Source organism: Rhipicephalus sanguineus, chromosome 5 (genome assembly GCF_013339695.2).
Source record: "Rhipicephalus sanguineus isolate Rsan-2018 chromosome 5, BIME_Rsan_1.4, whole genome shotgun sequence".
In the NCBI taxonomy this organism is placed as follows: domain Eukaryota; kingdom Metazoa; phylum Arthropoda; class Arachnida; order Ixodida; family Ixodidae; genus Rhipicephalus; species Rhipicephalus sanguineus.
The window spans coordinates 42,533,977-42,606,065 of record NC_051180.1 but is presented as its reverse complement, the minus strand read 5'-3'; the positions used below and the strand labels follow the sequence as shown (position 1 = coordinate 42,606,065).

The 72,089-nt window shown below is 45.1% G+C and overlaps 1 long non-coding RNA gene across 1 annotated transcript; it reads right to left on the bottom strand.

The window, feature by feature from the left end:
- Positions 1-34,332: 34,332 nt before the first annotated feature.
- On the bottom strand, positions 34,333-47,194 carry LOC125758540 (uncharacterized). The gene is made up of 5 exons (XR_007416199.1): positions 47,081-47,194; positions 46,118-46,246; positions 44,309-44,448; positions 41,869-41,972; positions 34,333-34,472 (listed from the first exon to the last, which is right to left on the bottom strand). It is a non-coding gene; the product is annotated as an uncharacterized LOC125758540 (long non-coding RNA).
- Between the last annotated feature and the right edge of the window lie 24,895 nt (positions 47,195-72,089).

Below are 72,089 nucleotides of genomic sequence, written 5' to 3'. Positions count from 1 at the left end.
TGCGAAATCCTGTGCGTGCTACATTTTTAAAACTGCATGAACTAAAATTGATGTATGAGCTGAACGGCACTCCGAGGTGGTACGTACCGAGCCTGCCTGACGGATTTGCGGCAATAGTAGGCCGCGAGCGAGTAGTGCCATCGCTGCTGCACGGGACCACACGTTTAACGTGGTGATGGCTTGCAAACATAATACGCCGTCGTCATTACTTGCGCAGTCGGGAACGCGGAGTTACGTCTTCAACGGAACACAAGCATTTAACATCCCATTCAGTAGCGCTTGTGTCACAGCCATGCTGAGACTCTGGCCGTCTGCAATTCACTTCACTCGCATGTTGCAGGTTCGATCAGCACGATCGAAACATGAATATCGAAAAGAATGCACACGTATGCTTTTCACAGCGTCGAAGAAGTTAGCCGAACGGCGTGGATTGCGGCCGTAACTGCACGTTCCATCGCTCTAACCGTTTCGCTTCGCTGGTCGAGCTCGAGCGTGTTGGCGGCATGCGGCGCTCCATAATATCTACAATAATTGTGATACATGCAATGCACAAGAGGAACTATGCTTTTATTTTGATCTCGCTCAAGGATATTATACGTTAAATACAATCAAACTGACTTACGAGCGTGAAAGAGCATTAACGCACGGGGGGACGTGAAGTGCAACTCGCTCCTCGTGAGTTAGCAGTTGTGGTTCATCGTCGCTGTCACTCTCGGTACTTTCACAGTCTTCTACGTCCAGTGAAAAATCCTCGTCGTCAAGATGGTTTTTTTCAGCATCACTGCCTGAAAGCAATCAGAAGAATTTCCTCCGCCGAACGACTTCGACCACTCGCATCACCACGTCTACAATTAGAGAGACGTCTGGGCGCGGAGAACGTTTTGCTCTCAGACCGGTCAACAAGCAAATCGCTTGCAGTGTGCTGCCTTCTATCAACAAACGTACAAAAACAAGCGGCGCAGCGGTGGCTATGAAACCCAACGTAGCACTGGCGAAGGACGGCGTGGAAAGCGTTCGCTCCACGAAAGGCGTCGAGCAGACGCGTACTTGAATGAAACGTCGCTCGCACGATTCGTAACAGCGCTTTGCTGACCAAGGATAGAGGCCCTATTTTAATGTATCGCCAATTTGAGATCGCTCATTTATACAAGAGCACATCGCGAGCCTGCGCGACCTCCCGCGTACAGTGTTATGGGACTCATGCACTACAAGAAACATTGACCAATGCTATATGCAAGTAAAACAGGGTGAGCTTCAACTGAATATGTCAGACGACCACATTTAAGTAACCTATGTGGCTACAGAAAGCCTCGCGAAGCTGATAGTATGTGTACGCTGTGGGCGAGCATTGAAAGCGCGAGTTGCCACGTATTTTCACGAAGACTTCGCGTCTCGCAAGAACGAATCAGATTTCTCGTGTCACGGAGGGCCCGGTTTGTTCACGGATGCAGGGAACATGCAAAGTCGTACTGTTCCTTTCTTGCCAACGCGTTAACACTGAGGCTAGCACAGCCGAACAAGGGAGCGACTGCGTAGTGCTGCCATTCTGTCGTCTACTAACCCTCCTCGAGAGGACGCTCCTGAATTCCGCTTGGCGGCGCGACAGTCTATGGGCATTGCGAATAGTGATTGAAAGGCAGCGCTAGAACGAATACAGAAGGAACAAGACAGGACCTGTGCTCTTCTTTCTTGCTTGCTTCAAAGACGATGTTTCTGAAAGGTGCGGGGGGAGAGAGCATTGCTCGAGTTCGCTCTGTTTGTGAAACCACTCCCTATCCTCGTGCCATCGCCTACACCCCCCCCCCCCACACACACACACTTTTCCCGGTCAGCCCAACCCCTGCTCGGTCCACCCCCCCTTCTTAATGAGAGGCTCTCAGAGGGGGGGGCGGAGTGAATTTTTTATTATTTTGCTGTACTGTGTCCGTGCCTTCTCATGACCCTCGGCTAAGCAAGAAAGCAAAGTGCTCGCCTGCTGTGGGTGAGGAGGGTTTTAGCGAACTTCGTCAGCTTCACAAGGCAGTTACTGCAAGCTTCGCTTGAATAAAGTTGACTATTTTATCATGCAGGGCTGCTTCGAAGCTTGCGTTGTGCGGCACGGTGGACAAGGTAACATGCGAAAGCTTTTAATTTGAACTTGTTCTTATTCAAAGTAATTTTTTTGCTAGAAGTCTGTTTGACAATACGGCGCACCAACTTTCAGTCTAAGAATAAAACCACATGGCATGCGTTATGATAATGTCAAAAGCTAATTCATAGTGAAAAAACACGGACTTGCATTCTTATTCAGTCATTACGTTCTCCTTATATTATGCTTTGAACTAAAAGTCTCGATAGATGCTGCAAGATAGGTTGAATAAAATTTGTCACGCAAAGCACTGCTGATAAGCTAGTAAATTCGCGTTGTCAGGTGGACTGTCGTGTACGCCTTTTTGAAAGCTCCGTTTGTGGTATTAAAGCACACGATCTATCACGTGGGCTTTTGAAAAATGCTGGAAAAGAGTGTTATTCGCGAAACGGATGCTATAATGTTCGGTGCAAATAAAAAATTCAATATTACGAACCCCCTTTTTTTTTTTTCATTGGCGCCAGTATGCCCTACGGCATAACTTAAATAAAAAGAAAGAGTTCAGTTTCGCGGATAAAGGCCAGGAGCTAACCCTTCTCTATACCCTTCTCTATATGACATTTCATAAGAGATGTCATAAAAAAACTTGGAGGTTCTTTCAGTTTCCCCTTCAAAAGTAGAACGCTATAGCGTAATCGGGCCCCGTGCGTACCGCCTTCTGAACTGCTAGCCTTGCTTCGGTTCTCGGTGCATGCCTCAACCATGCCGTAAGGAAACGAACGACTGTGCGCGTAACATTGGCCGTTTCAAACTATGCTAGAATGCCCACCGCAAGTACATTTGTTAAGTGCCCACTACGCCGAAATTCTTCCTTTTATGAATCAGCGAAGGGCCCACTACGCGTTCGTAAGGCAACACGCGAACCTATGCAGCTGTTCACTCTGTTGATGCTTCTGCAGCTGCTAATAATTCAATATGTCTGAGCGCTTTGTGGGCCTTTAAAACACCCCCTTTTTGCGCAATTCACGTGCTTTCACACCTGGCGCTATTCTACGTTTCTGCCACGTAATATTACATTCGTTGAGACTCCTTTAACTATATGACATTCATGTAGTGTTTCTTTTTTTCGAAGGAGTTTCAAGCAATACATGAACTACATGAACGCGCCTTTTATCTTTCACACATTCCTCTCACAGTGCTCTTGGATGGATGCTATTAGCGTTCCCTTTATAACGGGGTGGTTACATGTGGGTTACCACAATGGGTTACCATCCCATTCAGCGCGTTTCCAGTAGAAGTGTAATTTCGTCAACGCTTTAACACACCGCGAGGTGGTAGCTTTAGCCCAAGACGCGCTCATAGCGTCCATCCATATCGAAACTTTCACATACCAATTCACAATAAACTATCAACTACTTCTGTGACGGCACGTTTCACTTTCGTGTTATACCGGCTCCTATGACAGAGGGATCAGCCATCTTTTTGCATGTTTCTCGATTTTTCGGTCGTAGAGAAGATTACGATTTTTCGCATCACAACCAGTGACGCCGACACCGACGCCGAAGCCGACACCGTTTTTTCTGCCAAGCGAGCTGTTTAACGCTTTGGCGTTACTACGAGATTTCATATCCTCAGCTACAAAATGATCACACTGCGAGGTGGTTACCTCACGTATAGGCAGGGAAATGCTTCGGGATATTCTCATATACGAGAGCGCAGAAGAGAATCTCGTGCTACGCGGATGGTAATATCCACCGCCGTGAAAAGCCGTGCTTCTGGTTCGAAGTGATATACTATTTATGACGCAAGCTCCATCTTTCACCGCGTCCCTTTCGACCTTCTCGCCGCCTCAAAAAAGCCTCCTGACCCGACATCGAAATTCCGCAGAGAAGCAAAACGGAACGGTTTGACACGCAGCCGCAAACTAAAGAAGAAAAACGAAGGATGCTGCGGCGTTGTTCGATAACGCGGAAACTCTGCCCGGGCGAGAGCAGCATTCCTCGTGTTTTTTTCCCATCGAGAAGCCAGGACGTTTCCACAAAGTAACAAAGAAAAGTGGCAACATTCTTTTTCCCGTCGTATATAGAGCGCGAAAGCCGACAGTCTGTGGAAAGCACGTCGCGCGGTATTTTTGGCCCCCAACCTTCTTCCAGCGCTTGATGAGGGCAAAGCCGCGTCTCCTGGGAGCCACGGGCTCCCCGACGCTGCTGTGCTCCAAAGTTCTCCAACCGTGCATTGCGGTCCCCAGAACAGAGCCGCCAGTCTGATGCAACTGAGGATCGTTTACAGAGTCACAGTTTTGCTAACCCATACGTAGACGTGCTGCCTGTGTTCGCAAGAGTGTGCAAAAACTGTGACTCGTCAATCCAAACTATAGACTTAAAAGGGCGACTTCGTTCTTTTGTGATCACTTATATACCTCTGTGATTATTTCCCGCATTTTTCTTTTTGCTTTCAAAATTATTTTTGTAGTTTTCACTATTATAGTTTAATTCGCTGCCTTGTACTTGTTTATACATTTACTTTTGTTTTGTATTTTTATCTTCAAGCATGCCATGTCTGCTAATTGCTTTTATTATGCTGAAATGCCATTATTATTTTTCATCATTATTCTTGTCATTATGCACAGGAGGTCCCATTTCAGTTTCCCACTACGGGACCTCCTTCTGTACATACATACCGTGTTATTATCTCCGTGTATTAACGTGAGCAAACTGATTCTGATTCTGCTTCTGATTAAGGGTGGGCCTGTCGTAGTTGTTGGGGGGGGGGGGGGGGTGAAGCCCTTCAAAAAAAGCTTCTTGGCTACGCCCCGCAGGGCCGGAGAGTTCTGTCCTGCTTTGTTTACTTGAAGCACTAGTAGTTAGGCGTTGATTAGAAAGCACCCGCTGGTTACAATTAACCTCTTCTTTTGTTCCGGAGATGCGTGACCCTCATATCCCCCGGTGCAATAATGGTGTATTCAGCTCTCCTAACGTGCCCGTGTGCGCGCTATAAGAGATGCGAGCCTCACTCCGAAAGCTCGGGGAAGGCTGATCAAAATGAGGAAGCGTAGTTCTGTGTGAGGCTGTAATTGCGCACCACTAAGGCACGGCATTGCCTAGACAGATTGGAGGACTTTCGCGAGGAACTGTGCACTGGTAGACGCAGTCGCGGCGTCTACCAGTAGCAGAACGAAAGCTGTAGAGCAAACTTTATCGTTGCTTCTCCTTAGCTACACTTTATCCAAAGCATCAATTCGCGAAGCGGTTACTGCGCACATAAATACCGGAAGTGCTTACTGATGACTCTATATAAAGCTCGTTGAAATAGATACACCATGGTCACGTGAGGTTATAATCCTTCGGGAAGAAATTTGGAGGACGCTCGAGCTTCGCCTTCAAGAGTAGAACGCGCCAGCGTAATCGGGACCCGTGCTCATCACCTTCGCAACTGCTAGCCTGGTTTGGGTTCTCGGTGGATGCCTCAACCGCGCCGCTTGGAAACGAACGTCTGTGCGAGTAACAATGGCATTTTCGAACTATCCTAGAATGCCTACTGCAAGTACAGCTTCGAAGTGCCCACTATGCCACAATTCTTCATTTGCGAATCAGCGAAGGGACACTACGCGTCCGTAAGGCAACACGCAAACCTATACACGTGCTCATTTTGTTGATGCTTTTGCTGATGATGATGATTGAATATGTCTGAGAGCTTTGTAATGGGTGGGCATTTAAAACAACCACTTCTTGTGCGATTCACATGTTTGAATGCCTGCCGCTATGCTACGCTTCTGCCACGCAATGTTAGGTGCGGTAAGGAGACTCCTCCCACAACATGACATTCATACAGTGTTTTTTTTTTTTTTTTCCGCCGTAGTTGCAAGCAGTGGTGTAGTGGTGTGGCTCTGTGGTAGAACACCTGCTTGCTACGCAGAAGGCCTGGGTTTGATTTTCACTCGTACCCAAGACTTCTATTATTCATTTTATTTGCATCTATCTCTATTTTTCGGTCACGGGCAACGCTCATTTTTTGCTCATAACCAACGACGCCGACACAGGAATTTTTGCGAAACGAGCAATTTAACGCTATCGCGTTAATAACATGCTCAATTTCGTAGGCGACAAACCATTTCGTCTACACGAAGTCTCTCTGCAGGAATCGTCACACTATCTTCTAAAAAACGAGTGGAAATCCCGGCAGCTGACAGCCGCGGTTCAGGCGTCGCGACAGTCCGACGGTGGTGCCGTCGGAATTTCAACGTCTTTTGCATCATTTCTAAGCCTTCAGTCTCTCAGCACGAGACGGTAAACATCGCAGCGGTGGTGACATTACGCGCCAAAGGGTTCGCAGTCGGAACTCACCATATATTATATCCCATTCATCAAATGCTGGTGTAAGGCGAATGGAAAGAGACGAAACCTTCAGGAACATTTCTGGTGGCGTAGTTAGATACGATAGTTGGGGATGCTTGAAAGATAACTGCTGCACCAAGCGTATAACGCGAGTATCTTTCGCGAGCTTTAAATTTCAGTTTCGGTATTACTCGCACATTTTGTAGAGCAGCATGCTAACTCAGCGCAGAGATTTCTTGTCAGTACATAGCATCATTGTGTACAGCTGGGTAAAAGCTAAAAGCTCCCAAGAATTAAATGAAATAAGGTTAGATCGCGTTTGTTTGTATTTTGTGAAATGCTTATAACGGAGGAAAGGGGGGGGGGAGGCAGGCTTTAGCTACGGCTGAACATTTTTTGCAATGATTGAAAGAATCAACTTTATTTAAAGTTAGTCCAACAGTGTCCTTCGGCCGGGGCGGGGGGGGTGGGGGGGGGGAAGGGGATTAACCCCTGTCCCGTCCCACCCTCCGTAGAGGACGATGGCGGTGCCTCAGCTGCAGGCAAATTATATTTTTTTGTTATGGCACTTATACCAAAATATTCGCTTTGGCACGCGTCACCTTTTATATTGAAATACGAGTAACAATGGTTTATAATGTTTAACTATATTACTGAACTACGAGTTTGACATGATGCGATCAGATGCACGCGTTGTATGCGGCTGTAAACAGTGTGTTCAAATATATGCAGTATTCAGGGGCCCCAATAACGCCAACAGTCGCTCTGACCTCTTTTGTTAGATTCCCATCGATTGCGCGTCATTGGGAAACTCGCCGATAGGTGCTCGTCTTCTCCGTCTAGTCAGGCGCTCCTTCATTGCAGTGTACATTGGCGCAGGTGAAACAACTAAGCCCCTGTGGAGAAGGTTAACGTGAAACATCCGCCGTAAAACTGCTCTTGCGTGGTGCTAGCACTACTTTTTCTTGTTACTGGTGTTGCTGTCGCTCTTTATGTCCTCTTTTTTTTGTCTACCGTTGCTGGCATTCGTTAGGAGTGACGTATATACATACCTTGAAAGTCACGTTGTCGGCACCTTGCAACATCAACAAAAGGAAGGAAACAAAAGGAAAGTTCGAGATTACGTTGCAGTGGATATGTTCTAGGTAGAAACAAGCGATATTATGGGATCGCTCTTGTTTGACTGGTTATTACTAGGGCTCCGTGTTTTCGGAGTTTATCTTGCTTGAAATTCGGAGGGTGTTTATCGCAGTTTTCTTTTTTGGCGGAAATTCGGCGTTTATCGGAGTTTTTTTTTTTTTTTGTAAATCCCCAATTCTCCGAAATTCGGAGTATTATTCTCAGTACTCTCCAATATCTTCGATGAAATGATATCTGAACACGAAAAAAGATCACGCCATATCTACGAAGTGAATGATGATTGAGGAGCTGGCTCATCCGAAATGTCATTCAACGTTGCCATCTGAAAGAATATATATTTCAGATCTCATATAGGATTTTCTGAAGGGCATTTGATGTCAGAATTCGAAAGAAACTTCTCGATACTGATCCCCAGAATGGGTGACATCTGGACGCTGATTCTTAAATATATCTTCTCTGTTCTACGGAACACATGGTGACTAAATGGGGTGCCTACGAAAAAAAAAGCAGACACCCCGCTAGAATAAGAAAGAAAAAAGAAAATGCGACTTGAGTTGGTTTGGCACCGTATATTTTCATTGACGATATATATTTGTTATCGGGAAGTCCTAATAGTAAAAAAATTTACCGGCGAGCGTTTATAGGATTTTTTCAGATTTGCCGAAAACACGGAGCCCTGGTTAAAACCTATAAAAAGTGCAGAAAACATAGCTTGAATTGAAGGTATACCCTCCTTTCGTTAACAAGGTCCACGTCAGTTAACTCCTTTTTTGTGGAAGCGCCTTCAAGCGCAATTTATACTTGTCCTTCGCCTTGTCAGCCTTGGTATGAAAACGTCGTAATTAGGTATAAAATACTGGATTATGTGATGTTACTCTTACTTTGCTGATTTTTGTTTCTTCAACATTCGTTAACAGGATCCCTGCTAACGCGCTAGTAAGTAAGCTTCAACTTGTAGCTTGACCGCGACTTCTCATCCCGGACCCTCGCACGTAACCTAATCCTTGCGCACACATGGTTTCGGTGCTTACGGCTTGAAGTTGTGCTTGGTAGTACGTCATATTATAAGCCTTAGCTACTGTGCGCCCAGTGGAGAAGAACAAAAACATGAAGCTAAACCCAAAGGGCGCTCTGTGCGCACTATAGCGTTCTTTGTGAATTCATGTGTTGGTATTTTTGTTCCGAACCCGCTTCGCTATCGCATTAGTTATTTATATCCCCTCGCTATCCCCTTATTTTGTTCGTTCGGTCTGTTCCTTTTCTTCTTCCATCCCCACGTACTCCATGTGGTGAATCGTCATTAAGAACGCTTCACCTGCAGAAACGGCAGAAAATTACTAGAGTGTGAGACCACGCTTATGAACTCGCACTCATGCCATGCCTATGAAGTGATGCTCGGCCAAGGGCGTGGCCCTAATTTTCCGTCTTTCTCTGGGCATCCCTGCATCTTTTGCCCGCAAGCACAGTGAATCAAATCACCAAGCCACAAGCTTTGACGGTTTTCATATTATCCGTTGATCGTGCATATTAAGTGATCAAGCAAATCTACTACTCGTCTATAGCAACCGCGCCGAGCGAGCGTGTTCGGCGCTCGGAGTCCACGTTCGCATCGTGTTGTGTTTACTGTGCGGTCACGGAGAGTGGCAAATATACGAGTTCTTATTGTAGACGTGCCTTTGTCTTTCTTTACTTGTGAACACGCAATACCATCACGCAACCAACACCCAGGACGTCTACACGTCCTTTTGTTATAAGTTTCTTCACAAGCCACTATATGGCTTTGCACATCGCAGCAGTTTTCCAGTCAAGTATGATTTTGAATTTCTTCATCCTGGCGCTACAGTACCGCTACACAAGAGAGTGGACAGCTGCGTAAAAAGATAAATAGGCGAGTGTCAGCAACAACCCTTATTGTAATATATGTGTGTGACAGCGTCACTGCAATACCGGATGTCTCACGGATGTCATGCATATATTCTCTTCCCTTCGCTTAAGGAATAAGTGGAAGTGGCCGCGCGACGACGCAGTACTATGTCAAGCATGAACCAATATCTGCCCCAACGTCATTTTTTTGCAGTGCGCCTGACGATAGAGCAGCGAAAAATGTGTAACTGTGAAATGCAACGAGGGAGTGCAAGACAGGCGAAGCTCTATGAGTCAAGGTGACAAAGGAACAAGTACATCAGCATGATGTGTGCGTACGAAGCGTCTAAATTTGCCTTCTCGGTGGCTTTGGTATTTTGCTACACGACAAAGGTGAGAGCTGCGTTGTGAATGCGCTTGAAAAGTCCTTCATCATCATCATCAGCAGCAGCAGCAGCCGGGCTGCGCCCACTGAAAGGAAAAGGCCTCTCACCTGTTTCTTCAATTACCCAGTTCCTGTGCTTGCTGCAGCCAGGTTATCGCCGAAAACTTGTTAATCTCATCTGCCTACCTAACTTTCTGGCTCAACCTTGCGCGATTGCCTTCTCTTGGAATCCAGTCTGCCACCATTGATGATCCGCGGTTATTTTGCCTTCTCGCTACGTTCACTGACCATCTCCATTTCTTCACCTTCATTTTGACTAAGATGTCCTTAACATCCGTTCGTTCCCTGACCCACTCGCTCTCTTCTGGTCCCTTAAGGCTATACCTATCATTTCACTCTACAGGGCCTACTGCATCATCCTTCATTTACGGGGAACCCGTTTGGTAAGCATCCAGGTTTCTTCCCCGTAGGTAAGTACCCGCTCGATACAGCTTTTATATGCTTTTTTTCCTGGCGGATACCTGTAAACCACCATGCATCATCTGAGAATACCTGCCCAATACACTCCATCCCATTGCTACTCTTCTACTTACTTCAATACCATGGTTTGGATCTGCGTTCACTGCCTGCCCTAAGTAGACTCATACCTTTAAGGTTTACAGTGCCTCGCTAGCTAGCGCAAACCGTTGTTCTTTTCAGAGTCTGTTGAACATTACTTGAGCTTTCTGCATATTAATTTTTGTACCCACCACCCTACTTTGCCTGCCCAATTAAATAATTATGCTTTGAAATTCGTCCCCTGAGTTACTCCGCAAGGCAATGTGATTAGCGAATCGCAGGTTACCGAGATATTGCCACGTGCGTTTTTTTATTATCACTTTTGCTGCACTCGGTTTTCGCCCACAAAGACTGTCAGCAACGCTCAGCGCAAACCGCGCCTCATTGTTCAAGAAGCTTCGCGATTATTGTAGATCGTCTTGTTAAGATTGCGCGCAAGACGCGAACACTCGAGCTTACTCTAGAGCTTGCGCGGCAGTCAGCGATAACACTGGAATATTCGACGGCACATGTTTAATGTCGACACGCTTCACCGCTTGTCAGTTTTATCGACGACCGACGCCCTGCTCGCCACTACCAGTGTACAGCGTGTATTGCTGTAGTTTGAGTTTTCATTTTATATCCACAAGTTCGGCCAAATAAAGAGTTTCATCTTGAACACGTTGACTGCTGTCTTCATCGACGTCACGACCACGTGACAATATTTCCCCTACTCCCCGCCTCTGCCCCAACTCTTTCCAAACCAGCGCTCTGAAAACGTCCTGTAAACACGCAATGAAAAGCATTGGAGAGATCGTATCAGTGCAATCGAGTGAGAATAAAAATAACAGAAAGAAGAAAATTTATGGATGGATTCAGCAAAGGGGCACGGAAAGTGAAAAGGCTTTCGCCTTGATGCCTCTTCGGAAGGATCTAAGGACCTCGGCATTCTTTTTTTCTTTTTGCGTAGACTCTGCATGAAATTTGTTCGGAAGTAGGAAAAGTTTAATCAATTCTACAATGCTATACATTGAATGGGAGTAAGGTCCCGTTTGCCGCGTCCAACGTTCTTGGTGCGAGCAAGGTTGCGCCCCTTGATGTAGATTTTAATGCGCGATACAAAAATCGATGAGCCTTGTTTACTACGAGCACTGGCTTTTTGAAAGGCGTGAATTCTTTGGCAGGCTTGCGAGCTTCCATGAACGATCGAAGTGTATTATTTGGCGCTCGACTTGACAGCTCATCAAGGGAATAGAAAGGGCCAACACAGGACCCTGGCCTACTCACGGACTAGGGAAAATTCCTGAATGAGTGATAGATCAATATATTACGAAAATAGTACTGAAATGAAGGTTCTTTTTTTCTGAATGATGCCATTACATGGTCGAGCTGCCTACCCAAGCGTACAAACACAAGTTGGGAAATACTGAGCACGAGTAAGAGTTAATACAAAATGAGGCCTCGCATTACAGAGTTCAATCAATAATTTGTGTCTAAAAAAACCTTTATTTCAGTTTGAAATACTTTTCTCTTTAGGACTGTGCTTGGCTGAACTTGTGATGGCCACCATTACCAGCTGCGACCCACAATAGCTGGATTTAGGATCAACAATATTGTTTTAGCAGCAGATCTGTTTAAGCTTGACCTCTGGCAGTGCCGAACATTAACAGAAAAATACCATCATTATGAATGCCTCCTTCCTTCAGGGCTCAAAATGTCGAACGTTACCAGACAACTCTCGGGGAAAGAGAGAGGCGAAAGGAGGAGGAAAAGAGGAGACCGGGAGATAAATAAATAAATAAATAAATAAATAAATAAATAAATAAATAAATAAATAAATAAATAAATAAATAATCTTGGGGAGGCGCTTGTGTTCGTCTCGTACTTCTTCGTTGTCGTTGTGTCCTCCCGCGCTATGATACTAGCCAGTTTACGATGAACCAACGAGCCCATATTGTTACCCTTGAGAGAGAGAAAGAAGGAGAGAGAAAGAGCGAGCTAAAAGTAGAGAGAGAGAGAGAGAAGGAAAGAGATATAAAGAAAGGAAGAAAAAGAGAGATCGAAAGAAAAAAAGTAATCTTTCTTGGCGAGGTGGCAATTTAACTGTGGTAGTCACGGTCCGAAGGCGAGCGCTAAGAAATGGCAAGCACTAACGATTAGGTACTAAAAGTTAGGCGTGACATTGCTAAAAAAATCGCTTCTCTTTTCCTTAACATTCCAATAGTTTGATAAACCCCCGCAGCTCTGCTGGTCATTCCCATGATTTGGCGACATCTGTACGTGGCGCCACTTAGGGCAGGCCACCGCTGTCACCGACGAAAGATGACGCTACGTGCATATGCCCCGAATCCTGGTCATGCACTGGTGTTTTCGATAGCAGAGCCACGCATATTTTTTTTTTTCGAAAACGACGTTCTCATGCTTGTCGAGTAAGATGCAGAGCCTGTTGTGGTTGTTACTGTTTTCGTTGTTGTTGTTGTCGTCGTGGTCGCCGGTGAAACGTGATCAGTAGTGCATCACGTGCGTGCATGTTTCTTCACGTCTCCAAATTTCACACTCGGTACTTCTAGCCAATCCGATGAGGAAAAACTAGTGGACGATAGCTACTCCAACATGCAGAACAAGGAAGTTTCGCAGCAAAATGTGGCTTTGGAGTTATGATTCATTCGTCCAAAAAGCAATCTTGCTGGTGCCAACGCTTCGACTAGGTAAAGTGTACTCATGAAGGTCGCGACGAAGGAATGTATGCGCTCTAACGGCTCCCTGTTTGTATTTGCAATCATGCAAATGCGACATATCGGCGGAAATACGTGAACGATATTTCAATGCCACTCTATACAGAGTACTAACGAAGATTCCCTACGTAACTTCACTGCGCCCTTTGAACTTTTGTAAATGTGCATAAACGCCCAAAAAGAGCACTGCAGATGCTGCCTTGCCTGCCTTCGTACTCTCGAGCAACAACTCACACGCTCCCTCACTTGGATAGAAACATTTATATTTGTAGAAACACTGCCTTTAGTGGGCCATCATCCTGCATAGTAGATTCCAAAGGGACGCCAGTAAGTAATTTTAAGGTGCAAGTGAAAATGAGCATGCGGGGCTGGCCATAAAAGCTTACCACATAATAAAAAGGGCTCAACGATGTATTAGTAATACTTCTTTGCCCCTGCGCTCTCTTGAATATGATTTCATGTGTTCGCGTATCTAATACACTGGCTGCCATCCTTGTTTCACTTTTTGATTAGAACTATTGTTGTGTGCGCATGCGCGGTAGGGTTGCCTTGGGATTATATACGCGCTGACGTATAGGAATAAAGCAGTTGGTAGTAAGCGCTTGTCTGTGTCGTGTCTCTTCTTCACGGGGCGTCTTGTATGTTCGCGTTGTAACAACTTCAGGATTACGCATCGACTAGGTCCGAATGAAATTCTATTGAGATTCCAAAGGCGCGATTCATAGTAAGTACGCAACATTCACGGCGGTATTTCTCTTTTTTCTTTCTTAGCCGCACAGCCAGATAACAAGGCTCTTTTTTGTGGTGGTATAACCTTGCATGGGCTCAATCGACGTGATCCCGAAAACAAGTGCTCCGCGTCAATATTAAGGCAATATTGCAGTCCACTGTTTTGCAACCTTCAACAGACATCTTCCCTTGAGTAGCCGATATTCCGCGCTGTCTATACTACAAGTTTGATTCAGTATTATTTTTTTCTTATCACATGTTATCATGCTGTCCGACGCTCTTTACTGATCTTTTTCCAAGTGAATAGTATCTAGGCAGTATGCTTGGAGCATATACTATACTGGTCTTTATTCAACGCTCAGGGGAACACGGCAGAAAGAGACATATTTAACACTGTGCAAGGTTCTGACAAATCAAATTGTGGAGCGGCACGAACGGACGACCGCGACACGTCGTCGGTCTGACTGTATGCATAGCAACATTTCGTTTTCAAGGCTTGGGGCCGAATCCGCAAATCGTTTAAATTGGAAAGACCGTTTATCGCTCGCCGGTCGTCTCTGCTATCAGCGCATGTGACGAACTGACCAACTTTGCTAAGTACTGGATCGCTGGCTCTCTGCGTCATCTTAGCAGATCCCACGCCTTGTCGGAATCGGTTTCATGCGAGCCAATCAGCGAGTAGTTGTCTATGCTGCATTTTTTTTTTTTGCTTTGAGCTTAGCGTTACGAGGTGAATCGACGTGTTTTTGTAAGCGTAGTAGTGTGCACATCGTGGCCTTACCACGCACGTCGACTACACTGGCGTTGAAAGAGTAACTTATGGTCTGACGTAACGTCAACACTCACTTTAGAGCACAGATGTGAGTACTGTCGAAACGAAATGCCCTTTGCGGTACGATGATGCGAATAACCTAGGCAACTTTCCTTAGAGCATTCCTCCGGGGCCGAACATCAAACTAATTCCAACAAGGCATGGAATCTGCGGAATTTTTCCTTTAGTATATAAAAAAACACTCAAGATTATTATAACAAAAGTTGCGTACGCACATGCTTGGCAGGGCATTCTCAGAGAACTTCTACACATAACGTGTCAATTACCTGGCCCTGCCTTTCTCTCTGCTTCCTCTGTTTTGGGGCGTCTGATTTGCTCATAGATCTACTTCATTATTTCTCTATCATCATGGCTACATACACAGACTGAGTCCATCTATCGCGAAAACTGAAGACACTTCAACATATAGCCTTTTTTGTTTTTTTCTTTAACTGTACAACTCGCTTTCTGACACAAGTGTTCAGATGAAGCCAACAATCGGTAATGCGTGGCTTCCGTAACATGCCACCCATGATCTGTTTTGGTATCTGTGATTGCCTTTGGCTTCAGCAGTCGCACAATCATTAGGATTGTTTGTTATTTATTTGGACTTTACCTAAAGCAATCCAGATCCGGGATATTAACCAGTGCAGATCTTTTAGTGAGACCTCAAAGAATTGGAAGGCGCCATGGCTTCCATATTGTCAACTTGCTGTTCTCTCTCTCTCTCCCTCTCTGAATTCGGTTAAAGGCTGCATGTGCTTGAAAACTGCTTACACGTGTCCAGCCATGCCGTGTCTCTAGAGTACACGTATGTGGCTATCGATACTGATCTTTGTGCGGTCCCAATTACTTGACGATGGCAAATATCATGGCATGAGCTAACAAACCCTAGTGCCTTCGTTGGGGAACTTGATGAACCCCCCCCCCCCCAAAAAAAAAAAAAAAATGTGGGCTAATTGCAATGACCAATAATAGAGGATAGTTAGCTGTCTTGTATATAGTATACCCCTCTTGAAAGGGAGGCCAAAATGATGCTTTTATTCCACAACTTCATTATAGAGCACCTGGAAAATAGCATCTGTGATAATCGAGACAGTGATTTATTAAAAAAAGCTAAAGATGAAGAACATGAAGGGAGCTCACATTGAAACTGTGGAACCTTTTCCTATTAAGGCCATTTTGCATTTGAGCACCTTCCCGATTTTACCAGAGCAACAGTGAAACAGCAAAAAGACATTAAACAGGTTACCGTTGCTTGGCTTTTTATTTTGATCTAGAAAAAGAGACTGGTCGTCTCACTCCTGAGACGAACCATTGTTAGCGTTAAGTCTGAGTACCGCCTGCACAGTTTTTAACACGAACGTGTTTTAGGCCGGGGTCCACCAAGACTTCACTGACGTATTTCCGTCACGGATATGGCGTTGTAAAGTATACACTAACAGAACGCAAAGAAAAAAAACTAGAAGAAAAAGTTCCGCCGCTGAGAATCGAACCCGCGACCCCTCGCTCCGCAGCGCGATACGATTCGGCCACAAATCCTTCGTTCTTCAGCATACTAACGGCGAGTTATTTATATACACCATTTACCGCTGGCGTACGCAGAGTTCGGAGGCACTTGTTTTCGTTATCACCAGCGAGATGGCGCGAAGGGCGCGCTTTAAAAGTCTTCGCCCCGCTCGTTGCGCTGCCCCCCCTCCCACCAACCTGTTCTTTGCCCTAGAGGGCGTGGTCGCCCGCGCGCGCTTATCTCGTGATGGGGGCGGTTTGTACATCTTGTGCTTTCACCACATGTTTACGTTGAAGTGCACGTTACAGAGTGCACGAAGGTCACTTCGCTCGCTGCAGCGAACGCGTTTGTTAAAGGAGCGCGCTGCTCAAACACAAAAAAGTAACAACTGTGGCAGTTGTTAGTACGCGCTCGTCCTGTGCGTGTTATTTTCGTGCGTCCTTTGGGCTCAAGCAGCACGCTGCAAGCTACTTGCCGTTCTTCGCGTGACATTCCAAGTTGTTGCTATCGCAGTCATTGCTTCGCCATTGCGGCGAAAAAGTGCACAATAAACGCCCAACTACCTCTGTGAAGACGCGTTTCACTTTCGTGTTATACCGATTCCTGTGACTGAGGGATCAGCCATGATTTATTTTTCTGATTTCACATGCATCAACAAAAGCGTGTGAATAATTATTCAACACTTGGGCTTTTACAGCGAAAGCTGTAATGAGATCATTTCACCGGCCGTTTTTGGCGCCGTAGTTGTCCGCCACCGCCGGTGTCCGTAACCAGTATCGCTCGAAATAAGAAAAAAAAAACGAAATAAGAAAAAAATTCCTGGATGGAACGAGGTTCGAACCTGGGCCCTCTGCGTGGGAGCCCAGTATTCAACCTCTGAGCCATGCCGGTTTTTTTTTTAAACACGATAGTCTTTCTTGGGATACTTAGACCGAGAAACTTTGGTCCGTCTGTCTGTCCGTCTGTCTTTCTGTTTGTCGGCACGTCACTCGATTCAGCTACTCGGTCAAAGTTGAACCACTTGCCCAGGGGCCAGCCATCTTTAACTGGTACGGCTGTTCATACTTGTGAACCTTGTCCATCAAAAAGTAAATATCACGCATATCTGAGGCGCAACAACACTAGGTAAGTATTAAGTGGTGTGTTCCTTTAATAGAAAATGCATGCTTACGTAATACTAAAGACCCTTGTTTCTTAAGCTGCGCTGAAAATGCGACTGCGCTGAAACTGGCCTTCCTCCGTGCCCTCTGCACGAGCTCATTGTTGTGTTTCGGTTTCGGTTCTGTATTGCACTGTACGAATGTCATGGGGCGCCGCTCTGGCATTCCTGCTTTACCCAGGCGACGTGTAAAGAAAAGAGTGTGTGGAGAGTACCCGTTGAGTGCGGGCGTTTCTTCTGCTTTGGTGCTTCGCGCCAAACCGCGTGTTCGGGCTCGCTGGCGTCCCCGCCGGTCGCGTTGGTCAACGCCGGTCTTCGCCTGCTGCTGCGCCGGGACTACCAGCCTGTAACACAGCACTCATGTTTCCCGACGTATTGCCAGATGGCGTCCATATCTCACGCAGCGCCTCTTCTATCGTCTTTAGACGACATTTGCAGCGAAGAACGCAGATACGCCGCCAATTTTTTTTATTTCCGGTTGTACATCACATAAATGGGGACAACAGAATTATGTTACCAGACACCACAAACATGTAGGCACACATCTACCGTCAACCACTGGATAACAAACATTATGATTTAAAATTCCTTCAGAGTAAGCAGGGGTTCTACCCTAGCCAACCATGAAGGAACGCATTCTTTTGTTTTTTCTACCTCAAGAAACCGGGCCAAACTTTCTTGAAAATACTGTCTTGCTGGTCTTCTATCCGGATCACAGTAATATCCAGCCATTCGTGAGCGCCATATACTGTGCAAGCCAGTCATCATGATTAGGTCAAAAGGTAGTCCGTCCTCATTGTCTATTGCTAAATATCTAATTCCATGAGGGTGTAACGGAAATTCTTTTTTTATTGTCCTCTGCAACACGTCCCAAAAGTACACCCCCTCCCAACAGTGCAGAAAGACGTGGTCAATTGCTTCAGGTTGGTTACATATTAAGCAATCGGAGCCCCATGGCATGTACAAACCTCGCTCCTCCAAAAAGGTTTTTACCAGTAGTGTTCCTGTGTGCAATTTGGAATGGAAGTACCTCCAAATGCAAAATCTTTCTTCTTTAAATTGCTCTGATCCATGCCGGTGCTTGAAACTGCTTTGCAAAAAGGTACTATACAGGCTTCATGTCGGGAAGGAACCACATTAGCATATGCAATATAGCGTGGTAGAAGAGTAAAATAAGCACCAAGCGTCACACAACGCAAATTCTTAACCAGGCGTCACACAATGCGAATTGCGCAACGAGTAGGTCGTTGAATGCTTCCAACCCATTACAGAGGAATCTGCCATAATTCTTCGTCGTCATCAGGCACAGCATCAACAAAGCGCGCTAATGCCTTACATGCGTTAAGCAGGTACCACGGCTCTCCGTAGAATGACGAAAAATGGCACAGTGCCTGCTGCCCTACTTCTCAAAAATTACAATGATTTATAGCGTAGTGGGTTCCTCGCGAGTGCACTTGTATTGGTTGCCAAGGAAGCCCATAAGCGCATGATCCATTTACTCGGGGTCTCAGTGAAATTACGATGATTTAGAGCGTAGTGGGTTCCTCACAAGTGCACTTGTATTGGTTGCCAAGGGAGCCCATAAGCGCATGATCCATTTCCTCGGGGTCTCAGTAAAATTACAATGATTTATAGCGTAGTGGGTTCCTCGCAAGTGCACTTGTATTGGTTGCCAAGGAAGCCCATAAGCGCATGATCCATTTCCTAACTAGGGACGTTCAGCGCAATACCACGGAGCCACAAGAAAGACACGCAGACAACAAATGCGCTAACTTCAAACCACGTTTATTTGGGAACGCACATGCATATATATAAAACTCTAATCGCAGCAAGCTCACGCCTCGCTCTCTTACAAATATAGGTCTACAAGAAACATGATGTTTTTTCTTGTGGCTCCGTGTTATTGCGCTGAACGTCCCTAGTTATGCATCTTTACCAACCCGCCCAACTCGCCGCACTTGTCAATCCATTTCCTAGTAAAGTTCTGCGACCCCCCCCCCCGTCTCTCTCCCACGTCAACGTATGTTATACAGCATGACGGGAGAGGGAAATAGCGACCGGGCGTCACCCAATGCAAACTACATAACTGATGGGCCGTTTCAAACTTCCAACCCATTACAAAGGGCTGAGCCATATTTCTTCATCGTCATCAGTCGTCGCGTCAACAAAGTGCACATAATGCCTTACAGACGTGTAGCTGGTGCCTCGCTTCTCCGCAGAATGACGAATATTGGCTTAGTAGGGGCTTCCCAACTTCACAAAAATTGTGATCTATGACGTAGTGGGTACCTTTCTAGTGTACTTGTATTGTAGCCCCAAGAGAGCTTACAACGGGCTCTAGAAACGCCGCTCTTCCAGTTTCGCTGTGACTGTGCTGCGGTTTCAGCGCAGGCCTGGCGTTTTTCTGTCACTCTATGGGATGTTTGTGTGTTTGAACAACAGTTTATAACGAGATTATAACCCAGAAGGTCGTCAGTCAGCCGGGCGATCACCCAGACTAACATCTCTATCAAGCTAATAGTTAGTACCCTCTCTCTCTCTCTCTCTCTCTCTCTCTCTATATATATATATATATATATCTATATATATATATATATATATATATATATATATATATATATAGGCACGGTGGCGAAAGTGGCCGTAGCGTTGCAAACAGTGAAGAAGATCCTCCATGAGAACAGTGACAACGGAAGTTTTTATTTCGACAGTTTCGGCCAGCGGCTGGCCTTCATCAGGCGAGCCTGATGTCGAAATAAAAACTTCCGTTGTTACTGTTCTCACGGAGGATTTTCTTCACTCTACATTATATATATATATATATATATATATATATATATATATATATATATATATATATATATATATATATATATATATATATATGGGTATAATACAACGGAGGCGTTGTCAACAGTGATATAAATATCTATTTCCCAACAGTTTCGGGAGGGGCCCTCCCTTCTTCGGGGGATGAGTTAAAACTGACGTCGAAGTACGGTCTTGCTTCTTGTCGCGTCGCTCTCGCCTTCAAGGACATTTCAGAGAGTGGGGGAAATAGATTACGAGAAAAAAAAAAGAAAAAAGGAGAGAGAAGAACACCGATGAAGTCAGAAAGCGATGCGAGGGAAAAAAAAGAAAAAAAAAAACGCTAACTATGTACGGCATGAAGTCGTTAAAGGTGTTTGTCGGTTCGCGTCGGGCGCAGAGCCACCCAGAATTGTTGTCGCGGAGGGCAGAATGAGGCACCTGGGGGAAGAGTGTCCCCTTAATGGGTCGGCATACCGCCTTTCATCTCCGCCCGCTCCCTGTGAATAGGCTCCAAGTAGTAGACGAGCGTAAGCACTTTACCTTGTACAAGTAGTGAAAAACATGAACAAAAAATAAACAAAAAAGGAGAAAAGAAAAGAAAAGCAAGAAAGTAAACGACACTGCACACGTACGAGCCAGTCAAGAAACACGCATGGTCCCAATTATGATTCCGTGTTGTCAAATTCATTCTGGCTTATCTCTCGGAGGCAGGAGAGTCTTCCAGGTCCTCATTGATGCCGGCTGTTAATGTTCTAAATTTAAAGATAAAATATGCCTCACGTTGTTCGCGCGCGCGCGTGTTTTGGAAACCGGACTGTAAAAGAGTTACGCTGATATTTTCAAAGCTGTGGTTTGGCAAGCGTAGATGTCTGGATAAGGGTATACAAGAGTATGAAGTTGGGCATGTTGGTAATGCATAACTGATCACATAGCGCAAAATTTGACACAGGACAAGAGAGGGGGACGAAGACGAGCGCTTACTTCCAACAAGGTTTATTTCGAGGAGCGTACAGATATATACTCTCGAAATGCGAAAATCAAACAAATCATTCAAGAAGCTCACAATTGCCATGCGCGAAAATCTTACATTCTCAGGAAAGAGAATTCTTTTTGACAAAGCCCGAGAGGAGGGAGTGCTGATGCAGTTCAGCCCTAATCTACAAATCCTCTCTGCCTCGATAATTTCCCTTGTCGTTTTATTTCTGTTTTTTCCTACGATAATGGTGTCATGAAAAAGCGGTTTGCAGCCACACGTGCTGCAGTGCAATGCCAGGAAACCATCGCTACCATTCTTGACATTACAAGCATGTTCCCGGAGCCGGTCATTAATACAGCGGCCAGTTTGTCCTATATACTTCTTGCCGCATGAAAGAGGTATCTGATAGATTGCATTTGCTGTGCATGTGACGAACGGGATTTTGTGCTTTTTTGAGCAACCTCGTTTTGCATTTGAAGCATCCTTGGTGCACAAGGATAAGGGTATATATGCTTGTGGATAGATAGATAGATAGATAGATAGATAGATAGATAGATAGATAGATAGATAGATAGATAGATAGATAGATAGATAGATAGATAGATAGATAGATAGATAGATAGATAGATAGATAGATAGATAGATAGATAGATAGATAGATAGATAGATAGATAGATAGATAGATAGATAGATAGATAGATAGATAGATAGATAGATAGATAGATAGATAGATAGATAGATAGATAGATAGATAGATAGATAGATAGATAGATAGATAGATAGATAGATAGATAGATAGATAGATAGATAGATAGATAGATAGATAGATAGATAGATAGATAGATAGATAGATAGATAGATAGATAGATAGATAGATAGATAGATAGCACGTCTGGGACAAGTACGCTACAGCTTCCTCCAGGTGTATGTTTATGCAGCGAGCCTCTAGGAAAATGTGAGAGCTGTCGCGTTACGAGCGCAAGGAGCCGGTTGTTGCGACATGGCCAGCGGATTCCTCGGCTGATCCTGCGAGGAACCGAGACGAGGGGCTCTTGTTAGCAAGGCGTGGCAGGGCCTGCTTGCGTCTACTATTTCTTGTACTTAGCTGATGGAGAAGAGTAGCGTGAGCATCTGAAGCTGAGAGCTCGTGCAATTGTAAGACAGGCCAGACGTATTTACTCACCGGCTCCTCGTGCATTTCTGCATTCCTCTTACTCTATGTGCATGTGTGCATGTTTGAGTATGTGATAGGTCTATCTAATTGATTCCCCGACACCAGCGGCCCTGCACTCACGGGTGTTCATTGCTAGCTTGTATCTTGGAAAGCTCGCAAGTTTAGCGCGAATAATTCGCTCAGCATGATACTGTAATCGCGAAAACGCGCCAAGATGCAATTGATTTGGGTCCTATCGGTGACATTGTTACTCTGCAAAAGTTCCAGGTGCGTAGAATGTTGTAACAACCTACCTAGACAATGCAGGTTGCAAGCTATAACGCTAACGTCAGTCAGCAATTTCAATTTGTGGAGTAAAAGGCACTCGATTGAATGAAGAAGAGCGCCGTTTTGCTAATTCCTATTATTTTGAGTACTGTAATTTTCTTAACTGCGCCATTTTAGTCTCACAAATAGTTTACGGCAGTATTTTTGTTTAATTCTTGCTCATGATGGTAATTATTGTTTAATGATTTCTTCCGTATGAAAAGTAAATATGCTGGGTGACTGCGGTTCGCCTGTCCGCTTTGTTGCAAGTAAAATACGGCATGCCAATATTTTTCACCATGCGTCTACAATGTTGAAAAGGCAAGCGCCTTTTTCACTAAAAGCGATAAAGACTGTAAACTGCGCGCATAAGCTTGAAACATACATTCAAAATGTGATAGTTTCGCCGCAGGGGCAAAGGGCTGAATGCGATGGCAACGAATTGGAATGTTATACGGCGCGCGCGACCACGCCCGTTCAGTCGAAGTACACATTTTTATGCCGGAGCCACACAGCTCATCACCGGCACTCCTTCATGAGCAGTTCGCTCCCCGGAGACGGCCTCCGCGACCGCCGGCAGGCCTCGCAAGCCTTCACTCACACATAGAGCACACGGCGCGCGACCCGATGTTATCAATTTGTACCTTATACAGAACATGACGGCGTAAGTGCGCCAGGAGTGTCCATATAAATGCTGTCGCAATAAAGGCTAGATAATGGAATTATTAAGGCGAAAGCCTTTTATACCTCATCAAACGCGAAAATTGACCGGCGTCCCGCGTCCGTGTCTCCCATCGGCGTCATCACGAGTGATTCAAAACATCATCATCACGTTATGACGTCACCATATGACATCCTCATTACGTCAACGAACGCCAAAATTCGTGACGTGATTATGACGTCATCACGACGTAACAGTGACATCACGTCACATTATGACGTCATCACATGACGTCATCATGTGATGTGGGCCGATCTGTCGGCTGATCACGGAGGCAGTGCAAAACTAGATGAGGTACCGCCGATCCTGGAGGCAATGCTGAAGCACATAAAGTGCAGAAAGCTTTCGGAGGGGGGCGGGGCAGGAACAATACTTCGACTGAGAAGAAAAATAAAAGAAGATGTCTTTCGCCTTCCAGTCGTCTTAGGTGAGTGCATAAGGGACCCTGTGAGCTTTTTTTATTATTCTGTAAAGCGTGCTTTTCCTGTAAGGCATTTATGTTTGCGAACAAAACGTACCTCAATTCTTGCATCTTCATTTGTAACTATTTCTGTGCGGCTTAGCCGACAGCATATCAATGTTTTAACCAAGCGTATAGACCAGAACACAGAGAATTCCATGCGCATCGCCATATTTGCATCGCGCGTTGCGCCATCTATCGCACACGCGACGAAACAACATGCGCGGGCTGCCACGCCAGCAGACGCTACACAGAGCAAACGTGAAACTCCCGAAACTCAGCCCACCGGAGAGCGTGCTTCGCGTCTTTTCTAGCCTGGACATTTTCGCTGATTTTCTTGGAACATCAAGAACATCTTGCTCATGCAAGTCCACAATGTATACAGTACGTGCTGAGTGGGCTGCGGAAGTAACCTCGTCGGATACGTACGCTGTTACATTTGTAAAAAAACGTTCTCGCTGTAGTACGCGTGAATCGTAATTGCAGTGTAGCTCGCGAAAGAGTGTAACGATGTTTTGTTGCGCCATATTACAAGCTGTGCACAAAGTTTTGTGAAAGCTGATCATTTCAGCATGCATCGCGTAATAATTGAGTACCCTTTACGCGTAGTTTCGCGGAACGTAATTTTTGTTTCACGAGCGTTCTTACAATAATGCGTCTTGCTCACAAAAGCGTGCTATTAGAGAGTATAACCTGCAGTATCGTTCAGCGATCCCTTTTCGAAGCTACCTGCACGATTTTATTCTTGTAACGATGGTTCTTTACAAGCGAAACTGTGCTACTCTTGGTTAAACCGGTTAGCTACGCCTGCGACGTAAAGGACACTGGCGCGAGTACTGTTTACTTACGTGCCAATATATGTATTATGTGCAGCTGGATGCCTCGTGTCCAAATAAATTTGGGGACATCAAACACTGCAATGAAAGCACGAAATTCTGACCAGCTCTTGAGAAGCACAATGCCATTTATTACCTTTTGAAGACGAAATTTTGAAGGTGTGGATGCCATCAAATCACTAAAGCTTAATACTACGTTGAAAGTGGCAAAGCATGCTGATTGCTTGTGCTTGAAAGCACTACCTTGCACTAGACTTTCGTCAAAGAAAACGCTCAAAGGTATGAAGTGCACCCCCACAAAAAGCTCGCGCCTGCCTTCAACCCAGCTGCGTGTCACGCAAATTAGGTTCGCAAAATAAAATAGGTGGGCATCACACTGCAGAATACACGCTGTTAGTGTGCTTACTGGCGCAGTTTCACTCGGCTCCTAGTTTTTTTGCTTGAATCACAGTTATCCACTCGCGGCGAAGCTGAAAACACCGCACCGGCACTATTTCCGTGGCGCGTCGCAATCGTCGCAGACAACGCTAATATCCTCTTGTTGCGCTGCTTGTTTTGGCATCCAAAGACGACGCAGTAGGGCCCAGACGAGCTCTTACACGCTGAAGCGGCGTGAACGGGTACTTTTTCGCACTTTAATGCCTCAGAACTGCAGCTTGCGCTGTTTACTTGGTGCAGCCCGCGCGCGCCTTGGCAGCCCGGTCAGTCCGGCGTCTGGGTGCGAGAGTATCCGCTCGGCTCGCCAGCAGCCTGGGTGCGAGACAGGCGTGCTCTGGTGTATATAAAGTTTAAAAGTGAAACCTAGCTCTCTTGTCTGGTGCAAACTTTGTACTTAACGGCGAAGAAGCCCTACGACGACCCATTGTACGTTTATATATTACCCTGTAAAGCGTGCTTTGCCTGTATGACAGAACTGTATGTGAGTGAGTGAGTGAGTGAGTGAGTGAGTGAGTGAGTGAGTGAGTGAGTGAGTGAGTGAGTGAGTGAGTGAGTGAGTGAGTGAGTGAGTGAGTGAGTGAGTGAGTGAGTGAGTGAGTGAGTGAGTGAGTGGGTGGGTGGGTGGGTGGGTGGGTGGGTGGGTGGGTCGGTCGGTCGGTCGGTCGGTCGGTCGGTCGGTCTTCCTTTTTTTTTCTAACATGCCGTCTTTTTCCTTTTGGGGAGTGTTATGCAATGGCTTACGGAGTTGTGTTTTTTTTTCACGCACCCTTATAAACGGCCGCGCGAGCTTATTTGAAATTCCTAACCCAATAGCCCTACGTTGCGAAATTACGTGCCTATAAAGACAACTCTTATTCATTTCTACGTAATATAGATATTTACTTCAATGTTTTTGTTTTTATTTTATTTCACTCTCTCTCTCTCTCTCTGTGTCCTCTTTCCGACCCCTATATCCCCACCCCTCTGCAGGGTAGCAAACCGGTGACTCGCACCAGTTTAACCTCCCTGCCTCATCCTTTTCGTCTATTTCTCTCTCTTGGTGAGTATGAACACACCCAATATGAACAATCAGTAGACCTTGCTTAATGAAACTTGAATATGCTATCAGAGCATAAGTTTACTTGAGATATTGATCATTTACCTGCTAGGATTAATAATGAATATAATTCAGTGAGTTCATTGTAAAAACAGACGGCTTTTTTGTGAGAAGCCTAAGAGAAGCCGGCATCGTCACGCCACCTGGCGGAGCAGATCCCAACCACGCGCTTCTTTCACCGTGGCCCCTGAGATCCACTTCGGCAGTGCGACGAAACGCAAACCTTAACCCAACCTATACACCAAAGAACACGAACGCCGACGTGCGAATGCCACTACCATGCACCTAAATCAAGGATTAGGGTCCCCTCCACATTTTGTTTTCGTTGACCCGCGGAAAAGTAGAGAAGAAAATAAATCCGTACCGAAGTTTATTTTTTTGTAGAAGGCCGAACAATTATTGCCACTAAGGTTAATCTCAATACAAAAATCAAATTTTAACACGAAAGTGTTTTATGCCGGGGTCCACCACGGCTCCACTGACGTATTTTCGTCACGGATATGACGTTGTAAAATGCAAAGACTAACATATGGCAAAGAAAAAGTTTCGTCACCGGGAGTCGAACTTACGACCCCTCGAACCCCAGCGCGCAGCGCGAAACGACTCCGCCACAGACAGCACGTTCTTCTTCATACTAACGGCGTGTTATTTATATACATCATTTGCCGGTGGCGGTACTCAGAGACCGGGGTACATCAGCGTGCTTTCGTTGTCACTAGTGAGATGGCGCGAAGGGCTCGAAGAGCGCGCTTTAAAGGTCGTCGCCCCACGCGTTGAGATGAGCATGTGCCGCTACAGGGCGTGGTCGCTCCTGCGCGCGCGCTTATCTTGTACGTCTTGAGCTCTCACCGTAAGCTGGCATTGAAGTTATAGAGAGCACGAAGGTCACTTCGCTCACTGCAGCAGCCGCTTTTGCGAAAGGAGCGCGCTGCTCACAAACAAACAAATTACAATTGTGACAGTTCGCGCTCATCCTGTATATATTTGTGCGTCCGTTTCGTGCGTCCTCCTTTGTATTTGATCGGCGCGCTTTAACTGTCGAGCTGTGACAGTTGTTAGTTCGCGCTCATCCTCTGTATGTTCGTTCCGTGCGTCCTTTCTGCTTGAGCAGCCCGTGGCAAATTTCGAGCTGCTTGCGGTTCTTCGCGTGACATTACAACTTGTTGCTGTAGCATTCATTCCTTCGCCCTCTGGGCAGAACAATGCACAACAAACGCTCAACTACCTCTGTGAAGACACGTTTTACTTTCGTGTTATACCGATTCCTATGACAGAGGGATCAGTCATGTTTTGTTTTTTTTTTTTCTCTCAGAGACATACGCACTTAATCTCACAAGGTCATAGCGCTCACACACAAGTGAACTACATAGGTAGCAGTTTAGATAAAAGAATGAGTAGCGATTCTGTTTTGACAGTAGCACGTACGTGAATTGTGGTGCCCCGTACAACAAAAAGAGGCGACCGCTCTTGTCATGACAGATCGATTCGTCGTAAGCTTGTCGGCTAGCAAATATAGGATTGCCGCGCTCACTTCGAGTTCGCTCGGCTGTCCTTATCGACGACAGCGCTTCCTGTCTACACCGAGTTCCTGCTTCCATTTCCTCTATTCCGCTCCTGAAGGGAAGTCGCCATGAAAAGATCGGAATGCTCTGTTGGAACTAGTTTGCCTGAAGAATAGGCAGTAGCTTTGGAGGGTACTTCTCAACTTTATAGAATGGTGAGCAGGATAAGGCCGGTATTCCAAAGGGTTCCTACGCCTCTTCATTCTTTAAGCACGCCACTGAAAAGGATTGCATATGTCCACATTATTCGGGTTTATATTCGTTTATTCGAATTTTCACGCCCGCTGCAATAAGACCACAGCGAGCTTTGCGCGCCGACATGTGAACGTGCCGTTTGGGAAAAAAGCTGAATGAAAAAAAAAAGAAACAGATATGGAGCACTCAGGACAGATAGCTTCTAAGCATATTTTCGATTGCTTTTGACCCTTTATTCCCAAACGCGTCTCGACGACTTGGAACCTTTCTGCTAACGCATGTCGTGCGTTCAACGGAAGCGCGGTCGCTGGTCTCTAAGGATGTTTTTCGGTGATTCCTGTCTTAACGATTTGTCTTAGATGTCATTGCTATTCTCCTTTCTTCAAGTTCACGCTGAAATTTCTCAATTGTGAGAAGCATCGCTGAAATCTTGAGGTCGTTCGATTCTGTGGCCGTTTGATGTCAGTTGCAAAAAAAAAAAAAAAGATAGGAGAAAGGCAGGTAGGCTTCGTTACAGCCGGCTTTTCAACGTGATGAAATCTATACACAACAAACAACAACAAAAAAAGGAGAAATAAGAATTAGTATATGGCGCTATGTACAAATAAGATAGCTAGCATCGCTTCTCGGTAATTAGCTTTCTTTTATTTCCATTGTCACTCCGCCAGTTTTTTTTTTCTCTTATGATCTTGCTTCGTTGTTTATGTGGTTTTCTTCCCCAAGCCTGCAGCCCTCGCATCCCATTCGGCTTGAGTTGTTTGATTATTCATTAGTCACATGGGTTGCCGGCTTTAAACCACCAACTCGTTATGCAGTTCACATGGTGTGACGCCCGATGGCAATGTACGCTTGTACCCCGTTTTACTGCGATATTACATCTCGTACTGTGACACCTCTACACAGGACGCGTATGTTTGTGAAGCATTAAAGTTCATTTCAGCGCAGTTCCAAGCAATGGAGCAGCTCTATGGTAGAAGACCTGCTTGCCACGCAGACGACCTGAGTTCGATTGTCACTGCAACCTAAGATTTTTTATGATTTATTTTATTTGCATCATTCTCAATTTTTCGGTCACGGACAAGATGATGATTTTTCGCTCACCACCAACGATGCCGACGCCGGAATTTCTGCGGAACGAGCTCTTTAACGCTATCGCGTTAATAGCAGTGATGCACTAAGTACTAAGTACAAAGTAATATACTAAGTAAAAAGTAGAAATACCTGAGCTGCACACTTCCCACTGTATTGAATAGTGGCACGCCCCACTACACCGACCGTCTATCACTGTAAATTTTTTCACACTCGTAAGGGTGTTTCGGTCACTGAAAAAGCCGTCGTACACCCTTATTTTTGACAATTTTTTCAAAGGGGGCAAATATGACGCTAACGCCTTTCGCACATTTCAAACAAAGGCGCATGAAGGGCATATGTTAAAATATAACACCCTAACAACTGGTATGGTTTGAGGGTGTTTCTTGAAATGTTACACATATGCATTTTTGTGAAGAAGTTTGGGTACGCTACCCTGGCATATGTTTTAGCTGTTGAGCCTCAGTTACAATTTAAAGCTGCGAGCAGCATCATTCCGGTCTCTTTCTCTCGATTCTGATCGTTGTGCGCACACACCCACTGCTACAACATTTCACGATATAGCATGCATGCACGAAATAAGCCCAGTTGCACCTGGCATATTCTCAGAGTGGGTGGTTAATTATAGCTATGGTTCTCCCCTGGAACAACTAGCTAAGGGATTTGCTTTATAGTGCTTCAGAAGGAAGGGAGCAAACGGGGGGGGGGGGACATTCATATTATTCATATTTTTGAAAGCGACGCACCACGGTGGTCCAGTGGTTATTCTGCTCGACTGCTGACCCGCAGGTCGCGGGATCGAATCCCGCCCGCGGAGGCCGCATTTTCGATAGAGGCGAAAATGCTTGAGGCCCGTGTATTTAGATTTCGGTGCAAGTTAAAGAACCCCAGGTGGTGGAAATTTCCGGAGCCCCACTGCGGCGTATCTCATAATCATATCGTGGTTTTGGGACGTTAAACCCTAGCAATTATTATTATTATATATTTCTGAAAGGGTTTTAGGGTGCGTGTTTGCTTAAGCACCCCGTTCCACATTTGCCATAAGGGTGCAGTTTTCATATTACACCCTTGAAAATTTGTGTATAAAGGGTGTAAGTCCGTGCAGTATGCCCGTGAAAAGGGTGTAATCATGCTTATTACGCCCTTTCCGTGGGGTGTATGGGTGTGAGTTATACACACCAAGAACACCTATATGGGAGTCATATAGTTTACAGTGTAGATGGATTATACTTGTGGCGAAAAAAAGTAACTTCACAGCCAGAGAGAAAGAGGGGAAAGGAAAGGCAAGAGGGTCAACCAGATCAGTATCCTAATTGTACATAACACTAGCGGTAAATAAGTAAAAGTAAATCAATCAGGTAAGTGGGAGAGGAGTAACATTAATATCATGTAGTGTGTTGTGGTGCAAGGATTAGTGATGGCCAAAGAGTGCCAAGACGAGCTGTAACGTAAAAGCAACTATGTACTTAATAACAACGAGTAAGTAAAAGTTCTATGCATAGGAGCCTGAAACTATTCGCAATAAAGATGCGTAAGGTACATATAACCACGATGAAATCATGTAAATGACGTGAAATGTGAGCATTGAATATAAAGGTTCTCTTCGTAAGCGATAATAAAACTTGTTAGAGAGGCTGTGCGCTAATGCTTCATTAGGACCCTCGCGAGAAGGAAAATTGTACGTGGACAGGAAATCGCCGAGGACCTAGGCATATGCGCTTCAAAAATTACAGTAAAAGAACAATTCGTTTAATAGAAAGGGGGTGTGATTTACCATACTCTGCACGGGGTAATACTTAGTGACTACTAGATACACAAACAGTCATCGTCCTATCTCATTAGTTCGTGTTTTCTTTTCGTATTCCTCTAGATAAAATTCTGTAACCGACCGATTTACATTAACACTTAACCATAATTCGACACAAAATAGAATAACGATCATAGAAGCAGCTTTCACTGTAGCTCATTTCATGTGCAGTTGCGCGTTATTTAACCACTATACTAAAGCTACATCCGTGATAACTCGTTGAGTACTTACTTGCGTCGCAGTACCTATAGTTATCCGGCGCCAATATCCTGGCACCGCGGTGAAACTGAAGCAGCCCAATATCTGTGCGTGCAATCCGCATACTTGGTCCCGTCTTCCGCGTTCCTCGATAGACTGTCGCACATATATCATCTCTGTGCATTCTCAAGAAGGCCGCCAGGCGCTGCTTATAAGAGTTTGCATACTGTTCGTATTGCTGGGATTCAACAGTGTGCTCCCAAAGAAAAGGTCATATAGTGTACAAGGCCCTTGACAGACCAATTATTACCCTCCTGCTTAATTAGCCTTGCCTAAGTTATCATCCTTAATTATTCGAATGTATTTGCGTGTATTGCATATGACCGCATATACAGGCATGGTCTGCAATATTTCAGAGCAGGTTCTAAGGGAATTGAAGCGAAGACGGAAAAGAAAGAAAGAAAGAAAGAAAGAAAGAAAGAAAGAAAGAAAGAAAGAAAGAAAGAAAGAAAGAAAGAAAGAAAGAAAGAAAGAAAGAAAGAAAGAAAGAAAGAAAGAAAGAAAGAAAGAAAGAAAGAAAGAAAGAAAGAAAGAAAGACAAGGAAATCAATTAGGCGCACGTCCAGTCTGATACCCAACACAAGGCGAGACGGTGTCAGGGGACTGTGTAGGTCGGTTATTGCTGGTTATCACCTTTGCAGAGAAGTCTTTTGCTGTTGCCGTACCTCGTTGAACAGTTTATTGAACTTCAGGAAGAATAACAGCGGCGTGTACCGATTTTTGAAGAGAAAGCGTATTCTTATTCGATTGTCTAATTAAACTTTACGGGTTATAGTACTGTAGCCGGTTGGGGGCAAACGTGACCATGTAAAGAATAATTGCGAGACACGGGGACATTGAGCATTCAACCAGCCCAACGATAACTTTCTGACTATACTGCCTGAGATCCCTCCAGTTAGTGATGTGTGACGTTGACTCAAAGTGAACAGGCACTACATTCAGGAAAATTCAGAGCTTGCGTATGGCCTGTGCTGTTTAATAAGGGAGGCATAAAACCTGCATCATTGTTTTGATCAAAATATCACGCAAAGTTCCTTCCGCTAACACCTCTGGAGTCGACATGCAACGGCATCAACCGCACTGAGTTTTACTGTGGCGACTAGTATGTCGCGCTTGCTAGTCTCTGCTTGGCGGCCAGTCGCAAACGCGGCTTCTTCAAGTCGCCGGTCAGAGAGAGCAGTAATACCGAGAAGATCGCCGTCGTTTCCTCCGCCTGATGTAGTCAGGATTGTGCTGACATCTGTTTATTCAGTGAGCGTGGCCATTCATTAGCAAGGTGACGTGCCGCGAGACAGGAGATTTCTCGGTATCCTGTCAGCGCAAATGTTTCTCGCTACTGAAGTGTCGGCTCTTCTCTGGCGAACTAACTGTAGGTGGTAGCGCTTACCTGAACAAGTTACGGTTTTTTCGTGATTATCTTCACTAAACCCTGTGTGAACGTTCTTGCAATGTCTTTACTACTCTGACAGCTTAGTGGCGTAGTCCACACGGGCATTGACGCGACATTTGCGCGAAAGCAGCATTACAGTCGCCTCTTGACTGAACATGACAAGAAAGACAAAAAAAAAAGGCAGATAACAAAGTGACTACTTATCCTACTTTCAAGCCGATAAACGCTTATGTTATGAGTGTTGCGTATATCAATACAGTAAAGAATATCAGCTGATTTTGTATTATTTTGTAGAGGCGATGATGAGAAATCTAAGGTAACGACGTCCTGGAAGTCGTATAGCGAATACTACTAGTTGGAAAAGCATCGCAGGAAGATAGAATAGCGAAGATGGAGTATTTACATTCCATCAATATTTTTCTACAGTTGCAATAATAGCTATTTGAATATAGCTTGCTTCGCTATAAGAAGCCTTACCGAAATAGATCAGTTAACGAAAAGAGCTTAAAGGGGTTGTGTCGCTACGATGACTTAAAATACTTTTGTTTATTTTTTATGTACACTGCAAAAAATCTGGCCCCTAAACACGGACAAAGCTGAAGGTATAACGCTGCCGAGCACTTTTACGTGTTCCTAATTAAACGATTTCTCTAAAAAGGAGCCTTCTTACGAAGTGCCTTCGTTAGCACAGCTAGGACAAAGCACTCCGTCACATCGTTTGAATGAGAACACTGTTCCGTGACCAGAATACAACAATTTCCTACAAAAAAGGTCTTCTTACGTACCTCCTACGTTAAGATACTGAAGAATGGTCTGCCCGTACTGTCCAATATAATACGGCACATTTGCCTTAACGCAAAATCATGGTTTTGTACCACAACTGCACCATAAAATCCCATAGAAGCTTTACCACCTATGCAGGTGGCAGTCTCGGTATACGCTGGCAACAAGTGAGCGGAGGTCGACCAGTCCACTAGCCACATACGTCCACGAACACGTTAGGTATGGGTCTGTGGTTGTTGTTTCAAGCAGATGCTTCACGACGCATGAACCATAATTCCAATAGTTTTCCTCCACCTTCGTTCCTGAGCCAGCATCGTCGCATTGTTAAGGTCGAAGCTATAACCTGTCGTCTAGCAGTATTCAATAAGCTGTCTTAAAATGCGCTCCATGGGTGGCTTTAGCAACATTCCCACTTTGTGTTCTTTGAACGTCTTTGGCATTTTCCTGCCCAATTCGCCGATGTAAGTGGTGTCGTGAACCCCACAACGTACTCTGTAGAGTACCCTGCTCTAATCATCCGCAGGTGTGCGGTCTTTGGGCTTTGTGAACACATGTCCTAAGGACAAGGTATACACAAACACCGCCGAAGATTAGAGCGGGATCATCTACGAAGTACAATGTGGGGATTGCAACACAACTTGCATAGGCAAAATGGGTTGAAGGTAATCGAAGGTTAAAGAACACAAAGAGGATGTTGCGAAAACCACCCATGCAACATGTTCTAAGACGGAGCTTGTTGAACGCTGCTGAATGACAAGGCATAACTTTGACCTAATCAATTCGACGATGCTACCTCGTGTACAAAGGTAGGAGGAAAAGAAAAATCTTGGAATCATGGTTCATTCATCACGGCGCATTGGCTTGCAACAACAACAGCGGCCCTCTACGAGATGTTTACAAGGAAATGTGCGACTAATGGACTGGTCAATCTCCGCTTATATTTGGCAGCGTATACTGAGAATGTCGCCTGCATAAGTGGCAAAACTTTCATGTCATTTTGTTATTAATTGTTGTGTTAAGTCAAAGTAAACATTTTACAATCAAGCTACACATCCCGAGCTGGTAGATGTGGGGGTAGCATGCCATGTGTAGATGCACTGTACTGTGTGAACTTGCTGATGACGGAAGCATACTTGCTGCTTCATGCCAAATAAACAGTGAAGTACACTACTACATGGTTCTTTAAATGCCACTTTGGCAGATGTATTCAGGAACATATTTGTCAAAAGTGTTGCAAGCCTGCTTATGAAACTGTGTGCACGGCCCATGGACAGCTCCACTTCGCTCCTTTCTGTACGTCTGAAAAGGAAGTGAAAGAAAACACCTATAGCAACAGCAATGTTCAGAATTTATACCCATTTAAACATTGCCATGGTGCATGTGCACATGGCCTCCCTTAGCATCACTGTTTCAGAAATCAAAAAAGCAGAAACGATATTTTGCAGATATTTCTGGACTCGTTCTGATCATATGAAGGACAAGCAGCATGATTTCACGAAGACTTATTGCTATAGTACACAAGAATTCAGGGTTAAACACACTACGTTCTAACTGCAAGAGTATTTATGTACGTGCATTCCCAATTCTATTCAATTATTGTCATGATGTTGAACCAAAAGTCTTAACAGTTAAAATTTTTGTACTTAATGCTGCGAGAAGACCGAGAGTTATGTGGGTGAAGAAATGAAGAATTGCGCATGTGTAAAATGGAATCGGCTCGCACAAGGCGAGGCAAATTGTAGACCACTGCGAAGGGCTACTGCTGCAGTGCACATATAATAAGGCTGAAGTTGACAAAGATTAAAGCGTAAACCTAAAGGATGAGAATTAAATTGAGAAGCAAGGCTTGCTATCAATAGCTCTTGAATTCTATCAGAAAACAACAAGACAGTTGTATATCCTGTACATCTTAACGCGACAAAAGTTGAGCTGAAGATGGCGGCTTGAATGAATGTCAAAGCATTGAACAAAGCGTGTTGTTGGAGCCAATGTTTCAACAAATTGATGTGTCTATGTTATTGCAGCAACCTTGATGCAATTCGTTGCCCCTCTAAAGAGGAGTCCTCTTGTTGAATCACTAGCTCCAACAACATTCGTTGTTCAACAATTATTTCATGAGCTGTACATCTCGTTACATTCATTACAAACCTCTACTGTACCAAATGCTACTATGGCAACGATAGTGGGAGCAATACTTAAGCTGCAGTGTCATAAGCAGGTGACCAGCTATACAACTCTTTAAATATACCAGATCCATAAAGACTGCAAACCATGAGGCAAGCACAACACAAAGAACAAGCGTAAGGAAATTGAAAGAGGTTAACTTTAATAAACGAGGTATGGAATTAGTCATCCCCATTTTAAGTATAAAAGGTGGTTTTTTAACGAACTCCTTTGCTGTTGAAAAAGATCATGCTGCTAAAACGATCATACCTGTAGTCAAGTGATAATTTCCAGGACGAAATTTCGTGATGCTGAGAGCATGCATTAAACTTTATGAACGATAAGCGTTAGGTGCAATGTCAGAGAGGTGGGTATGATTTAATGGATAGCAAATACTAAAAATGAAAAGCTCTGAGTAACTATCGCAAGAATAAGGACGAAGTAAGGAGGGAAGCATATGATAAGCTAGTGCAATGTCTGAAGCAAGGTAATCTTGTCTTAGAATATGCAGTCATAAAGTGAGATCCAGTAAGTAGGCGTCATATGCACTGGTTGTGAGAGAGATATGGAAATGACGGACCACCTTTTAAATAAATGTAAAAATGTCCACCCATGTGCGTGTTGGGAACTAGCTCTCATGAAGCCCTAGGCTTAGAGAAAGCTTGATAAAGATGAACACATCCACAAGAGAAATCAGTAAAAGACAGATGGAGGATTGGTAGTGGAAAAGCAGCGAGAACAGCCAAAAACAAACTTGCAGGGTCTTTATGTACAATGCTGAAAAATAAGCTACCTATTATAAGTTTTTTTAAGGAAAGAAAATTAATTCAGGTAGGAAAGGCATTAAGCCAATTCAAAAATTGAGCTTGGCCACTTGCATGTCAATGCTTCGCTTTAAAGGGAACACACATAGCATCCATCCATCTACAGATGTGAAACTGCGTCATGCAAGATAACTTATACAAAGTTATTGCTTTGAGCAATTAGAGGAAAATATTTCAGGAGAGCACCTAACTGGGCTGGTTAGTACATGATTACAATGGGAACAAACAGCGCTGAGCACGGGACGGAAAAAAACGCCAGGCCTGCGCTAAAACCGCAGCACAGTCACAGCGAAAGCTGGAAGAGCGGCGTTTCTAGAGCCCGTTAAGCTCTCTTGGGGCTACAATACAAGTACACTAGAAAGGTACCCACTACGCCATAAATCACAATTTTTGTGAAGTTTGGAAGCACCTACTAAGCCATTATTCGTCATTCTGCGGAGAAGCGATGCACCAGCTACACGTCTGTAAGGCATTATGTGCACTTTGTTCACACGACGACTGATGACGATGAAGAATTATGGCTCAGCCCTTTGTAATGGGTTGGAATCTTTAAACGGCCCACCAGTTATGTAATTTGCATTGGTTGACGCCCGGTCGCTATTTCCCTCTCCCGTCATGCTGTATAACATACGTTGACGTGGGAAAGAGACGGGGGGGGGGGGGGTGCGAAGAACTTTACTGAGACCCCGAGGAAGAAGAAGAAGAGAAAGAGCAGAGGAAGGCAGGGAGGTTAACCAGAAGTTTGCATCCGGTATGCTACCCTGCACTGGGGTTGGGGAATAGGGGGTTGAAAGCGAGAGAGAGAAAATAAATAATAAGAAAAAAAACAAAAAAAAAAAACAGTCACAACCACACACACACAAGAGCGTTCCGCTCAGAGGCGCTCTGACAGACCAGTGGATCGCAGGAAGGCGAGTAGTGCTTGTAAAGCCTTCTTCTGCGACGTTATGTCCGGACGATGGCGTAAAAGTCTTTCTTCTGATAGAGGCTGGTCGTCTATCTTGTTGAGAGCATGGCAAAGAGATTGTCTCTGTGTTCTATACTTCGGACAGTCACACAGAACATGCCGAATCGTTTCTTCGTCGCCGCAGTGTTCACAGGCGGTGGTGTCGGCCATCCCTATGCGAAATGCATACGCATGGGTAAACGCGACGCCCAGCCATAATCTACAGAGAACGGTAGCGTCACCTCGGCGAAGTCTTGATGGCAATCGAAGGCTTAACGTTGGATCAAAGGTGTGTAGTCGTGCATGCATGAAATGTGGCTCATTCCAATTTGACATGGTGCATTGGCGAGCGAGCATGCGGAGCTTCCGAGCAGCGTCTGTCCTAGAAAGAGGTATCGACAGGTCGCGGTCCTCTGTATGGGCTGAACGGGCAGCTTGATCGGCCCGTTCATTGCCGATAATCCCACAGTGACTTGGTAGCCATTGAAATGTAATGCAGTGTCCTTTCTCCATGAGGTGGTGAAACATCTCGGCAGTCTCAAATACCAATTGTTCGTGCGGACCGCGGCGTAAAGTCGACAGTAGAGACTGCAGTGCCGCCTTGGAGTCGCAGAAAATCGTCCACCTTTTTCTCATTTGGTCGTTAATGAAAAGCAGCGCGGCGCGAAGCGCTGTGAGCTCTGCTGCCGTCGATGTTGTTGGGTGAGCCGTCCTGAACTTGATAGTTGTGGCGATCGTTGGAATCACGACCGCCGCTGTTGAACTGCTCGGTAGGACGGAGCCGTCAGTGTAGACGTGAATCGAGTCGTGATACTTCTCGTACAATAGAAGTAAAGCGAGCTGTTTAAGAGCTGGTGCTGACAGATCTTGTTTTTTCTGGACGCCTGGTATTGTCAGGTTGATGACTGGTTGTTTCAGGCACCATGGAGGAACCGAAGGTCTCGCCGCCGGTGTGAAGCCAGTCGGTAGAGAGTCGCCGTGTGCGGTTACTGTTCGGCAAAAGGAGGTGCGTGGTCTGTCCGCTGGTAGAGAGGCTAGGTGGTGGTGTGGTGTCCGGGCAAGATGCCTTATGTGGGTCCTCAGTGCTTCAACCTCAATATGAGTCTTTATGAGGTGGTCCTTGGCGATGGCTATGGTCGCCGCTGTTGAAACTCACGTCGCCTCACTCACGGCGTCCTCACGGCGTCCTCACGTCTCGTACCTGAAAAAGCGGTTGGCAGGTATTTCTCACCTCTTCAAGTTTTTCGCTGGAAAGACTTGGGGAATGTCGCCCAGTGCTATGTTACAGCTGTACAGGGTGCTGTTTCTCGGTTTCCTGCGATACAGTTTGCCTGCATTAACTAACGCAAACAAGACAAGTCGACGCATGCTACAGAGTGTTCAGGCCCAGACCCTCCGGATTTGTTTAGGCCTGCCTCAAAGTGCGAGACCCCGAGGAAATGGATCATACGCTTATGGGCTTCCTTGGCAACCAATACAAGTGCCCTTGCGAGGAACCCACTACGCTATAAATCATTGTAATTTTAGTGAGACCCAGAGGAAGTGTATCATGCGCTTATGGGCTTCCTTGGCAACCAATCCAAGTGCACTTGCGAGGAACCCACTACGCTATAAATAATTGTAATTTTTGAGATGTAGGCCAGCAGGCACTCTGCCATTTTTTGTCATTCTACGGAGAGCGTTGGTACCTGCTAAACCCATGTAAGGCATTATGCGCACTTTGTTGATGCTGTGCCTGATGATGAAGAATTATGGCAGGGTCCTTTGTAATGGGTTGGAAGCATTCAACAACCTGCTCGTTGCGCAATTCGCATTGTGTGACGCCTGGTTACAGAATTCGCGTTGTGCTACGCTTGGTGCTTATTTTACTCTTCTACCACGCTATATTGCATATGCTAATGTGGTTCCTTCCCGACATGAAGCCTGTATAGGACCTTTTAGCAAAGCAGTTTCAAGCACCGGTATGGCTCAGAGGTTGAATACTGGGCTCCCACGCAGAGGACCCAGGTTCGAACCTCGTTCCATCCTGGAATTTTTTTCTTATTTAGTTTTTTTTCTTATTTCGAGCGATACTGGTTACGGACACCGGCGGCGGCGGCGGCGGCGGCGGACAACTACGGCGCCAAAAACGGCCGGTGAAATGATCTCATAACAGCTTTCGCTGTAAAAAAAGGTAGACGAAGGCGACAGCACCCTCGTCTATTGCTCTTTCTTCGTCCCATGTCCAGCGCTGTTTGTTCCCGTTTTAATGCAGAATATTTCTTTCTTTAATCTGAAGGTGGCAGTGTTTCCTGGCTAAAATAGTTTACTAATTTGCATTTCAAGTTACATTTTTTCAGCCATAAGGAAACACTGCAAAATGCTGAAGTTCTAATGTTAACATTTATCAGGAGAAAGAACAATTGTTTCGTATGGAATACCGAAGGTTGATTTCTAAAGTTCATTGCCTTTGTATTTTGTGCTGTTCCCTTATCATTTTCCTTAGCGGTTGTATAGATGTTCTTGGTTTATCTTGTGTTTTGTATATGTTATGCTCCTGTTTTTGCTTAGCAAGATCATTTTATGTGTAACTTATCACTGTAGCCCACTTTGCAATACTGCTTACTGGTGTCAGCAGTATTGTCAAGTATTAAATAAATAAGTAAATAGATACCCACTTTGTCATAAGACTACTATGAAAACAAAATAAACAGAAACGTTGCACCCAAACTGTAACAGTCGGAAAAAATATCTTTTGACCCATATTGCAGCTTAGCTTTTGCTATGTAGCATTCCAAACAGAAATGTCGCCAAGACGTTATTGTGTGGTATACTTTGCTGGCAATTTATATTCCATTTAAAAAAAATATATACTGCTTGGTTGTAAGCAAGGAAAAACTTACTGAAGTGAATAATCCCTAGCCTGCACAGAGTCTCGTTCCTTGACCTTCGCTGCACAGCACATTGGCACAGGATTCACGCGGGTGCCCCTGTGCTCATATAGTGCAAGTCTAAATGTTGCATATTTAAGCAATACTTCTGTCTGAAATACCATGCAAGAACAATGATGTGCTGTGCAGTGAAGGCAAAGCTCCAAGAAACTTCCCACAGCCTTGTTATTTATCATTTGAAAAAATTATTTTTCGCTTGAAGATAATATTACACCTTAAAAACTTTGTCTAAATTATCGCACGAGGAAAGCACACTATGATATGTAGGCAACATTTTTGCTGGGATTGCTACACAGTGAAAGAGAGCCCGCAATATGGGTTCAAACACTACTTCTTCCAAGTGCCTGTTTTGAAGACATTTTTGCTTCTTTTTGCCAGCAGCATTTTCAACCCTTGGTATATGCACTGAACGCATACTGTGAATATATTTCACATGAAACATTCAGTCTTTTTTACAATATACTTAAAAATGGTGCATTTTGCAATGTTTCCTCACGACTGCAAATAGCATAAATTGAAATCAAAATAAATTCGACTATCATAGTCATGAAAGATTGGTGACTATGTTAAAGGAACAAATGCTTTGTAGTAATAGCTCGACGCAATAATCATGTGTCAATTAATTTGCCTGACACAGCTTCATTTCTGCGTGCGAAGTTTGAAAGGTCTTTGCTGCATCATGCAATTCTTTCCCCGAAAATAACGCTTGAATGACTACTTCCCACACTGAAACATAACAGCACCAGTTTTACAAAATATTGGAAATGGTCAAAAAACGACCTGGCACACTGGCGTAAAATGACCCAAATAGGTACTAAAATAAAACAGTGTGCACTGTCAGACACTAAAATGAAGCACTAATCTGCTTGTATTGCTAAATTACTTCAAAACCCTGCTCTGAATAACTGCCCACAAGAAGTTGATTGCGAAAAATTTACTTTAACCTCTGACCTATTTTTATCTATCTCTAGTATAATGACTCCTAACCTTCGGCACACACACAAAGGCACAAAGCATTTCATATGGTTCAATGCCTTCGAACAGTACGGAAGGTCATATGTTAAGAAATAGCGTAAAATCTGGACTAATTTTAACCAGCTATGTTTTTATAACATGCAAACATCGAGAAATACACAATAATTTAGTAACTCGCCCCCTCTAAAAGTGTTGCTGTCACAGCTCCAAATTCCATTCACGAGCTATACTGGCTAAAATATTAAAACACAGCTGCATTTCCATCTCAATGGTGGATGCACACAAGTCTACAATAATTTAGTAACTCGCCCCCTATAAAAGTGTTGCTGTCACAGCTCCCAATTCCATTCACGAGCTATACTGGCTAAAATATTAAAACACAGCTGCATTTCCATCTCAATGGTGGATGCACACAAGTCTACACGAACAGGCATGCACTTTAGATTGACTTCACAAGCCAGATATCCGGCAATCCTGCCGTTGGAGAACGTTACCAAGTGTATGAGCTGGACTACTACATCAGCTAAAATGGATGCTTGTGTGTTGGTATGACAGAGCTTAAACAAAGCAGTGCAGAAGACTGAGCACACGAGCACAGCACTGTTTGTGTCTTCCTTTTTCTTGTGCTCCGTCTATTGCGTTTTTTTACACTAATGCATTAATTGTGGAAACAACCGGCTGCCGCAATTTGGTCATCTAGGTCGAAATTTTTGGGCCTTGTACCAGACTAAAGAGCTCTGTTGTGAAAGCAACAGGGTGTAACAATATTGCACTACAAATCAGGGAATACAAAGCATTGATAAGACTGTTCAGCCAAAATAAAAGGCTTCAGCAAAATGTTTAAGACACATACTCACAGGTTAATGCTCATTCACATCTTCTACGGCAGCCCCATGATTTTTTCCGTGCGTCCATCTGTGCGTGCCTTCCTTCCGCCTTTGGGCAAGTTCGTGTAGAATGTCTGCCAGGAAAACAAAAACATCAGAAACAAGTAGACTTTTTTTAGCATGCCTCACATAACCCAAATTAACTTTTCTCTCCCCATGAGGTAGCTGTTTAGAAAGCATCCAAACAGCCGCTGCTTTGTCTGTATAGCTCATAACCAATTAGTAGCATCCAACACGACACCTGGTCATTGTCAAAGCATATGAGACAAGAAAGTGAGACAAGTATAAGCAAAGAGCAAGCGGCTATATTTCGCCATTATATCGTTTCCTAATCCAGCCCGATGCATTCATCGCTTAAATTTAATTTACACTGCTATTTTGGTGCTCGCCCTAAACTTACTTTCCAAATAACTCACTAGATAACCTATTTCTCTTACGCACTATATGAATACATGTTAAAAAGATGGGGCATGCAAACATGGACACAAGGGAGTCAAGACACCTAAAACGCTGAGATCACTAACTGGAGGCTCATCACCTAATCTACCTTTACATTGTCGAGGGCGTAAATGCACGCCAAAATTCGATGAATGCGGTTTTGTACAAGCACATGAATGAAGAAATGCGTCCAATTGTCGAGGCCTGGCATATCGATAATGGCAGTGCACAAGAGAGCCAACCGTCGATTAACTAGCATAAAGAAGAAATCAAATGCTTGAGCAGTTATCTCTCACGTAGACTATCGCGCGTGCCAGATTGATAGGTATCGCCTCTTGCCTGGGCATGCACAGATAAGTTTCTATGTCTACTTTATTTTGTGCCACTGTCCACCTTTCCAGTTGGCGTTAGTGGTGTCTTGGTTTCTCTCTTGTGTCCATGTTTGCATGCCCTGCCTTTTTAACATGAATACCTACCAACCAGCTCAGCTGTCTGTTATACTAAATATGTATACAATCTAGAAGTACCACTCTGTCCACTTGCTGATGTAATAATAACAATGGGGTTCTGTAATGTAAACGTCAAATTAAAAGCACAGGAACCTCTAGGATTTGCACCTCCACCGAAAGTGCAACCACTCCATCAAGGATCGAACCCGCACAGTTCAGATCAGCAGCTGACCATTATAACCACTGTATTGCAGCGGGGGATGTTCACTTGGTAATGTAGGTTAATGTTAAAGATTATGGAAAGAGCTGTAGGTTGAAGAAAGACATGCAATTAAGCAAGGAGCTGAAAGACATTATGCAGTTTAGATATTTCTGTAATCCAAAGGGCTGGTGCCCAGGGCATGCACCTAAGGAACTCCTGTTCAGCGTCTCTTTTCGAACCAAAGCTTAGCAGAATTGATGTTCCTGTCTAGATATGCCCCTGAAAACCACAGTTAAATAGCTGCAAAGTAAACACTAGAAGACAGAAAAAAATCCATCACTTGTATGATATTAAACACATCAAGATGCAAATACACCAAACACCCTGGACTGTGAAACGCATTGATTGAAAAGATATCAGTTAAACAAAGCAGCATAGCAATGTGAACTTCCATGTAGCTGCCACACGGCAAAAAGCAGGTGGCTCTGGTGCCATGCAAAATCTATAATAACATTTGTTGAATATAGCAGGACGTTTTGTATGATAAATGTATAAATTACCACTCACAGAAGCTGACATGCTATTTTAAAAATGAGCATTGCAAAAAATAAAGCAAGAAAACTACGTGACGTGTGAATTTACCATTCATAATTTAAGGCTAAAGGGCCCCTAAACAACCCCGGAGTCTAAAATTTGTGACAACTGCACGCTTGTACAACGTGAACATGTTGTCACATGAATATTTTGATTAAGTGGTGTAATAATGAAGCCACAGGGGATAGAACAAACATTCCAGCTGGTTTCAGTTTCTTGCTCAGCCTGACCATCCTGAAGAGGAGCTTCCTCGGTGTGCCACTGTGCCAGAGCGGTGCGGTGAGGAAGCACAGTCAAAGCACTGGCGAGATGAACCAATTCGCAACACTTGTGACAACCACAGATACTGCATCATCACAAAGCCAAAATGCCGTTTCGTATTGCAGAGGACTATTCAACAGTCAGCGTTACTTAATGTTGCTCATAGGCAACATTACACCACTTCGTTAGCAAAGAGGACTGGTCAAGCGCTGAAGAGGAGGTGTGGTTATTGTTTTTAGAAGTGGAGAGTCTGACATTCGCACAATGTGATTCCTGCAGCCCTCTGTACGAATTAGCGAGCTTGTTTGGGAGGTGTAAAAAAAAGAAGTCGGAGCCTGCTGACTGGCCCTTTAAGAGAATGTAAATATACACTAGAAGGAAGTACACTTGTAGACATATTACTATAAGCTATAAAAAAACAGGCAATTAACATGCTCAATCCATGCAGCATAGGGATGTGTCACACCTTTGCAAGAACTTTACTATGGTGGCTGCATGTTTGTGTAAGCCAGAAGCAGCAGGCACGTGGCTTCCATGAATTTGACCCGTTCGTTGAAGGGAAACTGCTGCTCACATCCTTGTAGCACTGGTTTTTGAAGATGCTTCCTGCGATAACAAAATGACCACAACACAATTATGGTCTGCAAATATCGACAGATGACCTACATTGCTGCCCTTTCTCATTAAATTCAGCTCTAGACTAAACACTCCAATAGCAGCATCCTCCTACATTACAGGGCATCATACTGCTTTCCTTGGCGTGGTTTTTAGTTCAATAATTGTTTTCAACCATAACAGAATGTAGCACTAGTAAAGATTCGGTTGGGGAGGGTGCAGTCGTAAAGTGTGTATGCAAAGTAAGATTATGAAAAAAAACAATGGCATAATTTCACATGAGATATAACAATTATCATAATTCATGTAATGTCAGACACCAAGAAGTGTTTAATTGAGCAAGTTTTGACCTTAAGCTATCACAAAACAATGCCCTTTATGGAAAGTGGGATTTGCAGAATGAACTCTGATGATGAAATTGGCTGCCTTTACTGGCTCTGTAGCTGCAAGTGCATTGCTAAAGCCGCTTGAATGCACTTAACAAGCCTGTGTAATGGTATTGACAAATAGACAGATAAGACAAACTCATTTGTTCCCACTTAGCTGTCATCACAGCAATACGTTGCTTCGCGTCAGGTTTCCTGGTATGCAGAATGCACGAACTTGGTGGCCGTGCCATACCACAGTAAACATGATCGACATCTGCTTGAACTGCGTAAGTAGCTAGAAAGTGCTAAATTACACAATCAGCTGTACCATGCACACATAATGTAAATTCTAGCAGTGGCAACATTTCGCACCTCATACTAGCCTATGGGCATTGTACTCGTTGATGCTGCAAGCTTCATTTCTAGCATGCATAGTACATGCACACAAAGCACCCAATAACTGTGGGAAGCAGAATAGATCGTCCGAGGTAATCAATAAAATTGATTGACAAGAATTCCACACATTACTCAAGCCTGTTGTTTAGCATAAGTGATGAGAATGTGCAGCCATATGTACACAGCAAATTCAGTATTGGCCTTGAAGAATTGCAAGATAGGTTGAAGCTTTCCAGAAACAAACCGTATACAGTAAAGTCTGTCCCAGATACTGAAATCATGAAGTTATAAATTTTAAAGTGGGCCGCTATATTCTTCAGGCACCATACATTGCATTTATGAAAACGCTAACATCCCTGTACAACGATGCGTGCTGCAAGAAGTCATAAACCTTCATATTTTTGGCACAATGCCATTTCCCAGTACCACGTTTTACAGAAAGGCAACATTTTCCTTTGCAAAACTAAGCCATGTTCCCGGGCAAAATGCACTGTCCATGGTGACAAACATGGAGTACGCTCTTGGAACTAAAAACTACGGTAACGCTTTCCTAATTGAACTGGCTAGCAAGAGCCTTCTCGCTGCTGTTTACGTGAAGTAATTTCACCTTGGTGGAACGTCACAAGAGTAAGTGGCACATAATAATGAGTGCGAAAACACAGTAACAGGTTGTGCAACGGCTACCAGGTATGCCCATTCGTGGAAACTGTGGGCTGTTCCCCCAAATGAACCGTTGGGAATAACCCTTTTGCATGAATAAACTTAAGTTGGTTGCTGGCATACATAACATTGTTACTCTGCATTTCCATCTCAATTATCTAGCGCTCATTGTTTCCCTTCGACATGACTAGCTCAAAACAAGATTCTTCTTCATTAAATGGAACTTTGTACATTACCTTTACGTTGGCTACAGATGCTTATTTCTTCTGCCTGAATAAGCACCTCCTATAGCATACTTGCCTCAGCCACCTTCTGGACTGCATCGTCAGCACTCCACTGTTTGTCGTGGCACTGCTGTTTGCTACCTGCAGTACGTTGAAAAAAACTTCAGCATTCAAAAAAAAAAAAAAGAAAAGCCGAAGCAGGTGTGCCAGCAGCACCTTGCCCTTTGAGGAGGGAGGAGGAGCTCTGATAAATGGCTAATTCAACACAAGCGCTGTTCTTCACAAGCTATTATTATGCGATGAGAGGTGGACGCACATATAGTGCTAAAAGCAATTGAAAATTCAGCTGAAAGTACGGCTTGTCAAATTAGGTCAACGTGCATAAAGGATAAAAATGGGGCAAACCAACTGAACAAAATACAATGTCATGCTGCAGAAATTGCATTTTTAGCAAATCTATGTTATCTATTGCTTGAAAGATAATAAGCAATGTCCAAGAATGCTAACCTAAACGCTTTTGAGGGTCACGTTACTTAATGACAAATAAAATGCACGCCTAAAGAAAACATCCCTAGATACACTATATTTCTCCCACTGTACCGATTCACGATTCACACGGTGGCTGATGATTATTCCTTCAGAGCTCGTGCGAACGAAATGGATGTTGAAGCTTCGGTTTCACGGCGTTACTCCAAGTAATTTGTCAAGAGACATGCATAAAACGCATGACAATGGTGAGCCTGACAAAAATGTTGTCTCCTTTCAGCAAATATTAGCGTAGAGCAGTGCGTGCAAGCGAGCTAATTACCAAAACTTTATAACACTACCGACTACGTTCTTGACAAATGTCATGCGCGAGCACATCCGCACAACTACAACCGCATACACTACCAACACGTTATGCGATTTTCTTCGGCGACAAGGCGTACTACAATAAGAACAACTCACAATGTACGAAGCGTAACGTTCACTTACCTCTGGCAATAAAAAATACGCTGGCAGCGTACACTGCTAGATGACCGCCGGTTTCCAATGGTGCGCCAAGCGAGGAATCGCCGAGCTACCGGCCGTCCCCGAGCGTCAAAGCATTTTCCAGGGCGAAAGAACGCGACGTCGACAAAGGATTGCGGCGCTGCTACTCACTGACGTGCGGAAACATTTGAAGGTGTTCTTCAAAACTATGAATCGCGTCCGTCGGTCACACCGAACAAAGCAGTCGCAGAGATTGAAGTCGCACGGTCGGCATCTGGTGACTATTTGCCTGGTACCGCGTATAGTTGCGCTTACGTCAGTAACCACGAAATACAACACACAATACACACAATGCGAGGCAGCGCGTTAAAAGTCGACCGCACAAAAACTCAGCACGACGACCACACGAACGCAGAACTATACGGGCTAGGAAGGTCTCCTTAGTGTCGTGAGCGCGCCTGCCAGGTGGAAAGATTGCGCGATCCAGCGTGCAGACGGCGCTGCCGCTCGCTGGCGTGCTTTCGCGCGTGTGAGCCTGCGTTCTGTGGAGTTTCCCGTTGAAACCAAGCTTTTTGTTGCGGTATAAGCTCGTCGTGTAGGCCACACATGGCGCTGATAAATTGTAAAACGAAGAAAAGAAAACTCTAGAGACTATGCGGGCAGATTAGCTTCTTCTGAACGGCACATGCTGGCGTAGAGAACAAACATGTAGGAAATTCGGGGTTTCCGTTCTAGTTAACATTCTTTTTCACGCAGTAATGTTTGAGTACAATGATTGAAATATTCATTGACAATTATAGCGGTTACATCAAGAACAAAAATAAAATGAACAGACGCAAAGACAGATATTTTCGCGCAGAATGTGAGTAAACAGTGAAAGGAAAAGATAGGTGCATATAAAAAAGAAAAATAATTAATTAAAAGTAAGAATCAGCGAACAGTCAAATGAAATTTATGTACACATGAGGGACCTCCCTTGATGTTTCACGCCCACTCTTGCAGGCATACTGGATCCGTAGAAGCTCTGAATGAGAATCGATGCCTTTTCATTGCACGAGTTCTTTTGCATAACGTCATGGAACACGTTGTCTTTTTCTTTTTAGGCATGTTGCGTTGGAGAGGCTAGAAAGATTTGCAGTCGCACGCGAGCATGCACGAACCTCTCAAGACGCAGCTCGGAATGAAATTGCAACAACCACGAAAATTCCAGGGTCGGATCTAAGAGGAACAGGGTACCGGTGCCCTTACCCCCTCCCCCCTTTAATTTTCGACGACCGTAGCGGCGGCCGCTACGGGTCGCTGCGAGCGCCTGCACCCTAACTGCACCCTAAAGCTTTACTGCACCCTAGAGTTACTGTAAATGTTAATTTTATGTGGCGGAGTTGCTCATCTGTTTTCAAAACGCCGCTAGCAATCGTGCACTGCAGAGAAGCTGATGCGCAGGCCGCCGCCGCTGCAGCGAACCGGTTTGTACTCCCGTGCCACAGTCCCGAAATTGGCTTTCATAAAGGGACGCTTTTCACCAATACGAAGCAGCGCCGCATGTTCCTTGTGTCCTTGTTTATTAGGCACCGTGGAACGCCGCACAGAAGCCTTCGCGGTAGGGATGTCCGAAAAGCAAATTTATTTTAGGTTCGAAGCGAACAGTGATTACCTCGAATAATTTTGAATCGAATAGTTCGAATAGTATGCATCACACATTATATTAAAAAAATTAGCATAAATATTGTCGAGGCCCAACTAACCTGCACAGCGTTTTTTTTAATTGGAACGAGGCATGTGCGACTGTCATTCTTTTTGCTGCAAGTAAACGCTACTAAACTAAGCGCTACGCTACTAAACGCTACGTTTAGTAGCGTTTGGTAGCATCAAATAGTAGCAGAATTTCAATTTCAGTAAGATGCAAGTTATAACCGATAAAATACGTCACACTTTAAAAGTTACTATACATATAACATATTATAACATATAAGCCCGTATAACAAGCTTTTAAACTTAAAAAAATGATCAGGGGCGTAGCCAAGAGGAGGGTTGGGGGTTTCAACCCCCCCCCCCTCGAAATTTTTCAATTTTGCTTGCGCATATATTCACGCACACATACAAACACACGCACGAACATACATAAAGTATGGTTGAACCCCCCCCCCCCCTCTTCCCGAAAAAGATTTCTGGTTACGGCCCTGAAAATGATTAATCTATGTCGGAGTAATATGTTAATTTAACCTTGAAGTGGGGCTTCGCGGCATTGCGCAATTTTGTTGGTTAGGTGCTTTCACGGCATTGCATTTTCAGGCTGCAGTGAAACCACCTTCACAGGTGGGTTACATGCCATCCAATATACGCCTATTCGTTCATTATGAATACTTTGAAATTTCGGAACCTTAAATTCGTGTCGAAGCGAATTCAAATACTATAATATTCCTTCGAACATTCCTAGTGCTCGAATATTCGCACATGCCTACTTCGCGGCAAACAGACGCAGACAGTCTGCCAGTATGTCAGGACGGCAGCAAAATATTGTCTACCCTCGTTGCTCGCGAGGGTAACATGCACAAAACAACAAATTTAACCACTCTCGGTTGACCTGAAAAAAAGGTTAAAGATTTAAACCGCTCACGTAGAGAACAGTGGTAGTTGCACGCTCCCCAGGCCTTCTGTAAACGCATCGTGTCTGAAGAAAAAAAGATCACAGTTTCACCGCAAGCGCGAAGCAATGAATGCAAAGGCAACAAATTGTAATGTTATACGAAGGAAGGCTGGCAGCTAACTCTTTTGGATCCGATCTCGCGTAACTATACAAAACGTTGGTGTAAGAGAATACGGCCGCTCCAGGGAGAGGTGCGCTTTTCGCAGTCTCTTCGCGTTGAGAGCGCGCGTAAAAGAGTATACGAGCCGTTTGCTGATGCCTGCGAGATAGCGAGCGCGCAAGCGATCGTGAACGCGCTTTTAGGATCAAAGTTCGCAGTTGCTGCTCAAGCACCCTCCCCTCCCCCTCCCCCGCATCCCTCCATGCTCGTTCAAGACGGGCGGGGCGTTTCGTTTCTGCTTGGGCAGCATTTGACGGCTGGTCTAACACGCGGGGGGATGTTATCGCAAGCGCCCTCCGAGTGACGCAGATAGGCCAGCTCGTTTGATCTCTGCATCAGCCGCTATCGTCGCCGCTGCTCGCGAGCTTTTACTCACGGGTAGAACCTACGATGCGCGGTGGGATGTTATCAATTTGGACTTTATACTGAACATGACGGCGACGACAAAAACCCGTCGAGAGTGCCGATATAATTGCTATCGCAAGAAAAGTAGCCACGTGACGGTCTTTGGTTGGAAAATAACTTAACAGCGCAGTCAACTTTAAGACTTTTCGACTTTAGGACTTTTAGGACTTTCTTTTTCTTTAGGACTCTAGAACACTCTCTCCCTAAATGAAAATAAAGCAATATGTCCGTTGGCAGTTACGAATATGTACTCCCTATTTCCATATAATGAGAGCCATCTGTAAGTTCTACGTAGATCTTGTTCGTGGATCTGAAGGAATCTAAAGGACAGTTTTTGCAGTGTAGTGAATGCGAGCGCTAAAATTTTGTTGTAAGTGCACTTAGGCCGCGTGTGTTGCAGAGAACAGATATTTTTGTTTTTCGTTTTTGTGTGTGTGTGTGTGTGCGTGTATGTGGCGGCACGTTCAAACAAGCTGTCTGTAAAACTTTTGACTTTATCAATCACTGAACACGAAACATTCGTAAAGCGATCAAAGTTAACCATTTTGTTTTTCTTCGATATAGATCACCTAAATTCTTGGGACATTTGAGAGGCAATATAATGCCCCGGCTTAAGCAACACCGGAGTTTTCCGATGAAAGGTGCTAGTGACGCGGCCTCTTTTCGTCATAAAATAAATAAAACCTCAACGCACAGTATCGGCTTATCAATCTATTTAGTCAGCAAGGACCACTTAATAGAATGGAAGACAATGTGCAACAGCTTCTCCAAATTTTCTATTTTTTCATATAGCGGCCCAGTTTATGCATCTCCTGGGTACTCTCACGTTGCAACGGATTCAAATAAGGACGAATGTATGTACGCAATACGTTACCTTGTATAACACTCATTCGCACCTTCAAGAGATGTTCGCTTTACAGCGTGAAAGCCGACACTGTGTGTATTCAACTTGACTCACTCATTTCGCGTTATGTGTCAACACACTCCGCGTCCGGGTTATTGGCATTTGTGGGGATTTTATTGTTATGTGGCGAAGCTGTATACCTCTAGTTGGTCGGAATATTTCGTGGCTTAAACCAACATAGAGGAGGCGCTGCTTAAACGCAAAACGCCAGGTTAAAGGGCCTCTAAACCACCAACAGACGCTCGCGTGCTCCTCTGCTGGCAGATGCGCGTGCTCCTTGCGTTTTCACCTCGGACGCTGAGGAAGATCATTCGGAGAGGTGAACAGACGAGCCGACGAACGCGTTCGCTCTAGACTCTTGCACAACTGCAACGTCACAACTAAATTTGGACCTCTGGGTGGTTTAGGGGCCCCTTAAAGGGGCCCTGCGACGCTTTTGCGACTGTCTTGTTTAACGCTGGAATGCGTGTAGTAATGAATGCTGAGACAAACGCAAAAAAAATTACGATAATTGGTGCACGAAACTGATGTTATTAGTCTTCGAAGTTCAAAACTCGAGCAGACGACGACAAGAAGTTTTCCCTTTCGCATTTCACTCTCCTGCTGAAGTCAAGGGCCGCTTCCAATCACCGCGCGCCTCTTATAGAGACATACCGGCAGTCTTGCCTCATGGTGCCCTTCACATAGTGCCTTGCCATCGCTCTTTTTGGCGGCGTTACAACCATGGCTACGACGAACCACGTGCGTCGCCTAGCAGACGGTCCCTTGGTTTGTCGTGTAGTGCCACTCCTTCCTCCCTGAGTAGTGCACACAATGAGTCTTGGTGACCCAAAAAACCTTACGCGCGAGATCTTGCGACGTAGCAATGCCCTGCATGTAGTGCTGTATCCGGACACGCTATTGTAAATTGAAAGTGCGTCGCTGAGCCCCGCGCAACGCGAGGATGGCTCCGAAGGCCCAGACAAAACGCTACCGCCCGATGACGCGGAAGGCGATGGTTGGTAAGCGCTTACAATTTTTCTTTTATTCGTTGACATCATTGTGTCGAACTCACCTCCGTGGCCAAACTGAGCGTTGCGTGTTTCGCAGCTGCCGGTGTGGCGGATATCGCCCGATGCCGCAACAGGCATAACGCGGAAGAGTTTGATTGCCATTCCCACCAGTTCCACAGCGCACCTAGCGTGCTGTCCGTTGTTTTGAAAATACATCAGTTAGAAACAGTAATTATTTATTCGGTTCAATAAAAATAAATCACAAAACAAGCATCAACACCTCATGATAGATGATAAGGCACCTGTGAACAACGGAAACACCCTCCCACGCGTTCCCGGTGAGGATTAGGTTGTAGCTGCTTTACACTTCAAACGAAGGCTTCGAATGACGTCAAAGGGCCCTTCTTTCTCCGAGCGTGTGTTTCCCGCTTTCATAAATAAAAAGGAGACCGTCTGGCAACTCTTTCAGTTCATTCTAGGACTGCCTTAGGTAAACCACGGAAATTAAAGACACCAGAAGAACAGCGTGAATAGAACGCTCGAAGAAAGGAACAAATTTGTGTTGTTGAAAGTGGTTGCGGAACCAACCACGGTCTACCACAGCGACTAAAAAGCAACAGTCTCTACCATTACTCTAAAGTAATAATAAAACATACTCCATTCCCCCCCCCCTCCCTTATCAGCATGTGTAGTGTTTGATACAGCTTCGTTAGACGCACGATCGCAGGGCGGGACGGCGGCCAATTTTGTTTTCCTAGGGCTTGTTTCTAAAAAAACTCATTGTTTGCTTTATACTGCAAGATCTTAAGTACGATTTCATATGTGCCTGTAGTTCCAGCTATTTTTAATTTCATGTCAAATGAGTGGTCGGGGCCAACATATTTTAAACACCACATAAATAAAAAAAGCCGCTACCTGAGAGTTCGTTCGATTTAAACTTTTTTAGTTAACCTCCCTGCCTTTCTTGTATTCCTTCTCTCTCTCTCTCTCTCTCTCTCTCTCTTTGCTCTTAAAAAAAACTAATGTAAGACGCGTTGTTGCTGCCCGTGACGTTTGGAAACGTAATTTGAGGTTGCACCACTGGCGCTACAAAGCGACCAAACATCCCATCGTTCTTACCGGAATTTTTGGCGCTTTGAGGGAGATTACGAACAGACCCGATCTGCTGCAGGAAGTAATCACAGAAACCTACGCAATATTTCAACGCTAACGTAGAGATTACGGAGCTTAGGCCTACCACTTTCCTAGGAAAGTCGGGCGCTATGTCCGGAAAGCTCCTTCGCGAGCGCAGACAGCTCTTTTATTTATCAACAACGCTTGACGGCTCGAACACTAAAGCACGGAGATTGGATGGGCCAAAGTGCGGGTGCAACAATAATTCAAAAGGATGCGTGGCGCTGTAGACTTTCTTTTTTATTGATGTTGTCTTGGTGCTGTGACGGTGAATGATACGACAGCGTAATATAAAGAACAAACTCTGCTAGGTGAACGAAGCTGTGCCTATACTCGGGGACAACTTTTCTTGGCAATGAAGGGAAAGCTACAGAGCCACAATGCACGTATCCTACCGCTAATGAGTGTAGTCCCACAATTGCGTCCGTATTTTCTGCGCGAGATATATAAAATACTCCTTCATTTTCTACATGTAGCTTTTTGAGACGGAACGTTATACGTTCTCACTTTGCGTTTTTGCGTGCGTGAAAAAGTCGAGCCTTTTATCCGTACCTTAGACGCTAAGCAGCGTTTGCGTCGAAATGCAACGCTAGCCATCACTTTCCACGGCATTACGAGACGCGCGCCAAACTGGACTACTTCGCGTAGCAGTACACGTGCAGACGCTCCGCCCCTGTAGCTTTCCCTTCATTGCCACAGAAAGTTGTCCCCGAGTGTAGTAAAGTACAGGGCGCTAACAGTACTACAACAATTATACGGTTTACGTACGTTACGCTTCGGTTGTTTATACGCGAGGCACGGCAAATTTCACCACAATCTTTGCTGCTCGCGTTCGTTCAGGAATGTACTAATCTACCGTTCGTGTCACGAGTTTAATTTGGTAACGTGAAAACTTGGGTAAGTTGGTGATTCATGGGGAACCACGGCGCAACTACCAACACGAGGACGATATGAAGGACTAACAAGGCGCTGTTTCTCCTTCTTATCGTCTTCGTTTCGGTAGTTGCGCTGTGATTCATCACGCGTGTTTCATCGTCATCAACATCATCATCCTCCTGCTGACTACGCCCACTGCAGGACGAAGGCCTCTCCCATGTTCCGCCAATCAACCCGGTACTGCGCTTTCTGCCGCCGCGTTATACCCGCAAACTTCTTAGTCTCATCTGCCCACCCAACTTTCTGTCTCCCCCTTGCGCGTTTGCCTTCTCTTGAAATCCAGTCACTTACTCTAATTGACCAGCGGTTATCTTGCCTACGCGCTACATGCCCCACCCATGTCCATTTCTTCTTCTTCATTTCGACTAAGATGTCCTTAACACCCGTTTGATCCCTGACCCATTCTGCTCTCTTCTTGTCCCTTAAGGGTTAACCTCTCATTTTCCTTTCCATTGCTCGCTGCGTCGTCCCCAAACGCGTGTTTAAGTAGATTAAAATCCCCGAAAATACTTCAGAAAGTTCCAACCAAGGCGTGGCTTGCACTGAGCGATAACACCCCTAACAGTTTTAGCCGGTGAAAACAAGGCCGGTCACAGTGAAAAACAAAAACAAGGGCGCGTTTCGAACTTATAGACTGGGAGTGCATTATTAATGGACAGTGAGAGGTGTCTTCTTGCAATTACTGTAACTAAAAAGCTTGGCTTCAGCTTAAAAACTTGCGTTGTTGCTCTGTTTTTCCACTGCCAGCTGGCTGTTCCTGACTTTTACTAAAATATCTGCGCTTTGTCTTAACAGTTTGCAAAGACGACTATTAGTACACGAAATGACACCACAATTATAACGATTGTCCACTGGCCCATTTTCTAGGTGCTTTGTTTTTTTCATAGTTCCACACCTATAGGAAGGTAGGCTACGTTACAGCCGGCGGTATCACAATGCCTAGATGAAAAGTCGCACCGGCCCCTTTTTTTTTCTTTATATAGATACGTATGCACATTGCACGAAGAGCAACCGTCTAAAAAACCTTGGGGTACGCATGAACTTCGTCTGCAAGAGTACAACGCGATTGCGTAATCGGGCCCCGTGCGCATCGCCTTCTCAATTGCTAGCCTAGCTTCAGTTCTCGGTGCATGCCTCAACCGTGCCGTATGGAAACGAACGACTGTGCGCGGAACATTGTCTGTTTCAAACTATTCTAGAATGTCAACTGCAAGTACATTTGCTAAGTGCGCACTACGCCATAATTCTTCCTTTTGCGAATCAGCGAAGGGCCCACTACGCGTCCGTAAGGCGACACGCGAAGCTACACAGCTGCTCACTTTGTTGATGCTTTTGCAGCTGATGATGATTACATATGTCTGAGCGCTTTGTAATGGGTGGGCCTTTAAAACACCCACTCGTTGCGCAATTCACATGTTTTCACGCCTTGCGCGATTCTACGCTTCTGCCACGCAATAGTACATACGTTAAAGGGACTCCTTCCGCCACATGACATTCATATAGTGTTTTTTTTTCTTCAAAGCGGTTTCAAGCAATAGCGTGGCTCTGTGGTAGATCACCTGCTTGCCACGCAGACGGCCTGGGTTCGATTCTCACTCAGGCCGAGGTTTCTTATTATTAATTTTATTTGCATCTTTCTCGATTTTTCGATCAAGAAGAAGATGATGATTTTTCGCTCACAACCAACGACGGCGACACCGACGTCGACACCGCAATTTCTAGGAAACCAGCAGCTCTTTAACGCTGTCGCGTTAATATGAGCAAGGAACAGCACCAAAATAGCTCAGTAGACGCTACCAGTTTGTACTTACGTTAAAAGCACCCGATGTGAAATTTATCTGAACAACTAATATGTGCGAAATACAGAAATTCCACTATTCAAGTGGCGCTTTCATCAAGTACATACGCGTCAAAGTTCGCCAGAATGTTTAATAAAAACACTAACATGTGCCATCATCACCGACACCCAGCTGCAGTAGCAAGCCAGATGATAAACCAGGTTAACATCTCCGGGGATACCATAAAAAATTGCAACCTGAGTCCTCTGTTAGCGGCCGTGCCTCTGTATTCACAGGAGGCCCACCAGGTTGAGTGTTGACTAATACAGAGTAATTTACTGACACGGCGCAGTCACTTGTCATGTTATTATAAGCTGTCCTAAGATATCGAGCTCCTGTATTGCCTTTATCTTCAAAAAACATGGCTGATCCCTCCGTCATATCGGTATAACACGAAAGTGAAACGTGTCTTCACAGAAGTAGTGCTTATTGTGCAGTGATACATGAGAGCTTGTACAATGTTTGGCAGCTACAGCACCGTTTTGACGTGGATGCACCCATGTTGACAGCATGTCTCTATCGCGACGACTAACGCCTATGATCATGATTAAACCGTTGTGGTAGCTGACGTTGTGAACATATATTTGGACACAGCAAATTGTGAATCCCGCGTAAGGATGATATCAACAAGCTCATAATCAACATTGGTACCCGGTATGCACTTCTTCAAAGCGTCGTTCAAATGGCACGGTATGCGCTTTCTAGCAATGGGTGACCGACCGCCTGCACTCATGCATACACTACCACACACTACGCTTCAGCAACACGGGAGGTAGAGGTTCGTAGCCTGAGCCGCAAACCCGTGCGTCCGGCTGTGCTCTGTCTCGCAGGCGCTAGTCTCGCTCCACCAAGGCACGACATTCGCCCGTCGAAATTGCGTCCTTTCTGCAACCGTATTGCAGCAGTTTTCTTAGTCGGTGCTATCGCAATCGAAGCATTCGGCGGCGGAGAAATCCCGTTGGTGCATGTGGAAGCTGCACTACTCCGATGAGCCGACGCACGCTAACACAAAGCGAAAGGCAAAGAAAGAATGCAACCAACGTAACTAGGGAGCATCGGCGACGCCAGCGCGGCCAGTGTGCCTCGCTGGTATCGAGACGCTGTAACCATGACCTCCGATATCGCGCGCAATCTCGGAGTAAGCCCTAGTAAGTATCCATCGTGAAGCATTACTTCTTTTTACCTCTCACAGACGGCGGCATCGCCCCGCCCCGCACCGCTCCGCGCCGCCCACCTACACCGCCAACAGAGAGCACCGTGCGAAAGAGAATGTGTGAAAGATATGAGGCGCGTTCGCGCCGTGTCCATAGTCGGTAGGGCGTCGGGCGCTTGCCGTCGCGGCCGCAAGATCGTGGGTTCGATTCTCAGCGGGGGATCTTTTTCTTAGTTTTTCTTTCTCGCCCGTTGGCGTCCATTTTATCAACGTCATATCCGTGACGGATGTACTTGGTAGACCCCGGCATAAAACACTTTCGTGTTAAAAAATAATTCTGGTTTACGTCGCTGACAATATTGACACAGACTTTATTTGTAATATAATAGTATATAATAATATCTGGGGTTTAACGTCCCAAAACCATGATATGATTATGAGAGACGCCGTACTGGAGGCCTCCGGAAATTTCGACCACCTGGGGTTCTTTAACGTGCACCTAAATCTAAGCACACGGGCCTAAACATTTCCGACTCCATCGAAAATGCAGCCGCCGCGGCCGGGATTCGATCCCGTGACCTTCGGGTGAGCAGTCAAGCGCCATAACCACAAGACCACCGTGGCGGGGCCACGGTGGTCTTATTTTTTTTTTTGTCTCGCTTTTGGTAGCATAGATTGAAGAGCTGCACTCTCCTGTAGACCTTTTTTCTTAACGTTTCATGTAGTTATTGATGTAGCTGTTAAGATATTCCGAAGTGTCAGAAGTGGTAATGGCTGGAGCGCTTTTTAGTTTAGCTGAGAATTCGGTTTAATTCTCGTGATCTGGCAGAAAGTAAGCAAAAAAAGCAACTAGCGTGATAACATCGTTGAGTACCCTACTGTGAGTTTCGAATGGAAGCTTGGTGTCTCATTCGAGAAAGTCAGACGGTGTTGGGGGGTTCGAAAACTGGGGCGAGCATAGAAGAAAGCAAAGCTATCGACAGTAGCACCGAGGGGCTGACGCACGAAGTTAACGCGGAGAGTGAGGCGGCTCGACTGAGCGACGGTGTTTCCAAGCTTTGCCGGATAAGGAAGTGAGTCTTCTCGCGGCGCAAGCTAAGCACATTTGCGAGGGCCTCCGCGCACATTTAAGCGGCCTTTATTTCTTTATTATTTGTCCCTCTTTCGCTGTTGTTCTTTCAAGACTGCTTGCCTCATTGAACACTGCCGTGCTTCCTGCCCTTTTCTGAGGTAAACATTGAATGCAAGCCTGTGCCGTTTTCGATAGCCAGAGACACTTTTCTGCAGGCTGATTGTGCTATTCACGCTTGCAACTAAAGGGGCTTCCAGAGCGGGGCCTCCGAAACGCGCCCGTTCTATTCGCGCTACTTTCTTTTCCGCTAAAATGAAGTAACACTCTTAGGGCTGCCAAGCCCGCACCCTGTGCCGGTAAATTAACTTTAAAATGTGAGCGGAGCCTCTAAAATGCGCCCGAGTTGTTTTCTAGCTGCTGTTCTTGTAACCAGAATGGAGCAATGCATTTAGGGCCCTTAAGCCAACATCATATCCCGACAATTTTTCATAACTTAATTTTCTTATTTTATAGCAACGGCAGCTGAGTGCTCGAAAATTGAGTTTGCCTTGCGTGCCGGTCTGTGCGTTCTACTCGTCCAACCGGACAACTGGTTTGACGCCGCCTGCTGTCGCCGTGGAAAACCCACAGTGGCGACGTTTTGTCATTGTCAGTGAACCTCATCGGAAACCATGCAGCTTCGCCATTGTAACAGCCTTTTTAAAAGTTTCCCTATGCCTGCGCTGGGCTTTGAGCACATGCCATTCCATCAATGCGCTTTTACGCCTTAGTGCACTAACCACTCAGCTATCGTTCAGTTACTTGTTCTTTGAACTATCTCGCATGAAACACCGACCGCTCCGCACCTAACATTCTCTTTTAAGATTTCCCTTTCATGAAAAATTGGAAGCCTGCTCAACTGCATATGGGGTGATTTGCAACAAATTGTTGTGAACGTACGGACTCTTAGGTCTATGGCATCGGTAGATATTTTTCATAGATTCATGTCGAAGCGAAGCTCGAGGAAAACAGGACACAGTAAGGAAAACACAGGACATGCGCTGTCCTATGTGTTCCTTACTGTGTCCTGTTTTCCTCGCGCTTCGCTTCGACATGAATCTATACCAACTCGCCCAGTACTCTACGTTACTTCAGTCTGTATTTTTCATAGGTCATAGTACGAGAGTACCAGAATCATAGTACCAGAACGAGAGCCTCCGTGCTCAAGAGGTGTTTCGCGACTTTGCCGCTAGGGGAAGGGCGCGTGCACTGTGGCATAGTGAAAAGGGACGGGTTACGTTGTTACTAACAATGAATTAGAATGGGGGTAGTGGGCTCACTACCCGGAAGCGGCAACGGTGGAAGTGAAGCTGCTGGTGTTGCCGTGGTCAGAGACGATTCATGTGCAATCGACGCTCGCGACACCTGGTGCGCAGCAGTGCTAGAGGGGGACGCGACGCGTAGGTCTATAGTTCCCTTCTAGTTCACTGCAGTAGTTAGCATCACGTGGAAGTTCTTCACAAGATGTCATGTCGTTCACGGTTAATCGCTCGTTGACCCATTCGGGAAAATAGTGTCAGCGCCTCAAAGGCGGCTTACATTGAAATGATGACATGAAGCCTCAAGCTTCAAACATGGATCACACACACACATACATTGCGTCCATACGTGAAAGTAATAATCACGGGAAGCAAACATTGCGTAGAACCATATTAAAGGACGTTCCAATGATGACACAGTTGCACGGTAATTTTAAAGCAGAGTTTAAAGAAAAACATGGACAGAGAAAATATAAACAAAATAGGCGCTGTTACTCGTACTGTAGTGTGGTATAAAGACATATGCAGTGGGCGCAGAAAAAGACGAAGACGAGCAGCTTCGCGGACGCGAAGCAGTGACTGACGCTCTTGGGTCTAGACTGTTTCGCAGGACCAACTTCTGAGATTATAGAAATAAACCCCATGTGTACAACCATTTCCTTGACCTCGTATTTTCGAGTCGTATTTAACAATCATTATGCATCTTTACCAACCCACCCTACTTTCCACACTTGTCTATGGCACATGTAGTTAGCGGAAAACCACGTGTAATCCAAGCATGGCTTCACGGCTAAAAACATTGTGAGTGAAACAAAGTGGCACGCAATTTTTAAATACATTTGTTGCGGCACGATTTTGAGAGGCCATGCCATACTGGATTTCCGCAATGCAAGCGTAGAAGAAACTGAGGCAAAATTTGCAAAGCCTTTCGTTTGTATGTTCTCTCTGCCACTGGCCAACTGGCTTCGCTACTGATGTGACCAGCTTCAGGATTGCTTGAAACAATTTCTTGCAAAGCATTGTAACGTAAGACGTTTTTGTGAACACGCGGCTTAAATCTTGACTTGGTCAATCGCGCATAGGGTTTGCTAGGGCTCAAGCTTGGGATATTTTGTTCGTGAAACTGGGGAACTTGAAACTGGGAAAAAACAGCGCAGAATTGTGACAAGACGCAAGACGAAGGGATGACAACAGCGCTATTGTCTCTTCTTCGTCTTGTGTCCTGTCGGAATTTTGCGCTGCTTTTTCCAATTACCCACATTGGTGTAACGAGCTGTCTTCAATGAGAATACAAACGCTAACGCAAACCATGTAGAGCTGAAATGCAGCTGCCACAGTAAATATGTTCAAAGCCGGAGAGATCGCCGAAATCTCTTTTCTCTCCTTCTCCTCACCGTTCGTCCTGCATTTGAATAGAAAACTTGCTAGTTTTTCCACGACATGAGAATTGGATGGAGGTTCATCGGTTAACACAAACATGCCCGCTGCTAGATAATTTTGCTCAGATACGACTGACAATACGTCCTCTTCGCTTCCTTAAGTGCTTCAGGAACTTTAGGATCTTTAGGTTACGTTTAAAGTTGACGCCTTCAACACGGCTTCGACTAATCTCGTTTGTGTTTTCAGCCTTCGCTTAATCTAACAAATGGATGCGTGGGCGTCGCGGTGGATTTCAAAGAACAGTTTGTCGTACTGTTTCGGTGGCTTGGTAGCACGCGCCGTCAACTAAAAACGCAAACATCGGCCACTGTTCGTCTTTGCGTTGACAAGGAAATCGATAACAGCCTTAGTATTAGCTCTTCCCACTTTCCAGCGCTTGGGCTCGTTCGTTTAATTACCGTCAGGGATGCATCGAAAAGCGACTAGGAATGTTCGACTTGTCATCAGCGTGACTATAATGATAGGGCGGCATACCGATTGTTTGCTTCAGCGAATGAGAGCAAAAGCCCATGCGTGTCTTCTCTCGTTGTCTTATGCGGCCTCATTCTCGTTTCCGAAACATTCAGCGGCTGAATCGATGTACAGCTTCCCTTGTTATATGCATGAAAGTAGTCGTGTACCTGTCGCCACTGCCACGCCCAACACTTTACCCACCTGTATATCTCGGTTGTTTCCAAGTCTGCAGAACCATGCCGCCCATCTCAAAGCGAAGCACCTGTCATTGCCTCCATTGTATAAATAGACGACCGATATGCCCAGGGACAGACGGGCGGAGTGAGCACTGGCGTACTTTCTGTGTCTGTGAGCTCTCAAAGCGTGTTTTTCGCAAAAGAACGTCGGCACGCGAACGATGGGCCATTTAGTTTTTGTCATGCCGATGAGCTGGTGAAATTTGCTGATTGACAATGTGGACTCCAGTATCCTACGTTCTGTCACTCCTTTTACTTATCTTTGGTTATCTTTGGTCTTTCTCCTTATTTCTTCAATGCACCTAACGGTTGCTTCATGATATTATTACTATCATTAATGTTTGTTTTGTGAACATGTATGCGATTGCTTTTCACGTATCGAAAGGTATCTTGTTTGCGCAAGCAGACGGGAAATAATATGACGGGAAACGCCCTGCTCTCGTAACCCGCACTGCGGCTACGCTCTAAGAAAGGAGTCTTTTGATTCGTTTTTGCCGCTTATATAACATCTTTGAAGAGACACGTTAACTCTATATCGGAGGGTCATGGGACGCACGACTCTCACAAAGTTAACATGTATCGTTAAAGAGAGCTATATATGTGAGTTCTTTATACCTGGCAAAAAAGTGTCAAAGGACTCTTTTTTTGTTTTTTTCTTAGAACGCATGTTGTGTCGATGTTTGTCCTAATGATTAACCTTTTTTAGATGCGAAGTATCTTAAGGCGGAGCTCAATCCGGTGGTGGTGGTGGTGGTGGTGTGCGGCGTGACCGCCCTTACTGCGCATGCGCATACCCTCTCCACACACCTCCTCTCCGCTCCCCCTCTCCACTCACCCTCTCCCCTTCCCATCTCCACATACCCTCTCCCCTCCCCTTCTCCACTTCCCCTCTCCCCTCCCCTTTCCACTCTTCCTCTGAAACGCGGGCTAGACATGCCGAAATTCTCTCCTGCGCAACGCCGCGATGAGCTCGAGCGCATGCGCGTCCCCTCCCCTTCTCTCTCCTCTCCTACGCTGCCCCCTCTCGCCCGCCTGTCGACCACGTTCCCCGCTCGCCCTGTGAGAATTAACGGCCAGGCTAGATGGAAGATACGACGCGCGTAGCGTCCCTCTTCGCGTTCCACGACGCGAGGTCGGTAGCATGCCCAATGAACGCCAACGGAACGCGATCGTCCAAGTGCTCCGGCTTCGCATCGCCTCATGATCCCCTTTAGCGGGAGATGGTGTACATTTTTCATATTGTGTGACTGTATTATTTAGCAAGACAGCAACAGCGGCCGCCAGAAAAAGACCCAGAGTGCTAAAAAAAAAACGGTTTCTTTAAAATGAGCTCGCTGCACGAGCAATTCCAAAAAGATAGCCAGGAAAGTCTGTTTCATCTAGCGTGCTTTCTTTATTTCTTTATTTTGACCTCGCGTTCGTAAATCGCGTTATCAAATGATCACGCCCGAAACTCAAAATCTACATAAATTTTAGCGCGGCAAGCCTTCCGAATTATGCTTGCGGCGTCACGCAATATTAGCATCTTCGTTGCGCACTTTTTCACTGAAGCAACTTCTTCTCGAGATTCAATGTAAAATGCCGGAAGTGAATCACGTTTTTCAGACGCAGTTATGCAGTAAAGCCGAATCACTGCAGAGCACTCACGCCAGGCTGTCACGACCAGCCAAGCAATTTAAGGGGGCTACAGTGATGCGATGTACCTGCTAAAATGTCATTAGCGAGCTTCGTCCTCCTCGTTGTTACATCCTGCGGTAATTAGATTCACGCCTCTACACAACCTGACTCTCTCTCTCTCTTTTTTTACTGTTGTACAGTATGATCGTTACTGAAAGAAAATAGCAGCAATTAGCTCGCTCTCTTTTTTTTTATTGCGCAATACTTTCTAAATCACCAGTAGTGAGTGAGAAATATGGCAGGATCGCTTTTACAGCAATGGCACGGCGTGCTCCTAAAGAGTACAAGCAAAACGTATTCGTTTGTTAACGACGCAATTCCTTATGCAGAAATTGATTTATTTCAGTAACCTCTGATTGACGGTATTTATCGTTCTTTTACAATAATTAATTCAATCTGACTTTGACGTTGTCTGCGCGAGTGAGTCTATGTAAATCATTAGAACGCCTGCAATAAGAGCATTAATAGTAATAAATCAAGTTGATCAAAAAAGGGGGTTCGGCCGCTACCAAAAAAATAATGTTCCAGTGTGCGGTCATCCTAGATGTTACGAGATGAGGCTGTTACCCTTGTTCCAGACAAACATCAAAGCACATCAAAGCTCCCTCACATCGTCCTAACGGTGCGATTCAAATACGACGTTTTTTAAAGAGCTGGCTGCTTGCATCGCCCATTCGGAAGCACGATCTTCAGACATTTGGGTCATTCCACGCCAACTGTCCCAGCCGGGGCGCTCGACAAAAATCATTTTCTCTAAAACAATCTGAGAAAATTACGCACGTATAGACATTAGCTCTACAGTATTTTCCCAAAATATTTTGAGCGGCAAAACATTTTCGGACACGTGAGCGCCATTTAAACGTCTCGATATGGTGGACAACCAGATACGAAAGAAAAATTCGCTATAAATGGACCGTTTCACGCTTCCATTCGAAACTTGCTTTTTTGTGTTCTTAGAGCATCAATTAACGCTGAAATTAACTCAATTTTACCTACGTGCTAAGGAGTGAAAAAGATAAAGCTACTCTAAGCAACTGTCCTATAACAAAAGCGCGATGCTCTAAAAACACAAAAAACCAGGTTTCGAATCAATGCGTGAAACGGCCCATTTATAGCGAAATTTTCTTTCGTACCTGGTCTTCTACCATATCGGGAAGTTCAAATGGCGCTCACATGCCCGAAAAACTTTTGGCACTCAAAATATTTTGGGAAAATACTGTAGAACTAATGCCTATATGTGCGTAATTTTCTAAGATTTTTTCAGAGAAATTGATTTTTGTCGAGAGCCCAGAATGGGCCAGTTGGCGTGGAATGACCCATTTACGAATGGTATATTACACATGCATCGCTTTCAAGTGGCTTCGAACACTGCATTGTATATATATATATATATATATATATATATATATATATATATATATATATATATATATATATATATATATATATATATATATATATATATATATATATATATATCGAGCGACTCACATTTTTTAAAGGCCCTGAGTGGCGAGCGAACGTTTACTCTTGCGATGTCATTAATCTCAGGAATCAATTCATAATGGATAAACACTCCTTTTAGTTTACGCAACCATTAGTTCAGGGTTTCCTGCACAAGCACTGCTCACTTGTGCAAAATGTTATGCATCCGTCATGCAACCACATATACATTTTCATAATGTTGGGCAACAGCTTAAATATTTCCTCAGCACTACAGCGTATCTAGTGCAATGTGTTACCGCTATACTCAAACAGTTGACACGCATGGAAGCGTCTAGTCTAACGCACGTATTCAGTCCCCATTAATACGCTGCAACCGACATACTTTCATTCAACTCTTAATAACAGAAGTCAGTCACGCGTTAATAATCATCATCATGTTCCTGTGTTTTTGTTTTTGTTTTTTCGGTTTTCAAAGCGGCGTCTAGCCGTTTGCGAATCGAGGGGCAAGGAGCCCGAACAGTGGCACAATAATAAATAAAGTAAAAATTTTAACGTCGGAGGCAAAATTATTTACTCGTGCGAATAATGTCTCGAGCGGTGACGCTACAGAAATTTGCGCGTCATTAGGAATGGGAAAAGAGAAAACAAAAAATAAATGCAAGGGTGGGAAGTAGAGGGGACGAAAAAACTTTGCATGGTTGCGACATCGCGCCTAAATGAGGCGCGCTCTCGGGCCGCTTTTCCACGGCCTTGTTGCTTAGTCAGCCTCGCGCAGGCCCGAAAGATCGTCTAGCCACTGCTGCACCACGAACTCACAGGGACGCTCTCCTCGACACCGACAGCTTACGCCGTTAATCCTAGTCCTGCTGGTGTCAGCGGCCGCCAGCGAGCTGTAAGCAAGCGTTGATTACCGCTTACAGCAAGAGACACCACTCTTGCGTGTGATGTGTTACGTACAAGCATGCCACCAGCTCCCCTGCATATTTCATCCGTGCGAAAGCTATAGTACTGACGAGCGCTGTTACGCCTGGATGGCGGCTAACGCGTACGAGATAAGCGACATGTAGCGGGGCTTGGTGCACAAACTAATTATCGATGGTCGAAGCGCTCTTTTGTGCCGAATGCCTTGTTGCGCGGCTCTCAAAATACAAGCTGCTTGACACGAACACGTTAAAACCTAAAATCCGTGAAAGAGAGTTGATATAATTAGAATGTTCAGTACGACGCACAACTGCGACTGCGTCGCCTTCTTCATAGAAGAATCAAAGTGGGGCGTCCGAATTCTGAATCGTTTGCATTACCGTCTCATTATGTGTACAAACACAGGTACAGCCGCAGGTAGCCCCGACGTATACACGTGAATGAGGTGTTGGGAATTTCGGGTCTGTGACCCATGTCTCCATAGCAACTACCGCGAACCCACAATACTTGACCTGCACACAAATTACAAAATTATAGCCGTGGTGCTTTACCAAACACCCATCGATTCGGTGTCCGCGAGAAGCACTGTCATTTTTTTAATTGAAATGATGGATAGGAGAGGTTAGGAGACAAAATATGTAGTAAAAAATTAATAATAATAATAATAATAATAATAATAATAATAATAATAATAATAATAATAATAATAATAATAATAATAATAATAATAATAATATAGGCACAAAATGCTATGCAGTTGAACATAAAATGTACAAATGCAGTAGAATCAAACACCACATGAAAGATCATATAGGCAAAATAAGTTCATATGTACACAACTAATGGATCACATGTTCAAACAGGTAAAATTAGTTCACATGTAGACGTCCAAACCGTCCAATGGGGCATGGCATGGCATGGCAAGAACTTTATTATGGTCCAGAGAAACTACGGCCCGAGGACAAAACCCCCAGGCTAAGTCGGTGGCTCCGCCCACGTCGGCAAAGGTAGGCCGAGGTTTCTTTTTCCTGGCAATTCTCCAGGCCCTCAAGGGGAAGCTACCTCCTGAACTCTGGCACGTAGAAGAAATCTTTTCTGTATAGTGCTCGATGTAACGTGCTCCTTTCCTGTCTGAGCTGTGGGCTCGACTAATCGATTCGTTGTTTTGTGATGCAGTTTGTAGGAGCATACAAATATGCCTTGCTGTAACTTTGTGTGCAATAATACATCGTTCAAAAAGCAATAGTGATTTCTTGACGGATATGTTACAGAGTATTATTAACAGGCAGGAGACATTCCCATATCTTATACTAAGAAACGCGTACAAGTTTACGTGTGCTGCCTTGATTAGACAATCTAATGATGTGTATTTTGTTAATTATCTGTCACGTCACTGCAGCGCCTCAAGGAATGCATTGCTCACCGTGAATGTTTTTTGTGACGCTAACAAAGCCTTATCCACGACAAGAACGAGATAAGAGGTGTGTGAAGCCGAGAATATATCCATGTATGTTTCCATAACAATCGTGCAACCTCCTGATCAGAGAGCACTAAGGAAAGTTCGCTGTTCACTGTTGAGACAGTGCGTTTTTCAAAGCTAATGAGTCACCTCAGAATTTCTTCGACTCATTCAGCACTATGGTACATTACAATCAAGAGATCCGGCAACAAAAAGAAGTGTAACGCAGTATGGGACTCGCTGAATCTCGGCGTAGATTCGTGTAGAATTTGGACATGTTTGTTTAAATAAAAATAATTATTGGGGTTAACCGTCCCAAAACTACGATATGATTATGAGAGACGCCGCATTGGAGGGCTCCGGAAATTTCGACCACCTAAGGTTCTTTAACGTGCACCTAGATATAAGTACACGGGCCTCAAGCATTTTCACCTCCATCGTAAATGCGGCCGCCGCGGCCGGGATTCGATCCCGCAACCTTCAGGTCAGCAGTCGAGCACCATAACCAGTAGACCACCATAGCGGGTCTGTTTCTGTTTGTTTATCATTACGCCAACATTGGTGGAGCTCTGACCTCCTCCAACGTAACAGTGATAGCATGCTCACTAATACTATAAGAAAAGCAAATACTGAAATATTTATTCAATATAAGTAATGGATAAATTATAATTAACAATTTCGTATGGCCACCAGTGCATGAAGCTCCACAGGAAAAAAAAAATAAGGACGTTTTTGTTTTCGTAAGTGGAAAGAGCTATTGCTGCACGACGCTGTATCGAAGCCCTCTGTACAATGCACTTGATAGAATAAGCGTGTACGACCTCTGATCCATCAGCGTCCTCAGATTATCGCCTTTAGGCGCGTCCGATGCATTGTCTTAAAACTGAACATCCACTCTCCGTTTACCCTCCCCCCTCTCTCCTTTTTCCCTTCATAATATCGTATTAAGTCGCCAAACATTCTTTCCAAAGCAATTTTCATTGTACAACTGAAGGAACTGCCGCTAAGCATATAGTATATAGCTTGTAAAAAGAGTGCCTTACATGTAGTTCACCGTCCGATTATTCGAATAAGCCCCTGTTTTGCAAGCTATTTCATCAGGAGTTAATCTCTTTATTTTCATTGTTTTTTTTTGCATTACGAGACCATAGAATATTAAATCAGCAAAAGGTTGGCTACAAATACCATTAGCGAGCTCCGTCGCGCAAGAAAAACAGATTAGAAATAACGAAGGCGTAAAATACTCTTAAAAACGGGCGTACCCCGATACGCTATATGCATAGCCAGAATGCGATGTGCCCCGGTCATCTCCAGGATGGCAATAAAATCTATCTATCTATCTATCTATCTATCTATCTATCTATCTATCTATCTATCTATCTATCTATCTATCTATCTATCTATCTATCTATCTATCTATCTATCTATCTATCTATCCATTATAGATAGATAGATAGATAGATAGATAGATAGATAGATAGATAGATAGATAGATAGATAGATAGATAGATAGATAGATAGATAGATAGATAGATAGATAGATAGATAGATAGATAGATAGATAGATAGATAGATAGATCTGTCTGTCTGTCTGTCTGTCTGTCTGTCTGTCTGTCTGTCTGTCTGTCTGTCTGTCTGTCTGTCTGTCTGTGTGTGTGTCTGTCTGTCTGTCTGTCTGTCTGTCTGTCGGCAGCAACACGCTATTAACCATTCTCGTTAATTGACCACAGTCAGAATCTTTACACGTCAACTTTGAGTCGTGGGCTAAACAGCTAAACCGCCACAGAGTGGAATAGCTCCTCAATCTTTTCCTGTTCTCTTCCTATTGAGCTTTAATCCGTTTTTTCAGCGGTGGCATTGTGCACTCCTCACGGGAGGAGGAATGGAACTCACGGGAGCCGTCAAAGACATGCGATGAAGTGCAAGTGACGCAGCCATGACGCAGGCGCTCTCTCTCCAAGCGCGTCTACCTTGGGACAGAGGGCACGACTTTGTGTTTTAAATTTCGACCGTTCTCGCGCCGCTCAAGCGTATAATACTTCGCGGACACGATGACCACTGACCTATCTACACTTTAAGAAAAAAGAGAGTCATTTACTCTTGTTTTGAGAGATCTGACATGAGAGACAGGTGAACTCTCTTCGTGGAAATGATTATACTCTCGTCGGTGAGTCGTGGGAACCAAAAGAGAGTCAGCGTGCATCTTTAAAGAGAGTCATATACGTGACAAGTCACGACACACCGAAAAGAGTAACCGATACTCTTTCCTCTTTTTTTCTTTTTTTAAGAGTGTACCCGTCACGCTTGATCGTTTGAAATGCCCAAACTAGGTGAGCCAGTCCACGAACATTTACTATACACGCTTTAGAGTAAACGGGAACCCACCAAAATTCATGAGCACCGGGTTTTGCGAATCAAAAAGATTTAACCGAGCTGCCTGAACGAAAAAAGAAAATGAGGCTGCGCTTGTAACGAGAGAAGAATAGGACCACTTTCTGAGCAACCGCAGTTAATCGCAGGGGAGCTGCCAGGACCATTTACGGCGGGAAAAAGAATGGCCATCCAGAATATCTAGCTGATGCTTCTGGGCTGCGGAATATGCGGAAAGCAATCTCCAAACTACCCAGGTGGAAGAAGCGGTTCTGTGGAACCTGGGGATTTGGCGTGGCCTTGAACTGAGTTGCCATGGGGCTCGCCGTTAATTGAGCGAACGCCGCCCTAAGCCATTCGCATTTACATCCTATACATGACGTGATCTATGCTTCATTGGTTAGCAAAATTGGAGTGATCGCTCGTGCGAAAGCGAAGTATGTTACTCTTGTGAGCGCCTAGCAATTTTGCGCACCGCGCTTGGAGTCGGATATCGTTCGCGACGAACGGTGAGGCCAACCTTCAGATAACTCGTTTATTGGCGCTTAGCTTATGTTATCTTTGCTTCGCGTTTCCGATCGACGTCAACACAGCGCCAGCCAGGTACTCATTTAGTTAGAGTTGCGTACGCATCATCCTGGGATGTCCTGATTAATACCGAAGCTCACTCCCTTGCTGTGCGTGCGTGTGTGTGTGTGTGTGTGTGTGTGTGTGTGTGTGTGTGTGTGTGTGTGTGTGTGTGTGTGTGTGTGTGTGTGTGTGTGTGTGTGTGTGTGTGTGTGTGTGTGTGTGTGTGTGTGTGTGTGTGTGTGTGTGTGTGTGTGTGTGTTACTTCTATAAAGAGGTTTATTAGCGGCGACGATACTCGACAGCGACAGTCAAGGCGGGGGCCGACTCTGCGCGAGCTGCACTAAGAGGGCAACCCACTAGAAGGGGCCGGAGAGGACGACCCACTTCAGAGTTCCAATAAGCTTCGCTACGATTACTCCGGGTGCGAAAAGGGAGCCGCCTGGCGACCTAACAACTTGTCACAATGAGCGGATCATGGTACACCTTGAGGCGCTCCACGTTTACAATGTCGCGCCCTCGACGGCGCATGTCCGAGGATGGATCTATTGGTTCGATCAGGTAGTTTACAGGGGATGTGCGTTCAACAACACGGTAGGGGCCTTCGTATTTGGGCAGTAGTTTTGAAGAGAGGCCAGGTGCAGTGGTAGGGATCGAGAGCCATACGAGCGCTCCAGGGAGGAACGTCGGCTCAGAAGTGATTCTGTCACCGTTAATGCTCCTCTGCCGCTCTTGGTCCTGCATAGTGAAGGTCTTGGCAAGGTCGCGACATTCTTCAGCAAGTCGGGCGGTAGCAGAAATCGGCGCACACTCAGACCGATCCGGCTTGTATGGAAGGATTGTGTCGATTGTGTGCGAGGGGTGCCTGCCATACAATAAGAAAAAGGGAGAAAAACCAGTGGTGCTCTGAGCGGCGGTATTGTAGGCGTAGGTGACGAACGGCAGAATGGCATCCCAGTTGGTGTGATCGGCGGCTACGTACATGGAGAGCATGTCGCCGAGCGTTCGGTTAAATCGTTCGGTTAGGCCATTCGTCTGCGGGTGGTAAGCAGTAGTTTTGCGGTGAACAACGTTGCACTCTTTTAGAATGGCTTCGACGACTTCCGACAAGAAGACACGGCCTCGATCGCTGAGCAGCTCCTGGGGTGGACCGTGACGTAGCATGAATCGGTGGAGCAGGAAGGAGGCTACATCGCGCGCTGTAGCCGCTGGGAGGGCGGCAGTTTCGGCGTATCGCGTGAGGTGGTCTACAGCGACGATGGCCCAGCGGTTACCAGCAGACGTCAGAGGAAGTGGTCCATACAAATCGATGCCAACACGCCCAAATGGCCGGTCAGGGCAAGGTAGAGGTTGCAGACCTGCCGGCGACAGGTGCGTTGAAGTTTTGCGGCGCTGACAATCGATGCAGGAACGAACGAACTTCTGCACGTAGCGGTACATCCCTCGCCAAAAGTACCGTTGGCGGATGCGGTGGTAAGTTTTCGATACCCCAGAATGCGCACACTGCGGATCAGCGTGGAACGATTCGCATATGTCAGAACGCAGACTTCGGGGTATTACTAGTAGCCACTGGCGGCCGTCGCCGCTGTAATTGCGTCGGTGGAGGAGGGCGTCGCGAACGGCGAAATGGTGCGCTTGACGACGCAACGCGCGAGTGGATGGTGTTGCCGATGGATCAGTCAGCAAGTCTATCAGTGAGGCAATCCAGCGATCCTTGCGCTGTTCGGTAGCGATTGTCTGAATGTCGATGGAAGAAACGGCAAGGGAAGACACTGAGCTGTGGGCATTGTCGTCAGGCAAGGGAGAGCGCGACAGGGCGTCGGCGTCAGCATGCTGGCGTCCGTTGCGGTACAGTACGCGGATGT